At 44.0% G+C, this 59414-nt stretch overlaps 2 protein-coding genes across 4 annotated transcripts; both read left to right on the forward strand.

The window, feature by feature from the left end:
* The first annotated feature begins 2850 nt into the window (after window positions 1-2850).
* Window positions 2851-22056, forward strand: SLC25A33 (solute carrier family 25 member 33). The gene is made up of 7 exons (XM_074560811.1): window positions 2851-3060; window positions 11479-11658; window positions 15334-15411; window positions 16781-16881; window positions 19131-19197; window positions 20536-20819; window positions 21499-22056. The coding sequence occupies exons 1-7, from the start codon at window positions 3011-3013 to the stop codon at window positions 21699-21701; spliced, it is 963 nt and encodes a 320-aa protein (XP_074416912.1). The 5' UTR covers window positions 2851-3010; the 3' UTR covers window positions 21702-22056.
* A 3929-nt stretch (window positions 22057-25985) lies between these two features.
* Window positions 25986-55165, forward strand: TMEM201 (transmembrane protein 201). Of its 3 annotated transcripts, XM_074560813.1 has the most exons (12): window positions 25986-26749; window positions 32260-32380; window positions 33020-33214; window positions 35049-35225; window positions 35833-36224; window positions 36707-36910; window positions 47123-47340; window positions 48546-48617; window positions 49493-49783; window positions 50287-50418; window positions 50722-50787; window positions 50878-55165. In XM_074560813.1, exons 1-11 carry the CDS (start codon window positions 26646-26648, stop codon window positions 50784-50786), a joined length of 1971 nt encoding a protein of 656 aa, XP_074416914.1. In that variant the 5' UTR covers window positions 25986-26645; the 3' UTR covers window position 50787; window positions 50878-55165. The 3 variants fall into 3 exon arrangements, 2 of the variants coding, with proteins under 2 accessions (XP_074416914.1, XP_074416913.1); XM_074560812.1 differs by lacking the exon at window positions 50722-50787 and having other exon boundaries at window positions 25989-26749; XR_012583980.1 differs by lacking the exons at window positions 47123-47340; window positions 48546-48617; window positions 49493-49783; ... (1 more) ...; window positions 50722-50787; window positions 50878-55165 and adding an exon at window positions 44849-44966 and having other exon boundaries at window positions 25991-26749; window positions 36707-39007.
* The last annotated feature ends 4249 nt before the right edge of the window (window positions 55166-59414 follow it).

Consider the following 59414-nt stretch of genomic DNA (forward strand, 5'->3'; position numbering starts at 1 on the left):
TCCTGCCACTGCATATCTCCCCACAAAGTGTTGTGTTTGTGCACATTCGCACACTGTGAGAAGGGCTGCTTTGCCTCTGTGGAACTGGGAGTGTAAGACTGGGGGTCAAAACTGGTTTTGATGTGTGTGGGGAGGTTTTTTTATTTGGGCATGTGGGAAAACGCTTAGCCAAGTCCTGTCCAACTGTGTGTACGTATGTGTAATAGGGCCCTGTGTGTGTGACTGCAAAAGGCTAGTAGCCCTGCCTTTGTGTGTTTGTAGTTTATGTATGTGTCTAAATGAGAATACTTGGCCCAGCTTTCACTGGACACGTATGTGTATTTATGTGACTCCTTACCCTTTGCAGCATGCGTGTGTACCACTGTTGTGTTGAGCTGGAAGTCTCAGCAGAGGGGTCCTCACAGCCAGAACTGGTTGTGTTGACGTTATCAGGTGCCATAGGTGTGTTATCTCAATGCTTATACCTATCTGGAAGTCTTTGTGATAAGGTCAGTGGCTTTTTTTAGCTGGTGAGAGGCACTATAAACAAGGTGGGCCTCCAAAGATCACATGGTGGTTGAATCAATACCTCGAGCAAACAAAAGAGATATGTTAATAGAGTCATCTGCATTCTGATAAACCTGCAACGCCTGCCAGCTCTCTTCTGAGTCATCTCCTCTCCAGATTTTTTTTATTCTTAGATTCATTTGCGTGATCTGTTACACTTTAGAGAAAACTTCATTTATCTCACTGTTTGACAGCGCCAGCATCCTTGATATACTTACAACTCGGAAATCCATATTGCTGCTTGGATTGTGGGTTTATATTCTAGGTTATGACAAAGTGTAACTTTATAGAATCTCAATGATGACTTGGGGTCCTCAGGATCCCAGGATGTGTGGGGACAACATGGTCAGAGCAGTAACTTTGCCTCAGATCCTATTTGCGCTTAATGCTGTATTCATTCCTTAATTTCAGCAAACTCTGTAGACAAGGGATGCCACCACCCTTGTCCACTAGCCTGATTCTGCTTCAGTAGATCATTACTCTTCAGCCATCACCCAAGATCACTTAGAGGCAACTGGTCTTTGTAGCACCTTAGGGTTCATCACCATCACCTCAAAAAGAAACAGAAAGGTCTAGAAGGGCTGTTCTTTGGAGAGTGAGTATTCAGGACAGGCACACCCAAACAGCACTGGCCCCAGTGCAGACCCAGGTATTGCTTCTTCTCTTGATTTTTAACCCTTAAGCCATGTTTTTTCTCTGAGTAGGCTGAAGTCTAAATGCTGGGAATGTGCACACCCAAATTTCGAACAGTGCCTAGAAGTATTAGGACTGGGAAATCTGGTTTGTGCCATAAGGCAGGAGTGAATTTCATGTCTGGATCTGAATTTAAGCTATGAGGCTGTTTGTTCAAGTCAAGGATAATAGAAAACTCGTGTATATGGAAAATATGCAGACCTAGGGTCTTTCTGTAGATTTTAATGTTTTCCTCAGGATTTTAACGTTAATGTTAAAAGCCAGACATTCCTAAATGTCCTGGCTGTGAAATTAACCCACAGCATATAAATTGATGGCATTTATCCTACAGATGAGTGTAAATCACTGCACTGGGCCAAAGTTCTGCCACTGACTTTAGGGCAGTGTAAATTTTAAAAACCTCCTGTCACGTGTCCCTTAAATACAAATACTTCTAAAGATCATTGTTGATCCGCCTCTCAGAAATACTCAGCGGGTCACTTACCCGGCAGTGCAGATGTCTGAGCTTTCCCCCAGGGCGTTCAAAGGACCAGAGGAAAGCTGCATGCTTTGAATATGTAAACAGCACTCGACTTTTTTTCTTGGATTAGTTAAATAACTGAGATATTTCCTCTGTTTTTAATATTAATATAAAAACAGAAGAACCATTCGCATAAAGAATAGCTTGACGTTTCTGGAATTCTTGGGGATTAGGGGGGGAGAAAGACTATTTCTGTACTGCTCACTGGATGCCACCATTCGGACGTGCCAGAGCACAGGCTACAGCACAGCATGATTTTTATGTTTCCGCATGTCCACGTCATTGGCCCGTTTGGCACATCTATGCTCTGCTTGCAGCATCTCAGCTTAAATAAGCTGCCTACCCCATCTGTCCTTGCAGTGCATGGTTCAAGAACACATGGTGAAAGGCCAGGGAGATGTCGCTGCCACAGCTGACAGGATTTCCAGCGATGGAGCCGTGCATGCCTGTGGCTCACATCACCAAGGACCCAGCCTGCGCTTCCTTCTCTCTGTGCCAGCTTACCTTACATCCAACCTGAGGCCAGGTTTACACCTAAAAACGTGGGCCCAAAGCAAACCTGAGCTCTGGCATTGGCTCCTGTTGTGGTTTCAGCTGGGACGGGGTTGACTTTGGTGCTGGCAGCAGGTGCTGTGTTTGGGTTTGGGATGGGAAGTGTGTCAGTGCGCTGGTGGCGGTGGTGGTTGCCGAGTTCTCAAGGGCTGTTCTGCGCCTCACGCCACCCCCCCAGCGATGGGCTGGGGGGCACAGGGAGCTGGGAGGGGACACAGCTTTTGGTCACCCCAACTGGCCAAAGGGATACTCCATGCCCTGGGACGTTACGCTCAGCGTATAGAGCTGGGGGAGAAGAAGGAAGGAGGGACACACTCGGAGTGATGGCGTTTGTCTCCCCAAGGCACCGTTACAGCGATGGAGCTCTGGTTTCCCGGGGATGGCTGAGCACCCGCCTGCCCAGGGGGAGCAGGGAACGAGCTCCTTGGTTTGCTTTGCCCTCACGTGCAGCTTTGCCTCTACCCGTTAAACTGTCTTTTATCCCAACCCACGAGTTTCTCCTCGCTTTCACCCTCCGCTTCTCTCCCCCCCGAGCCTCCATAGCGCGCCCCGGCGCGACACGGCCGGGGGCGGGGCTGCCCGCCGTGACGTCACGCGCGGCCGTGTGACGCAGCCCGCGCCGCCCGCCGGCGTCACGTGCGCGCCGGGGCCCGGCCTCCGCCTGCGGCTGGCGGAGCCGGCGGCGGCAGCAGCGGCAGGATGGCGGGCGGCCCGCAGGAGAACACGCTGCTGCACCTCTTCGCCGGGGGGTGAGTGCGGCCTCCGCCGCGGCGGAGGAGCTGGGCCGGGTGGCGCGGGGCGAGGGCCCGGCGGGGCGGGCCCCGCTGAGGGGGATTCCCGCCCGGCCGCGGCTGAGGGGCGGCGGGGGTCTGCGGCCTGCCCTCCCCCGGCCTGCAACGGGGGAACGGGCAGTGGGCGACGAGCGCGGCCCTTCCACCCTCGCCCTCACAACGCTGCCTGCCGCCCTTTGAGCAGCCTGGCAACGTTCTTCTCCTCGCTGTCTCGGTGAAGGAGGCCCAGAATTAGCAATTACATCCTTAGGCAGGATGCCTAACAGCCAGGCAGAAAAGCTAAGAAAGGATCACGGTACAGCTTGAGGTCAGCGCTGGGCAGAGTTAGTTGGGCTGCTGTGACATTTAGCTATATATAATTCAAAATATTACATAGCTGCAGCACCCAGCTCGGTTAAATGAAATGCTTTACTCTAAATCCTGCCCTGAATCAAGCAGGGACTGAGGGATGTCATCCAAAAGGCAATGTCCAGGCAGCAGGCTTTATGCTTTTTGATGGAATAGCTTGATTTTTGTAAAGGAACATACCTGTATAACACTTCAATAAGCTCTGCATAGGTGACAGTTAATAGCGGGGGCTGTGTAACTGCCTGATGCATATAATTATACTGAAAAGCAAGTACTGCAAAAAGAGATGGGGGGGGGAAAGAGAGTTAGAGAAGGTCATACTTCTAAGTGACACAGCATGCCAGGCCACTTCTTTTAAGTTCTTGCAGGGAGTTGTAAACCTCTTGTTTTTGTTGTGTTAAAATCTTAAAGTAACGACCCCACCCACCTCAACCCGGAATCCAAAAGCCCTCCTAAAAAGCATTGTTAATTAACTTATTACAGTAATTGTAATAGGAGTCCAGTAAGATTGTTTTATGGTGGAACTTAAAAATAAATTTTAAAGAATAACCTGCTATGCAGATAGTTAGTGCTGTTGTATGCACTTCTGTCCTTATCAGAAATCATCTTTTGTTTTAATCTTTTTTTAATGGCTTAATAAGTAGTAGAATATTCTGTAGTGCTTGTCAGCTGACAATAGTTAGGAAGCCAACATGAAATCTATTGTTAGTTTAAATCTGTTTAATAGTAGACCATTGTTTCTTCTGTTGCTAAGTAGGAGACTTCAGTCTCCTCTGACACGTCCCTGGAGCAGTAAGTTCATTTAAGATAATATTAAACCCAGCAAAGCTAAGTTTTTTTCAGAGACACTGCCGCCCTTCTGCTGACTTGGATAGTATGTGTTGTTTTGAGTCCTGTCCTTCCCCTGCCTCCCACACTTGCATTAGAGCAATACCTGGAGCCCGTGACAGAAACTGGACCTGAATGCACATATGCAACTGGTTTGGATAGTAACAATGCCTATCCAGAACTCTAGGTGTCCTCACATAGCTCATCAGACTATAAATAAATAGGCATTTTAACCTCATTGGTGTTTTAGTCTAGTATACTGGGTGATCAGCATCTTCCTTACTCATTTAACATACCCTTTACCCTCTCTAAGGTTCCTAGTAAACAGCCATTTTCTACAGCAGGCCTAGTAAGGCACCGGGTCCAATCTGTTCGTGAGAGAGCATGGGAGGGAAGAATGGAAACGCAGCAGGGAATATCCCCCTCACTGCTCTGACATCATAAGATTTATCTATTTCTAAAGCAGCAATGAAAATACAGCAGGGAGGAAAGAGATGGTCTTTTAGGGTCTACAGGCCTTTAAATATGATTCTTATTCAGCATATCCTGTTATTTACAGAGACGTATAAGAGTGTACCATCATTTATGTTGCTATGGTGTTACAGAAAGGAAAATGAGACAGCAAATTTAGTCTTCTTGTGCACCAGCCAATGGTAAAGTGTTTGGTCCACTACACAGCTGCCACCATCCAGTTTATTTCAGAGCGGTTCCCTGTCCAAGGCTCTGAACTTCCATATCCTGAATGTGTACATATCTACTAATGCTATTATCTCTTCTTTTCAAGAGAGAGATGCAGACTTCTTATGGCTCACTGGATAGAACAAGAAATTGAACATTGCCCAAGTTGTTAGAACACCTTTCTCTACACATAAGAACTGTAGTAGGAAATACATGATGTGTTTGGAGGGGTGCTGGACCATCCAGAAACACAAATCACATTAGATATGAGGCGCTGTGCCATGTCTGCATTACGCATTGCAGTTCTTAGTAGTGGTAAAGGTAGCCAGCTCAATAAAATCTGATTAAAGGAGCTCAGCTGTGATAATATTTTGCTACATCTTTTACATCACCAAAGGAATTTTAGAATAAATTGTTAGTGTGTTAGTGCTTGAGTAATAGTCTCCGTTCAGGTCCTTCCTCAGTCCTTCAAATATCTTTACCTTTGCACTTCTTTTCAGTGAAACCTATTATAAGAAATGGGTTGTATTATGACATAAAGCTGTTTGCAGAACCAGGATGTTGGGTCAAATTACCCCTCCAGCAGAAGAAAGTGTTGGAAGTTTAGAATACTTTATAAGTTGTGTAAGATGCTAGCCTTTGTTCAATTATAAAGGTTTTTTTTCGGATAAAGCACGAGCAACCCGTGCACTTGAAATAATTTTGATAGAGACATTATTGGTATTGTGATAGCTTCCTGTGAAGGTGAGGATGGGGTGCAGTGTCTGCTTAAGAAGATGTAATACAGGATCCTTATGTGTGCACAAGGAAGGCAGGCCAGCCTCGGGTAATCTTAATGGCCAGAAGAGAAGTGTTTAATACTTCAGAGGCTAGGAGTGATGAAACGCACTTGAATAAGGTCTTTGGGGAGACCTTATAGCCCCTTCCAGTACTTAAAGGGGGCCTACAGAAAAGGTGGAGAGGGACTCTTTATGGGGCAGTGGGGTGATAGGATGAGGCGTGATGGTTTTAAACTGCAAGAGGGTAGATTTAGGTTGGATATTAGGAAGAAATTGTTTGCTGTGAGGGTGGTGAGCCCCTGGCCCAGATTGCCCAGAGCAGCTGTGGCTGCCCCATCCCTGGAGGGGTTCAAGGCCAGGTTGGACGGGGCTTGGAGCAACCTGGGCTGGTGGGAGGTGTCCCTGCCCAGGGCAGGGGGTGGCACTGGATGGTCTTTAAGGTCCCTTCCAAATGTAACCATTCTATGATTAGAAACTGTTCCCAAGTTGTTGAAAGAAACGGCTTCCTATTAGCCAACTTATTATAAGCAGACTCACTGACTTCCTTTTGTTTCTGTTAGTTCCTTTTAAGGCTTACACTAATAACAGCAAACCAAAGGGTCTTGGCATTTTGGTGGGAAGATGACTCTGAGGGCAGGGAAGATTTCAGAAGCAGCAAAGAGAATGATGCCTGAGTTGCACAACAAATGTAAGCGTGTTTACAAGTCTGGGTTCCTGCTTCCCTGCAGAAGTCAGTGCAGTTGTTGCTTGTTTTTGTTTGGGAAAAACTGGACTAGGCTGCAGCAGAGGTTACTTCATGTTGTCTTTCCAGCTGGACTAGTACTGTTTACTACAGGGATTTCCTAAGAAGTGGTATTTAGAGGTGCAGTGCCCTTCATAGAACTGGCAAAGAGCAAAAACTGGCAACAACCTTTTTATCTTGATTTCTTATAGGTACTGTGTGTTCTTTAGTAGTTTGGTTCGAACTGCGGGGACTGTTTGTTTGAGTAAAACCACGTTTGTGACATTTTTCCCTCTTGCTATTGAGGCCTAAGTCCGTTACTTCCTTGCTCATGTGGCTCTGAAAAGGAATCCTAGGTACCAAAGCTTGCTTAAGCCACCTGTAAAAGAGTTGGAAGCATACTTTAGGAAGGTTGGTGACGTGAAGCTGCTTTGAACTGAAGGCATAGTGACATCTGTCTCCACGGGCATAGGTTGATTGATTTGGTTGTGGCCGAGAGGTGTTTGATGCACCTCACCTAAGTGTATGTGTCCGCTATACTGTGCGTGGTCCAGGGCAGCTAGAGTTGATGCTGAGATTGACTGTTCAGACTGCTGCCTAGGTTAGGTTCTCATGTGCACTATGTAATTCACTAACAGTATATTAGCTCAAGGAATGTAGTACGTGCTTACAGGAATATCTATACCCGATGATAACATCATTAGCTGGAAATTTGTTGAATGCTTAATAACTCAAAATTAATGCATTAGGAACAGTCTGTATTGTTTGAGACTCAATTTCCTATGGCATCTGAGAATGCAGCAGCTTGTTTTGTTTACAGTCTTGATGATGCAGTAGTGAAATATCAAAGCTACAACCTGCGTTGCTGTTTATGCCATGCGTGTCAGGCTAGAGCATATGGCACATTTTAGAAAAACAATGAAATTCCTATTGCAAATACCATCTCATTTAAAACTTACCACACTTGCTGTGAATATACTGCTCACTGTGGGATTTCCTTATTTGCCTTCATGGGCATGATCCTATGTCAGCAACTGGGAAAGCAGATAGTACTCTGCACTGTTAGTGCCATGGTTTAGCTGTATCCCTAGCTGTCCCGCTGAATTCAGTCTTGCAGCTGTGTTCAGGGAGCTCTGCAGGCTTCTGAATCCATCAGAGGGGTCCAGTCAGTAATACCAAATGATTTCCCAAGGTGTATTTTGACATTTAAAGCCATATGTGGTGCTATCCATGAAGCGTGAATTGACGTATACTTGTCAACCTGGTTCTTAGAGTAGCCTGTTGAGTATAGTTGCCAGACTATTTGCACTAATACTTCTTATGTGTTTCACTTGATTCCTGTCTGTCAAAAATTCGCTGTTAAATGTTGAGAGTAGTTGCTGTTCCTTTGAGGAGGAAGAGGTAATTTCAAATGCTCACATAGCAAAATGTGTAAGGCTGGGTTGTAAGTTATGATTCCTCTAACCGAGCGTCTCATCATCTTTGCTCGTGATCTTGATAAAACCAGTGATACTCTGCTGAAAGATCATGAAAGGTTTGGATGATTTTTTTGGTTTGTTTTTGTTTTGCAGAACTTGGTCTAACATTCACCATTGTGTTGTTAGCGGTATTAAGAATATTGCTTATTGATTAAATCTAAGACAGATGAAGTAAGCCCTACTCTTAATTAAGATTCTTGGCATCTGTATCAATTGTGCTAGTGGGCGCTGAGAGTTTCTTTGAAATGCAAGTCATTGGTATATCGGGGGTGGACTTTGTAAAGATAGAAACCTGTCAGCAAGAGAAAAATTGGAACTGGATTTTGAGATTTAAATCCTTGGCATGCTTTTTTAAACAGTGTTCTCGTTTTATGGAAGTAAAAATTTTTTCTGCAGCTCCTAATGTATAGTACATTATATATCTCCATAAACACAAAGTATGTCTAATGTTCTCAAACCAAGAGTTTCCTTAGTTCCTTTGTTTGGACATTACAAAGCAGAGAATTGTATTTTACTGCTCAAGTGGTAATATATGCCTGGCCCATCATGTAACTAGAGGAGGCGTTTCAAAGCCTGAAGTGCAAATACTGTTTTTCTGGCAGGAAGTGACAGGCCAAAGCTGATGAATTGTTGGTTGTCTCACTTTGAAGAGGTTTTGTATCTGTGATACATGGCAGAGCATAGCTGGGAACCTCTTGTTCCATAATTATGTGCTTGCCATGGGACCTCTTGAAGATCCCCTACCATAGTGTTTTATTTCCGGGGAGGTTTCTATCTTTTGGCCAAGCACAGATTTAGATATTGTTTTGGGATTTTTGCAAGAGGCTAATGCAGTAAGCACTGCTTAACATCTCTGGAACTGTAGTTCTGCACTGATATATCACCCCCCCCAACTCAAACCAGTATGAAGACTGTTATGCCTTGGTTGCAGGAGAAGATTTTCACAAATGAAATTTATCTGGCTCTGTATCCATAATCTGACTCTTTCAGGGTTCATGGCTGTTTATGTAGCTGAGGAAGGCTGGTTGTTTTTCCTTTCTTCCCAGATGTAGGCATTTGGAACACCCTAGGAATACAAAGTGTTTCTTTTATGCACGGTGTGTTATTTTTCAATGATGTTTCCAGGGAATAGAGCAACACCAGTGTATGATGCATATAATTCCCACGTGGAGGAAAATCAGCTCATCTGAAAAAGCTGCCCAATACATCAAAGTCCTTAATTGAACTATCTGCTGTGTATTTATATTTGGGACATAATGTATGCACCCCGTTGACATTCCGAGAATTGCTCTGTTAGATAATGTTTTTTTCTTAAATGTCACACTGACAGCATAAACTCTGAGCTGTTAAAACTGATGATGCAGATATTAACTCATTGTGTTGAATATCAGAGGATTTACATATGCATTACCAGAAGTACTTAAATACTAAAGGCTGAATAAATTAACTGGATTATCAAACCAAAAGGATGAAAGGCAAGGAGTGGGCTAGGAAGGCAAGAAGACAGCTGATGCAGGAGGGAATATGCCAGAGAGGCTAAAAATTGTATGGCAAGATGTCACTCTAGACTGAGCAGCTGGTAGTTCAGAAACAGCAAATGGAGTTTCAGTGTTCTGAATTTATGAATTGTTACTGTGAAAGTATTGTTTTAATGTTCATAAATGTGAAATACAAGAGAGCTGAAGAAGGAGTCCGCAGTAGTGGAGCGTTGATAGATAAATGAGTTGGGCATTAAGGCAATCAAATTCTCTTCATCGAGTTCCTACAGACTTACAATTTCTTTTGAGTATGTTGATTAGTCAGGTGTTAATTATACATACTTGTGTCTGTATTGGATATAAATAGTAGGAAAGGTGGCAATGGGGATCTGCAAGAGGGATCCTCAAAACACTTCCAGCTCCGAATTGTATGAGCTGTGGGACAGGAAAGGTTTTGCTGGAGAAGCCGTTCCTGACCTCTCTTTTTCCCCAAAGATTTAATTTCAGAGAAATGTGAGCAATGTGAGATGCATCTGACAAAACAGAGAAAGGATAAACTGAAGCGATGTCCTCCAGAGCAGTATTGACACAACAGAAGGCTTGTGTCCAAGCCCTTGTTCAGTACACAAAATAATCAGGGGCCTGATAAGGTCTCTGTGAACACTGTTTTTGAGCCAAATAACACAACTTCAGTTGCTGTGTACCTAGTTCCATGAACAACTCTGTGACTTTATTCAACAGTCAAAGCATAAGTGGTTTAAAGGCAAAGCTCTTTCTTTTAGCATCTGTCACTTCAGATGTGTGGGTTGTCCCTAATTTAGGTTTTTACCCTTTCAGCTGGCAAGAGGAAGAAGCAAGAACTTAAAGGAGAAACTCATTGAAGCATGCTGTTAAATCATATTGCTAGTCTCAGTGAAAACAGAGTTTCTTCTGTTGGATGCATCTGTATATTTCCTAGTCAATAGGTTCAGTTGTAGTAAATCCTAAGTCCCAATGTCTTTCATTAATAAAATTTAGACATAATGCCTTTTAGCCAACATCAACATTATGTTTAATTGTGGAGTTTGACAGAAGGGACATTCAATTACCAAAGACGAACAGCAGTAGAGAGAGAAATGGTTTGACCAGTCACTTTCCAGATCACTGATTAAAATGAAAGTTAGGACTCATACACCTTATATGCTTGGCCTGGTGTGCTTTTTCTGAGGCTCAGTCTGCTTACATTAAGATGAGTATATGCCTATTATAGGATCGCTTATTTCTTCTTTATGTATGTATATTTATATATATGCGTGTGTGTGTCTATATGTGTATGTATATATGCACACACATATATGTGTGGTTGCGCAGTATTTTATTTTTGTCCTTCTGTTATCAGAGTATGGGAATTCTGTTCTTTAGTAGCCTTTTTGTCTTGTTACTCTGTTTTCCCACCCTCCCTCTCATCCTTGCAGCTTCCTTCCCTCCACCTCCAAAAAAAGTAGTTGATATCCATTGTTTTTAAGAGGGCCTAATTTAGTGTAGTTTTGATATTTCCTACTTCTGTAGACAGCTGTTTTAATCATAAGTACTGAAATGACAAAGAACGATATTCCTGTGTTTTCAGTCTGTAGTGTCCTAATCCCCAGTGGCTTGTTCTCATCTGCCAGCTTCCTGCTTCCCATAAGAAAAATCCATCCAAGGGTATGTCTGTTTTAGGACAACAACCTCTGAAACATGGATGGCTCTGAAGTTTTTACAGGCAGAATTCCAAGTCCTGGCAGAACATGGGACAAGCAGATGGTTAGTCAGGGATTTTTTGTTAGTGCTGTGTATCATCTTTGTGTTTACTGGTCTCATCACTACACATGATCATTGTAAGAGTTCCTCAACCTTCCCTCCCCAGGGCTTGGGAACAGTCTCTTTTGCCTAATGCCAAGGCCGCCCTGCTTTCTAAGAACTTGTCCACGATGTGGAGCAACTGGAGACAAGTCTTCAGATTTTATTTATAGGCCATGCTGTGATTTGGCACATCTGTGCAGCTACTTTTTCCTGACTGTGTCTTCTGTTTAAATTGTATTTTACAGATGCGGAGGAACAGTTGGTGCCATCTTTACGTGTCCCTTAGAGGTAATAAAGACTAGGCTCCAGTCTTCAAAGCTAGCCTTCCGGGCTGTCTACTACCCACAAGTCCAGCTGGGGACCATCAGTGGTGAAGGAATGGTCAGGCCAACATCTGTATCACCTGGGCTCTTCAGTGTTCTCAAGTGAGTACTGCTCCTCCTGTCATTCAGTACTGCTTGACACCAGTGATCTGAGTTTCAATTCCTCTGTGTAAACATGGAATGCAGATTTTGCTCCAGACTTGCCCTGGAAGGGTTCATGTCAGTTGGGCTTCTGCCTTCAGCAGTAGCAAGATAAATTATTCTTTTAAAAACACATTAAGTATTCAGGATTCCTGAGCGTTCCTTTGAACTTCCAGAGAAATTTGTTTCCACCACTTAGAAACTTTCCAAAGTGATTTAAGTGTCTGGAAGTGTTATTTTTAAAATTGTCTCTTCACATTTAGGCTTTTTGGTAGTTACGACTTCTTAGGGATCCATACACAGGACATACTGTAAACTCTTAATGTGCCTTAGCTTGTGGGAACTATCACAAAAATACTCCAGATGAAAGGGCTTTTTCTCAACACTAAGAAGTGTCATCTTTGTCTCTTATTGGGAATAATCATGTTTACTGTCTCCTTTGAGCGTTGGAACAGGTAATCCTTACTAGCTGGGGCCAGTTCCTGGCAAATGATTGAACTACTGAATAAGCCATATATGCTGTCTTCTTCTTGGAGCCATTCCCAGTTTGCTTTGAGTAGCTAGTAGAGATATTTGTTGCTGTTGCTCCCCATGCTATTTACCTGCTTGATGGAGGGAATTTTTAATTCCACTCTTGAAGCACTCTTCTCTTTGGAGTGTCGTGTAACAGTGAGAGCCTGTAGCCTTTCTCTCACCTTAGTGGACCAGCATTGTAACAAGATTTCTGATTCTCTGCACTTAGTGATGCATGTCAGCCCCTGATCTGTCTTTGAAGCTGGCCCTGCTTTGAGCATGAGTTTGAGCGAGATGACCTCCAGAATTCTGCGTTCCCATATATTTTAAGTTATGCGTGTCTGCACTCTTGTGTGGATGATCTATAACTGAAATTTATGGGAGTGGGGGAAAAGCACTTTTTGCAAAAGCAGTCTCACTGAAATATAATGTCTAATTGGGGTCTTGGAAGCTTTTATCTTCTCCTCAGCTGTAGCTGACTTAATGAGCTCTCCTCTGTTTGCTCTTAGATGTTGTCTTTGCCAATTATTATTATGCATCAATCCTGTCTACACCTGTGTTACTTACAATCTCTGTTAAAAGCCTTCCGTGTGGTTCAGACTGCAGCAGGTGATGCTCCAGCTGTTCCCTTTTCAAATGTGTATTCATAAAGAGGAGTAATTGTGGAATCATCTAGCTCGCAAGTGCTGAATAGTTTTACCAGCAACTCTAAAGTCCAAATCTCTTCTACTGGATATCATATTAAAGCAGCATAAACTTATGGTTCAGATCTCATGCAAATGGCTTGAGTTTATTTGGATCATTGGGCACCCCAGGGCAATGCAGAGAGCTTCTGTTTAGATCAGGTGTCAGGAATGCCAAAGAAAAGAGTGGCGAGGAAAGCACGCTGAATGGTTCTGTGCTCGGCAGGCGGTGGGGAGATGCTGGTTTATGTAACAGTACAGTGCTAATTCTGATTCTCTGCAGAGCTGTCTGGCTAGAGTCATTCTGGGACAGGAGTTTCTGTGCTGTAAACAGTGCTGCTTTCCCCTGCCAGGCATTTCTTTGTCTATTCAGAGGTGAGTCTAGAGCAAGTCGTGACTGAAAAATGTAAGGTAGTGCCAGTTGCCTTTGATTTTCATCTTCTTTCCCTTGCTGTCTTTTCGCCTTGCAGCATGGGACTTCAGGCAGCTGTAGCTAAAGGAAGTGAAAACTTCAAGGCACAAGTTTCTGAATTCATCCTCTTGGCCCATCTTTTTCTGGGGTTGTCTTTTTTCTTTTAGGGAGAGATGGTTTAAAATTGGGTCAACCTTTTAATATATTTATTAAGCTCATTAAATTTGATAACTATGGTTTTGATTTTATTTCACTTCAGGAATTGCTCAGCTGCATGTATTACCGAGTTTTGAACCTGCTTACTTCAGAGGATTGAGAAGGGAGAGCAGAATATTTATGCTGCTATTCCCTTGCAGGCAGCATCTATGAAGAACAGATAATGCTATTGATTATGACCTTTCTGATAAAATACAAATGTCTGAAGAAAGAAGAGAAGTTAGGTCTCTTGCTTTTACTCTTCCATCCCTTTCTCAGTGGTGGTCATGCATTGCCAAACTGCATATGACTTGGGCTCTCTGGTTTGGGAAAATTGTATGGCTAAAGAAGCAGCCATTAGAGCCCTACATATAAACTTGCTCTGTAAGATTTAAAGGTGTTGAGCGTGAAAGCCCCTTAACTGCTGTAAATAGAAAGTAAGTAGGTACTCGGGAGGGCAGGTTAAGCCTGCAGCTGAATAGAAAGTGCTCCAGAAGGACATGCTGTTTTTGTCTAATCCATTTAAGATTCTGATGAGTCACCCCAGCTGGAATCTGCAGTCGTGACTGTTAAGTGACAAAGAACAAGTAGTTGGTGGATCTGTCTCCTTGGAGACACTCAGCCCTGGAGTTTACACAAAAAGTTTAACTCTGCTGCAGAAAAAGTGTTTCAGAAGCTCCTGTAACATCTTCTGTCTAATGAGTTTGGTTTTGGAATCTGGGAGGAACATTCTCAGCAGTGCTAATGACCTAGAAAGCAAATTCTGAAAATTGGCAGTTCCAACAGGTGCTTGTGAACTACCCATGGAGCCTGGTGTTATCTGGATGTTCTTGCATGGTTTTCACATGGTGAGTTCAGTTAAGAGGGCTGCTGTCTAGCAGACTGTGCACTGAAATCACAGTGATTACTGGACCCTGCCTGGCTTTCAGTGGTAAATACTTGGCTGTTTACTAGTGTTTGGCTGTTGTTTTAGTCCGTGTAAATATGTCTGCTGTTAGTGGTGCAAGGAATTTGTAAGACAAGTCTTTTTTAATGAGGTGCTTCAGAACTTGGCAGCTGCTGGGGAAGCTGTCCAAACAGCTGATCTTCAGAGAAGTCCTAGCCCAGCGTGCCTTCTAAGGTGTGAGGGAAGATGGGTGGAAATGGCTTTGGAAACCTGGGAGGTAGCAATTGCAGAACTGCAACAAAGCATCATTTTGTGATCTTCCTGCTTTAGACCTGCTCATGAAGTCCAGTCCTGACAGTGATTCACAGCAGTACCTCTGTAGTTGGAGTTTACTTGGGAAAGATGATGTGAACTCTTCCCAATGCCCTCAAAACCAGATATCCCTGAACTACCTGGCGAGGCATAGCTTGTAGTATGGTTGCCACATTCAGCTTTCACTCTGGGGAAGAAACACGTAACTAGGTAATTGTGAAAGGGGAAAGGATTTCTGTTCTTCTTGTCTCTATACAGGAAGCAAATTCCTGAATTGCTTAGATAAGAGGATGCCAAAAATACTCTCTGTTCATCAGAGTCAACTATCGTTGGATTCTCCATGAAACTTTAATTCAATTCCTGACAGCTCTCAAAGAATGGAAATTATAACCTTGTGCCATGTGACACACATTTGCTTGTAGTATACTGAAGTTTTATGGTATAGTGGTTTTTATTCAGTAGTGTATAATTCTGCTAATTTTCAACTATATTATGCAGCTTAAAAGCTAATATCTTCAGAAATCATACTTATTGCTTTTGTACAGTTCTTTTGACTGATTGTCTGACGGAACAAGAAGCATAACTTTTAACCCAAATACTATCTTTTTTTTTTTCCTGTTTGTTTTTATTTTAAGGTCAATTCTGGAAAAAGAAGGACCAAGGTCACTCTTCCGAGGGCTGGGTCCAAACTTGGTTGGAGTTGCACCATCAAGGTAAATAGTTAAACTATTGCTAAAAGACACGCTTAAGGCAACAACCCAAATGTTGCAGTGCATTTGTGATTCAAAAGAATAGGTCATGAAGTTATCCCATTTGGAAACTAAGATTTGTGCATGTATACTGCATAGTATACATACCAAGGAATAATTCTGAAAATCTGCTTTACACTTCACACTGGAAGGTGCAGATTAAATAAGGCACTTAAATTCCAAGTCATTGCAAGAGCCTCTTACCATATGCTTGACAAAGAAGAGAAAAGTAGTGCAGAAAAATCTATAGGATTAATATTTGCATTTTTCTGATATGATCTGCTACTTCCCTGTGAATGCATAACTGTGTTTGCCAAATACTGAGTTGGAGCTAGACGCCAGGGGAGAGGAGTACCTATCTGGTCCTTGATTGCCTAAATTCTTCTGAAATGAAAAACCGCACCTGAGGGGGAAAGACTTGCATTGCTGCCACATAACCCTGAAGAGGTGGGTGAGTGGGTGTCCCACCCCACCCCTTTTTTTTTTTTTTTTTAAACAGCAACAATAAAAGTAGCTACAAAGTTTGTTTGTATTTGGAAGTCTTATAGGCACCTAAATGGTTTCCACGTGTACCTGTGACTGTCCCATTTTTGGCAGGGTTGAAGATCTTTGTGCCTAGCAAATGTTAAAACTTGTTAGCAATCAGAAAATTGGCAGATGTTCTCTGCCTGAAAAAAAGGAACATGAAAAGCAGTGTACTCCCTCTCTGGCTGCTTGCCTAGTAGGTAGGATGTTCCCTCTGGAAGTGGGGAATCCTGTTTCTGTAGGGGTAATTTTTGCAGCAGGGATCTGAATCCAGGACCACCTGCTCTTTCATGCAACTCGCTTATGCTATCTTAATTGTAGCCACCAATTCTTCCTAGCAGTTCACTTCAAGGAGCTGTGATCTGAACACATTTGGTTCGTACAGCTTCTTTCTTATCGTATTGACTGCTGCAGATCATCTGAGCTTCTAATGTAGTTATGGTGCTGAACAAGTTTATGGAAAACATAGGCTCTAAGGGGGGAAAGTGACAATCCCAAGCTGGTGGAGATACTCAATCTAACTTGCTTTGTCTGCAAGACCATGTTGACTCCTATCTCAGAGTTGGTCTGGAAGTAAAATATTTCTACCCTTGAGGGTGTCAATTCAGATAGTGGCACTGTAGTGTAAGGAGAACAAAAGATAACCACCCCAACCCTGTGTCCTTGTAAATGGAAGCAGTCATGTGGAGGCCTCCTTGGAGAGAAAGGGTTTTTTTTGGGGGGGAATAGTAATGTGTCTAATTTCATGTTGTGTATACTACATTGCCTTTCTTCTCTCTCTTTTTTTTTTTTTTTTTTTCCCCCACAGAGCTGTCTATTTTGCATGCTACTCAAAAGCCAAAGAGCGATTTAATGGCATTTTTGTGCCCAACAGCAACATTGTGCACATTTGTTCTGCAGGTTCTGCCGGTATGTATTTGTAATTCATCTTCCGTATGATCTGCAGCAATACCCCAGTGTCCAGTCCCTCACCAATAGCAGGCAATACATGCATTGGTATCTGCGTGGCTCTGAGGTGCACCTTTATTTTTAAAGCATTTATTCCAACCTGTTCTTGCTACAAGACTTCTTCTTTCCCTCTCAGTAGTTAGGAAACAAGCAGAATGAATCATGAAGTGGGGACTGGACTTTCAGCGTGTCTGTATAGGACGTGGGGACTGGATTTCAGTGTGTCTGTACAGGACCTAGGCTAATAGACCAGTCTTGGCTGACAGCTCTGGGTAATTGAATGAATACAGAGGCCAGTATGTGGTGCATTCTGAAAATGTACACTTAGGTTGAGGCTGTGTATGCCAGAAAACATTAGAACCTATTGCAAGGTATAGAAAGGTATTCTTTTTAAGAAATATATCCAGCCATGATCTCCACAAAAGGGTGAGTTCAGGAGAGGTGGCTGAGTTCATGAGACAATACTGTTGTTCAAAGGCACTCCTAATGAGCCAAAGTTCAGAGACTATTTAAAAATAAAATCTGTGAGGCTGGAAACATCCTGTTCTCTCAGAAACAAACAGACAAAAGGACTTAGCAAGCTTGCTTTGGAGACTGTTAAGGAACACACTCTCTGAAGAGCTTAAGTTGGTATTTTGTAGCATTACTAAAAAAGCAAATCTGCTCTTCTGTAGCATCTGGCTTAAAAGCCAAATGTCGATGTCATCCAAGGAGTTTATAATAAAGGTATTGAATATGTTTATTACGTAATTTAGTTATAGGAAACCTTGAGTACCTTTTCAGAAAATAATTCTCAAGTATTTCAGGAGGTAGAGAAGAGGAATGTAGGACTTTGCAGAACAGCCTAATGGAGACATGCATCTGTGTATGGTTTGTGTGTATTGGTCAAACTGGCAGTTGCCTGCTTGTGCAGTGCAAGCCTGCGGCTCCTAATTTCTGAGCCTTACTGGATGTGAACACTGCCTGAAGTAACAAGGCAGTTTGACTGAAGGCATGCTGGTGGAGCTGGAAATCCACTTGCTTTGGCCTTAGCAGAGATTTGTGCCAGCATATCCAATAGATAATGCAGTGATGCTCTTTTGCCTCAGCACTTCCTATAGGTCTAATAGTAACTTTGTGAATGAGTTATAGTAGTATTATTTCTCTTGTGTGCGAACAGACTTGACATGTCTATGATTTGCCCACATTCATTGTTGAGGGAGGTCTTAAAAAAATTGCTGAAGCAGATGAAACTGGTATAGACACGTGTTTGGGTGTCTCTTTAATTAAGATTTTTCAATAAGAACACTCAAAACTATATACCACATATTGCAGCTGTAGAACACTGCATAATGGCATGACCTGATGCCCTTGTCTCTGCCCTTGTTGAGTGTTACGGGTAGTATTTTAAAATTTAACTTTTGGAGGAAGCTAAAGACAGACTCACACAGTTTGATCCCAGGAATTTGCTAGCTCCTAACTTGCCTTGTCTACAGAGGAACTGTTTTCCTTTTCAGCATTTTTAAATATTTCTAGATTGTTGTTTACTAACTTGGGATGAACTTTTTTCTGACCGTAATGCTATGGTAATGTCTCCAAACTTAGGAAAAAAATATTAGTAAACACCAGCAAACTTTTGATACTGTTTTAGCCAAATTGTTTTAGGATGTTGTATTTTTCCTACCAGGATGGGTAAAATAGTTTGGTTTTTGTTTGTAGGAAAATACTGCAGAAGAGCTCCACTAGTTCAAGCTTTAGTAACCAGAGTGATCATTAAAAACAGTCTTTCCCAAACTAACCCCCTAGTTATGGGTGGATTCTGTTAATGAGATGGCTCAATGGCACCACCTAGAGCCTTGGGGAAAACAAAAGACACGTGTGTGTTCCCCACAGGTTTCCTTTTATCTGTTGTTCTAAAGCCCAGTCAGTAAGTAAGGTGTCTTGTCTACAGCAGTCTTCAGGAACATGAAGTACATATTAAAATAGGTGCAAAAAGGAAGAATCCTTTAAGAAATTCCAAGGCCATTGGTTGCCACCTCCTGAAGTTTACCATGAGATGGTTCTCAGGCAAGAGAGAGATTGTATGCTGAGCACCGCCTGTCTTTTGAAACCTCTCGATAGAGCTGGTAACAAGAACTGTCTCACTGCACGGTGTATGAAGTTCATGTTTGCCATGGCAATACACCGGCCTGGATTCAGATACACTTTTGGTTTTCTTTTCTCTTTTTCAGCCTTTATCACAAATTCCCTGATGAATCCTATATGGATGGTGAAAACCAGAATGCAACTAGAACGGAAGTAAGTAACTGATTGCGGGAGATTGGATGCCCCTGATTAAGGGAGCCTCTGGAAAACCGAACTTCCATGTTTTGACTCATGGCTCTTTGTACTTCAGTAGATCTTGCCCAGTTGTTTCCCTGACTCTCAATTCCACCTTTCAAGCCACCATACTTCTGCCTGGTCTAACTAAAGGTTAAGGTTCTGTGTGTCCTACTTCAGATTGATGCACAGTTACTGTTGAGAAGGATGTGGAAATTGCCTTGCGTGCGGAGTTCGGTTCAGTTTCTGGTTTCACTGTAAATCTTAAGGAAAGTTGTGCATGGCATTAATTTTCTCTCAGGTTCCTGCTTACAGAATCTTCTGTGCTTCAGGGGTTGGTGTTGAGGATAAATATATTAAGGACTGAGATGCTTTGGTACAACAATAATAGAAGCTATGAGAAGGTCAGAGGAGCTCTTGTGGGAGGCTGAGCATGAGCTTGCAGTTTGTGGCCCCTTTGGCAACATCACTCGTGCTGGTCCTAGATCATACAGAGGTGTGTGTTACTGCAACAGACCAAGGGTACGGCCACAGCTAAGTAGCTGTGAACAGAAAGGGGGATGGGTTTAAATTGTAATGAAGCCACATTAGTTTAGTTTCATAAAACATTCTAGAGGCAATAAGGATCTGTTGCAGTGATTTAATGTTCTTTTGGTTCCTTCAGCACTGTATTACTGTTAACCATACCTCCTGAAGACAGAGAGGGAATTTGACAGTAATATCTTTTAGTTGAGTGATCCACAGTCACTGGTGGAGATCAGAGCAATGAGGGACTCTGCTAGCAATGTGACTGATTAGAATGGAAATTCTCTCCTGCAAGGACACGTTAGGTCAGATAAGAAGGATCCTTTAAGGCACCACAACTTATAAATAATTTATAAGACTTAATTCCAGCACTTCATAGGGTGGCACCTTTGAACTGAGTGCTGCCTCTTAAAATGAAGGATCATTTCTCATGTAGCAGACCTCTGTCTCTTAGCCTGATGAAGATGGCTGTAAATGGAATTACTAGTTTAACACAAAGCAGCGTCTCTCCAGTGCTTATTGTCTCTTAAAGCATTGGTGTGAACTGTGACAGACTGGATAGAACTTGAGCTGAAAGAATTATTATGAGCGTGTATTAGTGAATTAGCAAAGCCAGGTTTGCACTCCTAGCATGATAGTCCTGCTCTGTGCAGCTTTCCTAGAAGATTTTTGGGGTAAAACTTAGCAGAGAACCATTTCTGTAGTTATAAAAACTATTGAAAGCCATGAGTCTTTTTAAATATTAATTCTTTTTCTGGACTCATTATATGCTCTGTTCTGTTTGTTTTTTAGAGTCAGAGGTTCAAAACCAATGAATGCTTTGCAGTGTGCTAGATACGTTTACCAGACAGAAGGTATCCGCGGCTTTTATAGGGGCCTGACTGCTTCCTATGCTGGGATTTCTGAGACCATTATCTGCTTTGCTATTTATGAAAGTTTAAAAAAGCACTTAAAGGAAGTCCAACTGCCCCCTTCTCCTCCTAATGGGACCGAAAGGAACTCCAAAAACTTCTTTGGACTGATGTTTGCTGCTGCTGTTTCCAAGGGCTGTGCCTCTTGTATTGCTTATCCACATGGTACGTTAACTTTTTATTTATGATTGCAGTAGAACAGCTGTTGCCTGTAATCCAAGATGAAAGATGGGGCTTAGGGCTGTAAAATCCATAATTGTTTGAATGGCCAAATGCATGGTACTGTGGCATGTACAGTATGCATTGGCATTTTCAGTACTGGTCCCACCATTCACAGTTAGACACATAGCTGGCGATTGGGACTTCCTACTTTAAAAACAACTCAAAAAAATGCCAAAAAGAAATTGAATGCCTAATGCTTCTGTTCTCACCAGTAGCCTCATCTACCTGCGTACCCCCAGCCTCTGGGATTTTGTGATCAAGTGGTGGGAAACACTTGTGGGCTGAGCAGTGTTACTCTTTTTGGGTAGACATGAATGTTATCATGGTTAGATAGAAAGAGCAGTATTGATTATGTGAGCATCAGTGAAGCATTTAGTTCTATAGTAGCTCAAATGAGCAAGTAACCCATTTATTCCATGTGATAGGGAACTTATCTTTAACTTTGCTTCCTGCCTGAAAGGCAACGTGTACAGGATTCCATGGCTGAAAGTACTGGCAGGCGATTGGTACAGGAAGGTTTTCATGTCCCTGGGTTTTGTATACTCTTCCCTGGTAATGGCATGTTTCTCAATGAGAAAGTTTAAGTCTTGTTAACTTTGGGATCTGATTTTCTTTTCTGCAGAGGTCATACGGACACGGCTGCGAGAAGAAGGCACTAAATACAAGGCTTTCATTCAGACAGCACGTCTGGTAGCACGTGAAGAAGGCTACCTCGCCTTCTATAGAGGACTCTTTGCCCAACTCATCCGGCAGATACCAAACACAGCCATTGTGTTGTCCACCTATGAGTTAATTGTGTATCTGTTAGAAGACCATGCAAAGTAGCAGAGCCAAGACTCCTGTTACAGACTGTAGACCAATTTCTTCATTGAACAAATAGTCCTTTAAGAGACTGATGCAGGTGGCAGTGCTGGTGGAAAAACTACAAGTCTTTGACCACCTGCTGGATATTTCCTTTTGGATTCATGCTTTCTGAAAGGTCTCGAGTCATTAACGTTAATAGTTAATTATAACCTTTTTTTAACTTAATGATAATTAAACTGCTACTAAATTAAATTACACTATTTAATTTATGTTTGTCCTTTTCCTTAAGAACAGCTATATGTGGTCAAGGAATGTACCTCATACTATCAAGTGATCTCTTGGACTGATGTTCATTAAAACTATTAAAACAGGAGAAGTACTTGTTTGGAAATTTGAAATTGTCTTACTACAACTGGAGTGGTTTCACATTTTAGCGCTGTAATAGCCTAATGCCCAAATAACTTTGAGAGTTCTGGTTTATTCAAGGTGCATCATTCATTGCTGTGTGAACATCCTGGAGTGTTCCAAGTAGGACAGTCTTGTAGTACGTTTCTCCATTTTGATGGTATGAAATACGCACACCAGAACCTCTTAGAAAAGCCACTTACACTGGCAATATTGCAGGAATATTATAGTGGGAGGCTTTTAGTAAAAATTTACTTACAGTACTGTATGCACCTATGCATTTGGGATACATGCTTATGTGTGTAAACAGATCTGTCATGACTTGGCTTTTAGACTTTGCTTTTCTGAAGGACAGAGCATAAGGACAGTCTGACTGTGGCCTGGCTGTCCTGCGGAAATTCCAGGAGATGCGGTAACCTGGTCGTGTATCCCAACCTCAGCCTTTTTTTGGAGGTTTTTTTTGTGTTATGTTTTCCTTATGCTTCAGTGCTAGGGGTCTGGAGAGTAGAAGAGAGGATAAGATAGGTCCCAAACACTATAGACTATAAATGCAGTTCTGGATTCTGCTTTGCGATACTCAGAAATATGTCCCTCTTGATTTGTGTCCTTGTAGAGCAGTGCTTCCGATGGGAATGAGATACTATGTTATCTCGTGAACATGTCTCTGGAGTTAACACCAAAAAAGGTCCACAACCTATGTAAAGAGCTTCTTTATGCCATTACTTGATTTCTTATTGAAGGAAAATAAGGATTAACCAGCTTACTGCAGCCTGTTGAACAGTTCTCACATTTCATATAGATACGATACCTGCCTTCCCCTTCAAAGACACAATATCAAAGGGGTGTTCTTTAACAGCAGTCGTGATACAGTTCTTACCTTTCAGTTATAAATCAAATATCCTGCATACTTGAGATTAGTCCTTTCATAAATATTAGAATATTCTTTTAATTTTAGTAGTTTCTTTACCACTTGTATTGCAGCAGTACCTTGTGATTAAAATATTGTATATGAATAACTACTGATAGTGCAGGATAAAATATTTTAGAACTCAAATGGGTAGATTTGTGTTTTGCTTTGCTATGCTCTCTTATTCATTAGTGTCATTTGCTTTGACAGCTGAGACAAACACTACAGCATTTGATCCTAGCTTCAGTCTTCCCTGCTGTTGAACTGAACAATGAGCTTCTCATGATTTGAGCAGGTGTTGGGTTCTTGAGCATAAACAAGTGTTCATGGACGTCTTTGACTTCAAGGACCATATACAGTGGATGTTTGGACTTGGAAGGGTCATGCAAAGCATTAAGAAACAGCCTAGTAGTGAGTAGGGCTGTCTTTTATAAGATAAAGTTTTCAGGCTACTATTTTGTTGCAGAAATACAATGGGTTGATAACTGGATTCAAACTTTCACGTTGGTTCTTGTTAGAACCTGGCTGATGACTGGTACTTGAGGTCATATTTGACATCAATGTGATGGAAGTGCAAATAGGCTAGAATGTGTGTATATCTCATTATGAGGCAAAACTGCAAAAATAACTGTTTTCTATTATGTCTCACTGAAAAGAACGTATCACATTACCCCTAAGCTAAAATAGGAAACAGTTGAGTAACTAAAAACTGGCATGGCTTTTTTTTTTTATGGAGACGATGAGCAGCGAAAGCTTTAGTCTCTTTATAGGAGTCAGAACTGTCATACAGTGCTGTTTCTATTTTTGAGAACTAGGACAGTTGTGCTGCTACTTTGAAACGTTTTGTGAGATTTGCTTTCTTAAATTAGTAGTCTTCTGTACTTAAAGTATACTAGCTCACTTTTAAATTGTTAGTCCAATGTGTAGACTGCTGATCTCTTTTGAGAATGAGGGGAGGGAACTCAAAGCCTTTTGAGGAGTTTGGGACTTGGTAAGAGAGAAAGCAGGAGACAGTGAACAATCTTTTGTTGTGCCTAAATCTGATGGAAAAAATCAGGAATTCTGCTGGATTTTTGATTTTGTTCTTAAAGCTTTGCTACCAACCCTGAAAAAATTAGTCTTAATTTGATGGGGGGTTAATAAGCTATATTGGGAGCTAATAGAATTTCTGAATTAGTATAATCTACTCCCTTCCTCTCTCTACTAGATTTTTTTAAAATTCACTAACCCTTGATTCCTTAACCCTGTAAAGAGTTAACATTTTTAGGTGATGCTCTCTGAGCAATCCCATTGATGTCACTGAATATGGAATAAGCCTATTACCAGAGGGAAGAATTTGTAGTAGTCTTTTTCCAAAGGGATATCTGAATTGAAAAATAACCAACCTTTCTCTGGCTGTGAAAGAAAAAAAATCACTGTTCATTCCACTTCTTCAACTTCCACAGAAAGTCAGTTTCATGGAAGGTAGGCACATTTCTTACTGATTAGAATTTCGTGGGCAGTTTTCGTCCAGGGTTAGGCCTCATTACTAGACCCTTTGTAGCTTAATTATCAGTAAGGTGATGAAACTGCAGTCTTACCTGAAGTTGACCACAAAGTTTCCATTAACTTTACTAGCACTGAGTCTGTTCCCATTCATAAATTAACAGTTAAATTGAAATTACAAACATTCTCGTGCTGCAACTGTATGAGCTACTCGTGTTGCTAATTTAGCTTTGGAAGCATTTGTTAGGCATTTGAAGATGGAGACATTAATCTTCTCAAGTCCTTATGCTATAAGATTTACTGCCTCCCTTTAGGTATCCATGGTTGCCTTGATATCCCTCAAAATTATCTGCATTTACTAATTGTCGTGATACATGCTTGTATTGTGATTGTGCCTCTCACCACCTTGTTTTGCACGAGTTCCTCATTAGCTCCTTAAAGGAGGAAACTTTTGGTAAACAATGCATCTATGGTTGGGCTGATACTACTGATACAGTTGACAGGAAGGGAGGGACTTCTGTAGAAAAAATAGACAAAGTCTCGAGTACAGAAGTCTTGCATGACTTGCAGAAGGGCTTGATGTGCCAAATGACTGGGTTGTTCTTCCTCCTTTCCCTATCATTTAGTCTCATAAAACAATCCCTAAATAATTGAGCTAAACAATAGAAGAGAGATGGAAAAATTATGTCCCCTCTGCATTTATCAAGAGGAAATAGTCACTGTTATTCCATAGAATTAATTTCCATGGTTAAATCTGTGGAGATAGAAATGGAACAGTTAAGACCCCAACCACAGTTAAGACAAGCTTAGAAGTACAGCTTTCTTCCGATAGAAATATTTGTCTATGAAGAACTTTTCCATTTGTGGCTCTTTACATGATGTTGACACAACTTGGTTTTCCTGAATTTTAAGCAGTTGTGTCTATTGTGCTGAGAGGTTTTTTGGTTTTAACTGGGAAAACAGCTACACAATTTAAGGCAGGGTCAGTCTCATATTTTGGAGAGTCTTACCTTCATGTAAAAGCAGGGCAGGACTGTCAAACCACCAACTGCTTCCCCTTGTGTAAGACCAGTAAATCCCACCCTTGGGTGCTGAGAGGGGCAGAACACAAATGGGTGTTACTTTGCTTTCTAGGGAGAGCTTCTGAACAAGTCTGACCTGGGAATGACTCCCTGAGGGCTTTCTGCAAAATTGTGTTGTTTATCAGTCTATCCAGAGAGAGAAAGTCTAAAGCAGCAGTCTTCACCTTATGTCTCAGGTAACAAACTCCCCACACAGCCCCGCACTGCTCCCTTGCCATGCTGTCCCTCGGCTAAAGCCAGATGTGACTTGCAGCACATGGTTTACTGGGGAAAGTGCTCTAAAATCTGTGCTCTACAATCACAGGGAGGGTACAGTTGTGTAACTGGAGGGATCTTCCATTCTCCCCAGAGAATTAGGTGGTTTGGGAGCAAAGTACGTCCCAACAGAGAACCTGTTCTCTTGGAACTGTTTCTTCTTCCTCTGCCCCTGTTTTGTTCCCATAATTTTCCTAACAGCCATCCTTTTTCCTCAAAAATGTACGTTAAATTTAATTGCCAGCTTTCTGCCTTGTTGCAGACCCCTTGTTTCTGGTTTTTCATTCATCCAAGCAGCCCTGGGAGGGGGGGATTCCCTTAGATGGCTTTTTAAACGCCTTTCTTTCTGCGGGCTTGGGCCTGTAGCAGTGCGAGTCCCTGGCTGCCGCAGCCGCCCTTCACCGGGGCTTCTCGGGTCTCTCCGCTTTCGTAACGCAGACAGCCTCGCCTCTAAATTTAGGAAAAGAAAGAAAAAAAAATAAAAATTAAAAAAAGCTGGTTGAACTCGGCGTCGGGCCAGGCACGACGGGCCTGCCTCCCTCCCTCCCCGGAAGGGCCGGGAGCCCGGCGGGCCGCCCCCGCGGCCACGATCTCGGCCTTTGCGGCGCTGACTCACGGCTCCGCCGCACGACTCCGGCCTTTCACGCCGCGCTCCCCGCGCCGTGACTCAGCCCGCCCGCCCCCGCCGCGGCGGAGGGGCGGAGCGGCGGGGAGCGGGACGGGGAGGAACGGGACGGGGAAGGGGGGGGGGGACCGGCCTCGTCGCGTACAAAGCGCCGCCGCCGAGGTCACAGCGACGGCGGCGGCGGCCCGCGTTTGTGGGGGAGCGGCATGGAAGGAGCCGGGGCGCTGCTGGCCCGCTGCCCCGCCGGCGGGCTGGGCGTCACCGTCTGTGCCGCCGCCGCCGGGCTGCTGCTCTACCGCATGGCGCGGAGGTGAGGGCCGGACAATGGCCGCGGCGGCGGGGAGGGCTCCGGGGAGGCGGGAAGGGCTCCTGAGGGAAGGGCCTGGGCGGGCGGTGGAGGGAGCGGGAGGGCGGCGGGGAAGCCGTGGGCTCTCGGCTTCGGGGTGGTGTCGGTAAGGCGTGTGTGTGGTAAAGGATTCCCCCAAATCGCTTCGGCTCTTTGTGTGAGGGGAAGATCGCGGAGCTGCCGGTGTGGAAGCTGCGCTGAGGGAACGGGGGAGGCTTCCCTTCCTCCCGCCCGTGGGCTAGAGGCCGGCATTGTTACTAGCGGTATTACAGAAAATTCGGGGTTTTCCTCTTTGTTTTTTCTGCCTTCTTTGAGGCGGGGAGGGAGGATGTTTTGCTGCTGGTGTTGGTTGGTCTGGAGGTGAAGCGTGATTGCAGGGGGGACGGTGGGAGAGTGCCGTAGAAATAATATTGCTGTCAGTGCAGCGCTGGAACTTGGGGAGATTGCATGGAAGTCAAAGTTGTTAGTGACCAGAATTATTTGGTCGTTTGTTTCTTAATTGCACAGAACGTTTCTGACCTTAGAAGAAATTTAAACGGATGAGTTGGAAACAAGGTTTGAAAAGCGTCAGGATACGGATTTCATAAAAGGAGTGAAGCTTAATTTGACAGATTTTAAGCTAGCATAGCTTGAAATGAATGTACGAATATATGGAATAAGAGGCACTTTAGACTGTAAAACAGAACAGACTTGATGAGTTTGCCCACTTATTGGTGCTTCTGTTGGAGGAAAAGGCAGTCCCGAGGGCTCATCGTGTTAAGGTTCACGTCAAGTTTACACTTTGAAATAGAAGCATATTTCTGCATCCACAGCAAAATACTTAAGGTTTGCTCCTAAAGCATTTGCTGTTTATAAAACCCTATAAACGGTTGTGGTATATTAGCCCATATACAAGACTTGGCATTTCTGTGGCATATTTAGGACAGCTAAGAAATACTAGTGGCCTAAAGCAATCCCCGGTGGAGCAGGCGGCATTTCTTTGACCCAGTTTACTCTAACATGTCTTTTGAGGGAAGAGATTGGATTTGTTTTGCTCAAGTTCATCAAGAGGTCTCTGGAATGGAAAGCATTTCTTCCCCAGTCCTTGAAAAGTGCTGGTAGGCTGTAAATATTTTCAGGAGGTGACCTTGATAATTCTTTGGGGCTACGTATTTGTGTTTCTTAATACTATTCTGTAATTACCTGATTTCTTATTTTGCCTTAGTTAAATGAAAATCTTCCAAAGTCATCAAAGAGGACAGCTTTATAAGGGGCTGATCCAAACACAGACATGATACTTCCTTTGCCTTTGGTGTTAATGTTATACATCTCTGCTTTGCTCCATTTTCAGCATGAGCGCACTCAGATATCTAGCAAGATGCCTTTACCACCCCCTATCGAAAGGAAAATAAAATAGAACAGAACAATCTAGTGGAAAGTAGTTCTGCAATAACTCAATATATGGAGTTACACTACTGTAACTGTGCCAGCATCTAAGACTGTGCTTTTTGTATCAGAGAGAAAAAAGATTTGATGTACAGATATACTCCTTAAATCTTATGAGTATGGGCCCGGTAGGAAAACTGGTATTTTGTGATCTTTCTTTGAGATCACAGCTTGGCTGCCTGTTTTTTACATACTGTTGGAAGTCGGGTTGCTGAATTCAGACCAGCAGCTGTAGCTACATTTCCTTCATCTTCTGTGCCCCTCCTGATTGTCGGCTGACAACTTGTTGTCAGTATCAATATAGAGTACCCCATGAGCATCTCTTTCTTGGTTCTCTCTGGGTCAGTGATGGCAGGGGCTGCTCCTTCTACAAGTAAAGTCAAAATAAGGCATCACCGGCTCACTCTAAAAGAGGCCGGTAGGAACTCGGGAACTGCCATGCAGTTAGTTCATTTAGTTGAGAAGCCTGTCACAGGTACTGAGGTGGCAAAAAAGAGGCACCTTTTCTGGAGGACCCTGTCCTGATGGCTGGTATTCTCCAGAGTATTAAAAGTTGCTACCTCCCATTTGATAGAAGACAGCTTTTGAGGGGGAGAGCACAGGAGGTGGTTATGACTGTGGGTCTATGTCACTGCCTAGGTCCACTGGTCACCTTTTTCCCTGTTAAGAGGACACTAAGTCTGGCTCTTGGGAAAGGATAGGCTGCATTATTACTTATGACACTACTAGAAATCCGGTCTTGTGGTTAAATGTTCAACCCCATCTACAGCTGCTAGTTCTGAGCAAATGCATCTATGATGTAGTTTGCCTGCTGGAATCTAGACAGCTGTAATGTTTTTTCCCCACATTGGAAAATGGGATTTATCGTTGGGTCTGCACTGGGAGACCCCTTTATTGAGAGGTGATGGTCGTAGGCACAACTTGGAATTACGAGCTGCCACCCAGGAGCTTCCGTGACTGTGAGCCAAACAGGTTCAGTGTGAGTTCTGAGGTTCGGCGAGCTCCTGTTAACTCAGACATGCTGACCATACTGTGCTAGGGGCTCGCTCTATACTTTGGAGCTTTGGCAGCTTGGTTATGTCAAACTGCCATCAGATGTGGTTCTGTCCTAAGCACAGATCTACCTGCAAAACAATGTGTCCAAACCTGGGAAATTTTTTTCTATCTTATTTGGGTGTGCAGGCTACATATTGCATTAGCACAGCAAGTCATCTCTTAATAGAATCTCTCAATGCAGTAAGTAATCACTTCTTGCTGCTCAGGTTTTATTTTGCAGGGTGGTTCTTTGTCCAGTGAAGCTAATTAAAGTTAATACAGTGTTAGATTATAAACTCTTTAGAGATGATTTGCCTAGTCTTTTGCAAGGGATTGAGCACACAGCAAATGCTTATATGGGGGTTTGCATTGTCTGTCTTCTCATAACAGAATGTCTGACTTCAGAAGCAATGTGTGCTCTAGCTTGTTATGTTCAGCTGCTGCCTGAATTCAGTCAAGGTATATGTAGTTCCAAAGTCATTAAAACTCTATTTGAGAGTCTCTCCAAATGCAGTACTTGTTTGTTGTTTTTAAAGTCCTGACCAATTACTATAAAATTAGCATCCTACCTACGTGTTCTTGCCTCAGATGACCTTATTTTTTTCTTCTTTTTCATCCAGCAGGTTGGGAAGTTGGATTTTTTTTGCACCTATTTCTATGGCAACAGATTATAGGTTCACAAAAGCAGGATTATTACTTTTTATCCTAAATAATCCAGGACTTTTGCATACATTGTGAGAATGAAGGGCTGCTATTTAACCCTTGGTAGCATTTCCTCAGCCTCAAGAGTGAGAAATGGAAAGGTCTTGAGTATTTGGTCTCTGATATCAGCAAGTTCTCAAATAGCATTTGGCATTGTTTCTTTTTTTGCTTTATAGCAAATTATAGCTAATTTTTTGGCCTGTGTTTTTCACTTCTGTGTTATCCTTGAAATTAGTGCTTCTACCTACTCTGTCATGCGATGGAAGTTAAGAGACTTGTAGGTAGGTAATGACCGAAGTGTGGTGTGCCTAATTTCCGTGGGTGCCAGAGGATGGTGCCACAGCGGCATTAGGGTGGGATTGTAGCAATTTCTGTAGTACCTGGGTCCTGTGCAATAACCTGCATCAGAGGATGGAGTTTCAGTTGTGCTTGCTGTCGAAGTCTATGCTCAAGGTGCAGTAGGATTTGTATTTTGGTGGTTAGCATGCTGAAGCCTATGCGTTATATTTTCATAGCTATGACACCTGTGATGGTGAGATGAAACTAGCTCCAACAGGTGTTGCTGTCCATCCTTCATGTGGCTGTTTTGACATGTGGCTTGCGTGGCTTTTGGAGAGTGGTAGCTCATGGATAACTTGGACCAGCAACCTAGATTTGCGTCTGGATTAAACTTTTTTTTCCTGTCAGTTTCAATGGTGGTATTTTTAACTCGGATCACTTACTGTTTTGAGCCCCCTTGGCAATGAAGAAAGTTGAGCAGTGAATATTCATTTTGAGAAGGGTGTGGGTGTAGGCATCTATTTTGAGATGAGAATGTGTCACCCTAGTAGCTCCAGCCATTTTCTTTCAGCATCTGTCAGGGAATCCTCTGTGCATTCTGGCTCTTTAGGCTTCTTTCTGGTGCTTCATTTCAAGCTTATCCTCGTCATTAGTACTTAAACACGAGGGTTTGATATTTTGTGAACCAGATTTCAAGACGTGGTCTATGGAAATGGGAGTGGGGAATTGTAGGCATCCTGCTACAAAGGTGATGGCTGAGACAGAAGCCAGCTTAACTAAGGGGAGAACCACCTGCCCGTTTGGTTGCAGGATGCCAGACAATATTTGTGCAGCATTCAGAAGATGTTTTGCTATAGAATATTGTAGCAGCAGAGAACATTTCCTCGAGCAGGAGGAAGAGAAGTTGCTCTCAACTGGTGAGCACTTTGCCTACTGTTATTTGTTTTCCAGGCCCTCTCTGAGCCTCCCTGCTCAGCTGCTCTCAGTGCTGCTTTAGAAGTTGTCCAGCAGCAGGCACACTGATTGCTTGGTGAAGTTCAGCAGCAAACAGGGCTGGTGGCAGCTGGGTCCATCTGTCCTCATAGCTGCCATAGCCAGTCCCTGCCTGGGCTTTGCCTGAACAGCTGCCCTCCCTTGGAGGTGAGACTAGGACTGGTTCCGATAAACCTAGGCAGCTGGGCTGTGTCGCCATGACCTGCCAGGAAGCTTTGTCATGGATATTGCGCCGAGTTTCAAGACAAATGCAGACCTCCGTTATCAGGCAACTTCAGGCCACTGAAGTTCTTTGCTCAAACATCTGTCACAACCTGTTGCAATGGGGCCACATCACAGCTGTTTCTCTTGTAGTGACTGTTGTTTTAACAGGATTGTTTTAAAAAACAAGGGGCTCATGGATGCAGGTCATTAGTCTTTGTCTCTTCACTTCCAGTGCATAAAAACTGGGGAAGACATGTTGATTCTTCAGTTCCTTCTTATGTATCCTAAAGCTATCAAGAAACAGATATTTACCGTGCCTGAACTTGGGATAATTTGATATGCCCTTGTCTTTGAAAAAAATATGTAGAAAGCAGGGCAAACAAAACTGTATGCATGAGCATATTTCCTAGGTTCTGAGTACCATCGTATGCAGTTCTTGTGGGTCGTAACTTATGTTTCCCAGAATCCTGTGTATTACGCAGCAAACTGCACCCTTCACGTATATTAACACTGCTGATTATGGAGAGGACTTGCATGCACAAATACACCTCTGAAAAACAGTGAAGGGGATTATTCACAAGGTTGATATTAAAGGTCTGGCATGTCCATGGTAGTAGCGCAAAGAGATAGGAGCATCAAGCAGAATTTATTTCTACTTTAATAGTCCATCTTTTCATTGCTAAAATGCCTACTCTGAGTCATATTGTTAAACATACTGAATGGGAAGATTGATTGTTATTCCAGCCTCTCTTGCATTTTCCCCTTTGAAAGACATTGCTTTCCTCTACATCATCTGAATTCAGTGCTCATGCCTGACACGTTTCCTTCCCTAACAGGAAGAAGCCCACACACGTGACAGTGAACTGCTGGTTCTGCAATCAGGACACGGTAGTGCCATATGGGAATCGCAACTGCTGGGATTGTCCCAACTGTGAGCAGTACAACGGGTTCCAAGAGGTACTGTGACAGATTGCTTGAAGGGTGGCTGGAAAGGTGCATGCCCTGTGGAACAGCACGTGCAGGAAAACTGTGCTCCTCATTTCAGATGATAGAAGCCCAGTGCAGATGAATATCCAGCAGTCTGACAGCTGGCAGCTCGTGCTGAGCACCTGTGAACTCAGCAGCTGATCACTTGATCAAACTTGAGAAAGAATCCATGTGTACCGGGATGTGCTGACATAGACTGAGAGACAAATTTTCCTCTCTTGCTTCAAAGGGCAAAAAGGGCCTTGACATTTTCACCAATATCTCTTAAGAATCTTTTTTTAATATATGGAACAATTCTTCTTTGGTTTTGTATTTTGGAACAGCTAAATTGTTTTATTTAGGGTATTAAATAACAAAGCCAGTCTTAAGCCAAAATCCACCACCACCAATTGCTTGCAATAGGTGTAAAGAACAGTGGATGGGGGAGATTTGAAGCATTTTGTCTCTTTTTTTTTTTTTACTGATTTCTTTTGTTACATAGGTGAATGCATGGAGTGCAGAGCTCCTGGCAGAGTTTAGGGAATCTTGTTGTCAATCAGAGGATAGTTAGCTTTGATTTTATGATCTCATGTTTGCTTTCCTTTGTGCCTCCCTTTTTCTTCTTGTCAGAATGGAGACTACAACAAGCCCATCCCTGCTCAGTACATGGAACACCTTAACCATGTTGTGTCAGGTGCTACGACTTTCTGTGATCCTACCAAACCGCAACAGTGGGTGAGCAGCCAAATTCTGCTTTGCAAGAAATGCAACAATCATCAAACCATGAAGATCAAACAGCTGGCTTCGTTCTCGCCAAGGGAGGAGGTAAGCATTCATTAAGGACTGGCATCACAGGAGAATGTTTGTCCAAGGCATTCCCATGCATGTATTTGCTATTCCCACACTGTCGATTTCCTGCTCCAATTAATTTGCTCTATAATAATTTATTTTGTCTGGCTTTGCAAATGGTACCATGCTGCAGCCTAGTATGCAGGAGAGAGAGGAATTTTTCAGTATGCTGTGGAATGATGCTGCAGTAGTCTTCAGAAGCACTGTGTGGCACTCCAGTGCAGAGGAGGTTACTGATTAGTGTTGCAAATTTACCTGATCCTACTCCAAAGTTAGAATGTAATGACCTGTTCTAGATGGACACTGGAAGTTGAAACTTGAGCCCAAAACCAAACATGCACATTGCTGAAATCGACTTACAACTCCAGTACTTACCATTGACCCAGCTGAGGTTACAGGACCTGGTAGGCACAACAGACCACTAGTCACCTTGAAGCCTTAATATGTTTTGTTTTTCCTGAGGCCTTGGTTGTGCTGCTCTGTTTTTACTAGTGGAGTGGGAGAGGAATCCTGTGCAGCTACATAATCCTCCCTGGTGCCTAGGAGGGCAAAGGGATTTTATAGTTACAGCAGCAGGATTTCCTGCTGAGCAACTTCTTGGCCTTCCCATTAATTAATGTGCATGGGGAATAGGATAGTGGGGTTTCTCCTTCACAGTTTATGGCTCCCCAAAGTTCTATGCAGAGAATTTAGTGCTGTACTCCTTAGCTTTCAACCATGGTCAAGCCTTGGGGTCATAAAACTGCCCTGTAGTGGGATGCATTTATCTTCTGAGTTGCCTAATCCGGTCTGCTTTGTGTAATTTAACGAGCTTAATCAGGATGACTCCCAGGGAACAGATTTAAATTTGATTGTGCTTAATGAGAACATCTTTGGCTGATTCCCTTTTCTCAGCTTTATTTCCAGTTCCCTGCCTCTTGCAGACCTATCCACTTGCTCAAGTAATGCCAGCCGTTGGCCCCTTTTTATGCATTCAGTGAACTGCAGTGTCTGTGCCAGTTAAGAAACATGTGACTGTGTTATCCAGCATGGTTAGAAATGTATGTCAGTGACAGCAGTGGCCTCTCTCAGCATTGCTGGCCTGTCCAGTAAGGGGTGACTCTGCTGCAGCAAGCCCTCAGACAGCTACAATGCATCTTTCTACTTCCCTCTCCCAAAGAAGCTGCATGCTTTCAGCTGTATTCTTTTGGTACAAGAATCGTGATAGAGACTGGGAGTGGAGATGGAAGAGCCTCAGGATCCTCTGCGATCAGTGGTATCTCCACTGTAGTGATGTAGAAAAATGTGCCTTTGGGCCTACCTGCTGTCTGTTTTTACAAGTACTGTTAATGATTTATGGAGTTTATCTCACCAGGACCTTCAGACAGTGACAGCGTTTGAGGCTAAGGCTAAGTTTCGGAAGTTTGTCTCTTTCTGTGGCACTGTGGTGTGAATGGACAACAGGTCTTTTGTGTCCCCTCATTTGAGGAGGGGAAGAGCAATTCTAGTTTTTTTGTCTCATCTTCCTTGTTGAGTTCATAAGGTCTCAACAAAGACAGCAAAATTGGGCCACAGAAATTCAACATCCTGAAATTGGGCCACAGAAGCCTTCTCCAAGGGCTGTTTTGTCACTTCTGGGACATGGCGGCTGGGTCAGCTGTATCCAAAGTTGGTTGTACTGCTGGCCTCCAGCTTGGTCACTGTTGAGGCCTGGTTTCAGGGGGCTTTTTCTATGGAGACTGGAAGCAGGCCTTGCTCACATGTCAGTAACAAGCACAATAACTGGTGAGGGACCTGCACTTCTCACCTACCTTTCCTCTCCTCTCACCAGGGCAAATATGATGAGGAGATTGAGGTGTATAAGCACCACCTGGAGCAGACCTACAAGCTGTGCCGTCCATGCCAGGCTGCTGTGGAGTACTACATCAAACATCAGAATCGGCAGCTCCGGGCGCTGCTGCTCAGCCACCATTTCAAACGCCGTGAGACAGACAAGACCTATACTCAGGTACATGGTGGGAGAACATGAGGGAATTTAGGGGGAAGTGCAGAGAATAAGGTACCTCTGCACCTGGGTTTACTGCTGGGAAGGGTAGGCAGCGGCCTTGGGGTGCTCTAACTGGGAGCTTGGGTGCATGGTAGAAGTTTAGAAGAGCATATGGTAGTTGCCACAGATGCTTCTGATGTTAGTTTGAGCTTTTCCTCTTGCTAGTGTCATTCAGTGCAATTGCCAGAAGGTAAGTCTAATAGGAACAGAGTGAAAGAAAAATAGTGGGAAAGGCAGAAAAGGGGAGATAGGGTTTTGAGTATAGTGAGGAAAATCATTTATAAGTACAGTGCAGGGAACTACAGAATACAGGCGGAGGGGAGGGGGGGAAAGAATGATGGGAAGTGATTTATGACCTTCTCTTTGTCTCACTGCCCTGCCTGATCTTGGCTTCTGCTCACAGCTCTGCTGTTGCACTTTGCTAGTCTACAACATCCCATGTGGTGTCAGCCTTAAAAGGACATGAGCAGTAAACCACACAGTCTGGAAGTATTTCATAAAGCACCGTTTCAAAACCTTACTACAGTTCATTCAGCTTCTGACAAGGTGTTTCTCCCTTCCTCTGCAGAATTTATGTTCATCCTCCTCTTCTGCTTCCATAACCACACCAGCTCAGGTGATATTTCTGCGGTTCTTGGCCTTCATCAGCTGCGCATTCCTGGTTCTGATGGCCTTGTATGGGTCAGGCGACCCCTTCTCACTCAGTGCAGCAGTTCCTGCTCCCGTCTCCTCTGGTCCAGCGTCCATTCAGAACAGGACTGGCATGAGTTCACGTGCAGACTTGGAAAATGACACTTCTGTGACCACGGCAGGCTGGCGGGAGCTGCTCCGCCTGCTCCCAGAACAGATGGTGGAGAACCTGAGTGCTGCATGGGCTTACGGGAAGAATCACCAGATGGCAGTTGCTGTCCTTGGGCTGTTCACCTGCCTGTTGGCCATGTTCTTAGCTGGGCGGATCAGGTGGGTGTGCTCTTTTCTTCTGTTTTGCTTAAAGGAAAACTGCATAATGTTGGAGGTCTTTTGCCCTGTCTTAACTCAGTGGGCTGGGGGTAAAAGTTGCCAGAATGGCAAACGTAGTACTGGGTGACACAGTTTTCCCTGTTGTTCTTTGGGTTGCCTGCCGGCTGGATGGAGACAGCAGAGCTTGCTTTGGGTCTGTGCCTTGGTTCATTCAATTTAAGTTTGAATTACTGTGAATGAAAAGCTCCCCATGCAGCTCTGTAATCTGGTAGAGAATGGAACTTATTGATTCAGGTTCTTACACAGCAGTGGCAAGGACTGCAGATGATATAACCGTAGTAAGATATAGTACATAGCCTGCTCACTCTCTGTACCCTTCCCACCTTTTCCCCACCTTCCCTCTCCTTTCTCAGGACCAAGGGGCTTTGCTGGTGTTAAAACTCTTACCTTGTGTCTTGTTGGGTTTCTTTTTGGCATTACAGGCTCCGGAGAATTGATGCGTTTGCTTCAGTCTTGTGGTTCGTAGTGATGAGTCTGCATTTAGCTGAGAGGTACCTGAAGACGGAAACACCCACCTGGCTAGACACAGCTAAATTTGGCACCACATCCTTGTGCTGCTTGGTGGGCTTCACCGCAGCAGTGGCCACGCGGAAATCAACGGGCCATCGGAGATACCGGCCCCGAAGGTCAGAGCCAGAGCAGTGACGCTGGGGGAAGGAGGAAAAAAAAGCCTTGTGAACTCTTTGCGACTGGTGCTTCTCTCTCCTCTTTTTATTTTCCTTTCCTCTTTTTTTTTTTTTTTTTTTTAATTAGATAAGCAGTGAAGATCTCTTCTTCCTTTATATATATTTTTTTTCTCCTTTCCCTCCCCCCCCCCATCCTTGCTTCCCACTGTGCTAGCTGCTTGGAGCATTTCCACTGCTGGTGCTAGCAAAGGAAGCTACTCCTGCTGCCTCCATTCTCCTTTCCTCCTGAATCCTACGTCAGCAGTGCAAATATCCAACCTCCCCAAAGCCAATTCTTCCAGCAGCTGCTTCACAAACTGCTCCATAAATGCAGCCGCCTCCTCCCCATTCTGCTCCTCCAGCCAAAGAGGTTCTGGCTTCTCCTGTCCATCCTTAGCCAGTCACAGAGGAATCCTCTGCCTTGATCCTCCATGGGGCCCAGGCCACCTTCAGTTTTCTAATGGTGCTGGTCATTTTAATTTCGAACTGATGGGAACTTGCCTCTGGATTCCAGGTCCTCGTACCGTGTGCTGTAGAAACACTGCATGGTGTACAGGCATGGGAGGAGAGGACACATGTAGTCCATAACCTGGTTCTTCTCGCCTTCCACTGTGCATCATCAGTTAACTGCATGTTCTCTTGCTCTGCCAGTCTCCTATGACTCCTATTTTAAATGGAGAGGTGTCCTTAAGTGCTTTTGACTGGAACTTCAATAATTTATTTAAAAGGGTGCTTTAGAAGGTTATGTAGCTCAGGTTGTCTTAATTTGAATATATGAAGGTATTCAGCTGTTTTAGGCTAAATTTTCAAATCTACTGGTGGCTGTTGCTTTCTATGCTGGTTTTCTTCGGTTTTACCCACCCACCTCCCCCAAGGAGCATCTGTATAAAACCACAACTGGATAAAAATGCATATGTTCCTCCAATCCTGTAGCCTTAGAAAGAGAAGAAATATGGGATGAACAACCATATGCTGTGGTATGTGGACGGCTTTCATTGTACATCACTACTTAATTCAGTCACCGTTTTCCTTATCGTTGAGAACACAGATTGGAAGGATGTGCTATAGGAAGGGGTGGGAGCCTCTACTGTAGGACCGCATGGTATTTTTCTTTTTACTTGGAGAGGTTCTTTTTTAAAGTCTGGCACTAATGCTGCTGAAGGAAGTGGTCTGGAAGTGGTGACTTTGAATTGGGTGCCTGGCAGTCCTCCACTGAAAGTTGGGATGACTGGATGTTACTGTGTGGGGAGGAAGGAGCTTTCAGCTGCTTGGGTTTTTGTAGGATTAACTTGCTCTGGGGCCTCTTAGGATAAGCAATCTGATTATCCTGCACTGTTTTTTGCAAGGCACTCCACTGAATTTCTCATCCAGATTTGGGTCTTTCAAGAGGAAATAGCATTGTTACAGAAGATCTGCTATTTTATTGTGTTCAGAGTAGCGCAATGGAACTTGCCACACTAATAGTCTGATAGAAGTTAATTGAGTGTCTTGATCTTCCTGTGTGTAAACTCTAAAATAATCAGAATGGAGGTCTGACTATAAATTATTTGCAGTTCCTGCTGAAAGATTCAGACACTACTGGCTACTGCAGATGCTGGTGAAATTATAGAAGCTTTTGGAAGCTTTTTTAAAGGAGACAAAAGATATTTTATAGCTTTTCATAGTTACTGCTATTCAAACTGGTATTAGTTGCGAAAGCAGCAAGGTAGCACTAACAAAGGCTCTGTTATTGTTATATATTAAGCCAAGCTGAGTGTGTCGTGGGAAGGTGCAGCTCCTGGCTGAAGGACCGTGTGCCTGTAACCTAACCACCGGCATGAGAAGGGGACACACAAACCTGCTTCCCATATGTGCTCTCCTGTGGAACTTTTTTCCAGTGCCTTCAGATAACTGCAATATCCACCTCCAAGCAAACAGAACGCCTTTCTCCATTCTGGTGCTTGTGAACGATGCTACTCTGAGGGCTGGTTACTTACTTGTCCGCCAAAGGAGTCCAGCATCTGCAAATCTGGTTCTACTCTTCCGCGTTCCCATCGTTTATCAATTCTGACCCAAAAGGTTTGTCTTCCAGCTCACAGTCCCAGGTTGTTTCTTGTTCCAGTCTCAGACTTTGGAAATGTTAAATAATAACCATTATGTCCCATTTTCCACTGGAACACTTTATTGCATTTAGAGGACTGTTTCAAAGTAAATGCTACAAGAAGCCATGTGACTTCATCAAAAGGGGAAAAAAAGCCAGGAGAAGTGTGCAGTGTCCTCAGTGCTGGGTTAGATTTTCACAATCACTGTGGCACCTCTTTCCTACTCTCTGTTACAAGATTTGGTAGGAAACGTTCCTTAAAAATCCAGTCTTTTTTCTGTACCTGTCAGCCTGTTGGAGCAGGGAGCAATGCTGAGAGAGACAGCAGTAAGCTGGTGAAAGGTCAGAAGTGGCAGGGAAAATAACAAACCAGGGGGGAACCCAATCCAGTGCCAGTTCTGCCATTCTCTAAACAAGCTGCGCAGAAGACCCAGGAAACCTGGAGCTGTTATGTCCATTAAGTGAAATAAGACATCTAGCTGCCTTTTTTTTTTTTTTTTTCTTCCTGCCTCTGTTCTTCCTGCTTCAGTACTTTCAAGTTTTTCCCATAAAGTTAAATGTAGGAGACTGATGTTTCTATTTAGCTCTGATTGTCTTCTGCACTTACCTATAGAAGTTGGATTGAAAGTTCCTGCTATCTTCTAGCCCATGACCTTGGGACCACCTGGTGTGGCAGAGGAGAGCAGTTCCTCTTGCTGCTCTGCTGTCAAGTATGCCCAAGTGTGGGGATGGTCGTGGTAATGTCACACCTGATTTCTGATGGCAGTATCCTTCCTTTTTTTAATAAGAATAAAATTAATCTGTACAAATATTCTTGCCCAGTAGCAAGGAAACTCTTAAGTGGCAGCCTCTAAAGGTACGTGGCAGCCTCTTCAAATGTCTTTCTTTCAGGAGCTGAAAGTCAAGGCTGTATGAAGTTTCACTGTGTCCTATTTCATGCGGTCTCCTATCTCTTCTGAGCAGCTGTTTCCCCCCCGCGTCTTTTTAGCAATTTAAACATGCCCTGGCTTTGAGCCCCCTGGGGTCTGGTGCCTTTTATGATGTTTTGCTGTTAAGTGTTATGTTGTTTTCCTGTGCCTGACCTTCTCTTTTATTCACTTTTTATTTTTTCCTGTGCAGTGCTGGGATGGGTTGGGGAGGATGCATGCTAGATAGCAGGAACAGGCAGTTGGTAAAACTGTGGGAAGAAGCGGGGTTTGCACTGTGAAGCCTGAATAATACTGTTAAGAAACATTTTAGCCCTGTTTGAACAGCAAGCGCAAATCTATACTGAAAGAGTTTAAAATCTTTTCATCTGGGAGATACGTTAACTGCAACTGACATGCAAGCAAGAAATCCATTTGTCGTAACTTTATGCAGATTAATACAAATGAAGTATATTTACAAGTTGCACTAATGTTATCTGTCAGAACATCAGAAAGCTACTTAATTTTATGGCCGAGCTGTACAATTGAAGCCCTGGTCTCTGTGGTGCTTTGTCCACAACTTATAATTGAAGAACTTTTGGACTCATAATTGGAAAAATTTCAAAGGCAAAACCAAATAACAAAACAGATAGTGAAGTGTGGTTCAGTTTTAATGCCAAAGAAGCTTTTGTCTTTGCTCAGGTGTCAGCTTATTTTCCCACTTCTTGGTTGCCTCAGCATGTCTGTGCTGCTGCTTCTAAAAACAAAAAACCTCAGAGCCTCAAAAACAAACTTGCATCAATTCGATTTTTTGTCTTCTAGAAACTCTGATGCTGACAGTCTCCTCTGTTTCTGCTTTTCTCACATGCTTTGTCTCGCATGCTTTTGCTGCTGGTAGAGATTGATTGATCTTTGGCAGGAGAGGGATAAAAGGAGGAGAAAGGTGGTGGGTTTTTTTCAGAGGCGTTTTGATTTATAAACTGCTAGCATTTCATTTGTACCAATTGTGTCTCCTTAGACAATTAGGCCTGAAAAGATCAGTTATCAGTATTTTATTGTTGATTGTTTCTGGAAAAAAAATAGTTGAGCCACCACTGCCTTTACTGAGACTGTTCCTGCAATACCTAATTTCAATGCCAAATAGATTATTCGAAACGCAATGCCACGCTGTAGGTTCTCTAAGGAAGGTGCTTTGCCAACTTTGCATTTTTTACTTGAGGTTCGGTTAGGAAATAGCTCAGCAATTAGATGTGCCATCTAATTCTGCCTAGTGGCATCCCCCACAGTGACTTCAGCAGAAGGAAACGTGTGCTTCCAGCTCAGGTATTTTGGTGCTAGTCCAACATCCAAGCACAGTGCTACCATCTTCATGAAGCTGAGGTGCTATTCTGTATGACACGTGTGTCTACGTTTCCTTCTGCTGAGGGGGATAATAGCTAACAAAGGGCTGATAACTAACACGGCTGACACAAAAATCATCCAGAACCACTTGATCAGTGCTTTGAGCTTCTTGTTTTCACTTAGCTGGGCTCTTATCTCAGGCCACAGAGGAACACATGGTAACCTGTGGTCACCAGATGCAGCTTTGTTGCTTGAGGATTCTTCTAGACATGCAGGCCAGAGCATGCAAACATCTTAACTCAACAGTATTAGAGGATTTTAGCCCAAAACCCTCTAATGTCAGGTGCTACTTTTTTACGCTGGCCCTGTGTTGGTGTCTGGACCAGAGGATGGTACTACAGAGTGGAGCTGAGGTGGTGAGGGATTTGTGTGTCACTTGAAATCAAACATGCTCTGACCCAAAGTGGCTGACTCTGGCTCTCACAGCGGCCATGCCTGATCTGCCAACTCAAAAGCATCTTGTACCCTGCTCAGCAGAGCTGGATGTGTAAAGGGGCCGATGTGGGTTCTTTAAGTGCCTTTCCCTGGCTGAGATTTTTGACAACACTGTGTTGCTCTGCTTCAGTGGAACTGACACAGCTGCAGCTTGGGACAGCAGTGCCTGGATGTCTGCCAGGCCAGTGCTTTTCTCCTTCATTTGCCACCGGTGAGTGTGGCTGGGAATAAGAGGATGTTTGGGCCGCACTCTTAAATTTCTGAGCAACTCTGCAGACTGTAGCGGGGTGAGGGAGAACCCAGAGCTAGCAACCAAGTAAGTGTCTCTGCTGCTACTTCTGGTCTTCCTGAAGCCCTGACTGACATCAGTGCATGCTAACTGAAGCCTTTGTGGCCCTTTACAACTCTAAATACGCTATATTTGTATCCCATTCTTTCCATTAACTTCTCTTTTTGTACGTCTGTGCTTTGCATGCCCTAGTGAACTGAGCTTGGGTGTGTCAAAGGGTGAGGACACAAGGGGAATATTAAAATGGTGTAGTGGTGTTTTATTTTGGCTTTATGAATATTTTTCAAGTACGCTGAAATTATGTGAAGCTAATAATCATGCTTAGATACTATAGAATGTATGTCTTGATGTATTGTGGACAAACTATTTATACTCTTCTAAAAATTAATATAATTAATAGCCAGATGATTGCTCCAGACTGACTCCACTCATGAAAGCAGGGAGCTGTGGTATATGGCTTTGCTTCGGTTTTTAAAGAGCTGTTGTTGAAATTGTGTGCTGTCACATATAACCTGCCGGTTCATTCCAGGTGTGCTGTCACCTGCAAGTACACTTGGCGCCTCTTTGAGCCATAGCACACGCTCTCATGTGAAAGGGGCAGTACTCAGTCCTGAAGCGTACCTTGAGTCATGCCCTGGAAAGCCTCCTTTGGGACCAAAGCTGTCCAGTACGCAGGCAGGGAAGAGGTCCTCTGAACATTTTTGTCATGCCAGTGAGTCTGGATTTTTGCAGACTTGGTTGTGTGTATATACACTCCACACACACACCTTTGTGCCACCAGCTAGGGGGGAAGGCAAAGTTGATGCCAAACATCTGTCGCACTCTACAAGGTATTAGTGCAGGACCTGTCAGTTGGAGCATTTTCAGCTATAATTCAACCCTCCTTTTTCATCCAAGGGCATCCAGGGCAACACGTAGGAGAAAAGGATTCTTAGTCTTGGCAGCTAAAGTTTCTACTCTCAAGTCACATGTCAAAATCTTAATGTGTCTGAGACCTGTGCCCTTTTTTAGCATTTTTCTCCTCTCTCCCTGTGCCAGTTTTTTATTTGCTGTATTGCTCTTTACTCCTGATTCTGTCAGTGTGACCGGAGGCACAGGTTGTGGCGTTGACTGATGTGATGCAGCAGACCAGACAAGTGACTGCATGTCAGCTCCCAGACACTTGCTTATCTCAGAGCCGGCAGTAAGGCAAGAGTGAGCTACTCCTGCAGTCTCGGCAGCAGCCCCCATGCTGCCTGGAGAAAATGGTGCAGTTACACACGGGTAACTCAGAGCTAAATTACCATGGGACCTTAAGTCCAGGGGATACATTTTACCCCGTGACTGACCCATGGTTCCCTGGCTGCCTCCTGGCAGGTGAACCCAGGCACATGCGACTGTGACTGCACGTTACCTTCTTACTTCATGTACTGAATTACCTGATAGTGGGAGTGGGTCCATCTGCAGCCCTGGAGCCTGACCTGACCCACGGTCTCCCATGTCTGTATCCCAGGGGTGATGCAGCATCTCTGGTTAAAATGTGAATTAGAAAGGCACGCAGGTAGGGTGTTGTCTCTGGGTAAGAGGGAGGTGTTGGGACAGAGGAGGGGAGGCTCTGCTGGCAGGAGGTGTTTCTTCAGGACAGTGTACGGTCCCATACCATGTGATATTCTTTAACCTTCTATTTATTTATTTTTAAAATATCTGTGTAGCACAGTTGTGCCCAACTGTCTAGTAATGCTGTGATCATTGTAAACACTAATTAAGATACACACTTTTTGATGTTCACAATACCAAGTTCTGAAATAAACGGCTTCCGGGCCCTGACTATTTCCACAAACTGTCTGACTCCAGAGCCTTTTTTTTTTTTTTCTTTTTTTTTTTTCCCCCCTTCTCCTTTCTTTTTTGGTTACTTTTTCACTGTTACCAGACACGCTATTATCACATGCACAAATGGCTTGGAGCAATGTGGTAGTCTGAGAGCAAAGACACAGCTACAGTGCTCCATTCCAAGGTGTTATGTGGCTGCTTCCTGCTTTACGATCCTCTTGATCTCTTCATCTTTTTTCCATCTGCTTCCAAAAGAAGTTTTAGTTCATCCGACCATTCTCAGGCATGAAGCATATTCCTATGACAGCACCCCTCCTTTTTAGCAGCATCTAGCCCTTTTGACATGAGTGGCAAACACTAAAGAGAAGAGTGCATAGAAAAGGAACAGGGTTTTGCGTATGTTGCAGGAATTTACTTTGTTCAGAGCAGATCAATATTTAAGCCATTCTTTGGTCAGCACTCAATCCTAAAGCATTAATATGCTATGCTTAAAATTCTTCAGTTCTTCTTTGCTAACCAGAAAAATTCCTTTTCTGGATGGTGCAAGATAAGTGATTCCTCAGCTGCCCGGAGGCTCTGACTGCACTGACTTGGTGAGGTTGAGAAGAAGTGGGGCTGTGGAGCAGCAGAGCCCATGGAAGGCTGATCCAAAAAAGTTACAATCCCAGGAAAAATATTGTGGTTATGAGTGATAAGTGATTGTAATATCTTCCAGCCCGTTAAGGGAAAAACTGCCAAAAGCCGATAAACCAGATAAGCTGTTTTCCAGTGCAGCAAGGAGCTGCGTAAAGTTGGATCCCTTAGCCCAAAGATACAAAAGGTGCAAAGTTAGGGAAAAAGAGTTACGTTCACAGGCGGTGATTTGGCCCTTCACAGGCATGGCACAGTGGGTGGTAGGTATCGCTCTTTCTGATATGATTCATACCATAGTCCTGAGCTGCACTTTTAATTTCCTTTCCCATTCGTTTTCTCTTACAAAGCTGAGATGGACATGTACACCTGCTATTTACATCTCTGTGTGTGGTGGGGCAAATGCGTATCTGTATGTGCACTAAAGGACTCTGCACGTTTGCGAAGCATGACACCCTTCCCAGGTCCTCTGGAACCTGAAGAGGTTGGGCAGTTTCTGCTGCAAGACTGACGAGTTCCTTGCCACTGTTAAAGGCATGTCCGGCTTGCAAGCACCAGGAAGCTGGTTGGCTCAGATGTTGTTCGGCCTGATTAAGCTGGTCGGGATTGTTGATGTCTGCCTCGTACTAGCAGATAAGTAGTTTTATAAGATATTTTAAATTGTAATCTTAACTCTAGACTGCTGCTTCTGGACATGCTAGCACTGCATAATATTGCTGCATCACCTCTTTAATCTCCAAGAGAGAATCACACATGCATAAGTGACCTCACAGTGCAAGATTGAGATACATATATTCCTTCACACTCTGATGTACTGCTGGCTTTCCTCTGACAAAGGAAAAGCCATGTTGCTGCTCTCATCTGTCTCTGTTTTCATCAGAAGTGATATTAAATCTCCAAATGTTAACAGCTTGATTATATGGTGCAAAGTCTGATATCTCCATTTTAAAATATATACGCTTCATACTTCATTAGTACTTTGTCATGACTTACTTGGCAAGAGTATTACCTCTTTCTAACTCAACAAAAATCTTACAGGAGATCTTTTGAGAGATCTTGTTGATATTCTACACTTTCTTCCACGTATTTTATTCAGTTGTTAAAAGTAATACAAACTCCCTATACGTCCAACATTGCAGCCTTCTTAGAATGCTCATTTTGATGGTATGAGGACACGAGTGAGACTCCAAAGCTGACTCCTCATTTCTGATGCAATGAGGTCAACTAAACTGTACACATAGACTAAGGTCAGTAGGTGATTGCAAGGAGGAATAGAAAGAAGGTAAAAATAGGAGTAAATTTTTGACAGATTGTTCAGCTTAGATTGATTTTTAAATTTTAAACTGCTGCAAAGACAGGTGATAAAATGGGGGTATCGGAAATTAATTGCATAATTTATTTGCATATGGTAATTGAGTGTGAAACACTGTGGCAGTGTTAGCTGCAAAAACTGTTTAGAATTCAAAGTTCTCTCATACAGTTATTTTACCAGTGGATTAGAAGTCAGCTTATGTCTGTAGTACTTAAAAATCAAGCTAACTGGTACAGGTGCCCTTAGTATGTTTTGTCTGTTACCTCTCATCATGTGTTCTCAAGTTGCAAACTCTTGTTTTCAGCTCCCCTCTTTCACTTGGAAAGAACCCACTGAAACCAACTCACAGACCTAGAAACACAATCGCTGTTATTGTTGCCCCTTTACATTTTTTCCAGGCACTATAACAGAGATTGTTTTTTATGCAGAAGAAGCAAGACATTTCCTGGAGCGTATGCCACAGGAGCACAGTTCCCTCTGAATAGCCATGCTGGTACGCATTTGTGGCTAATTATGATATGCAGGGAAAGGAAAATATAATGGTTTACACCTCAATTTAGGATTGGAAAACCCAGGTTTGTGTCTCTGTTCTGTCATAGGATTTTTATGTGACCCTCAATAAATGATTCAGCTTCTTTTTCCTTCTCTTTCCCATGTTTAAAATGAGGGTAGTGAGTCTTCTTTACCTCACAGATATAATAAAGGCAAATGTACTAAAGAGGTTTCAGTGTTAGTTTTAAAACAGAGCTCTTGTGCCTAAATCTTTATCTAGGTGCCCATAAAAATCCTCTTCTCTATACTGGCATCAGAGGTAAGGTGTTGATTCTGGTTTCTAAAGACAAAAAGACTAGTAGATTACTTGCTTCCTACAGTCATGACATTTCTAAGCATGTTGTTTGCATGTGCACATAACAAACACAGGATGTACTCTGTGGTTGCTCGTATGTGTATCTGGGCTTTATAAAGCATTCTGGTGGTCTCTGGGAAATTTTCTCATCCAGGGAGAGAACCAAGGTGTTATGCCTATTTGTACCCGAGTTCTTAAACTGTCCCACCATTTTTTTCACCCTGTATTGTGGGACAGGTTGGTCTCACAATAATTTAGGTAAGGTTGAGCAGTTCTTCCTTCCCCAGTTTTAAAGGTGTAGGAACATTCCCGTAAACGCTTAAGCATTCTTGAGCTTGCACTCCTGCACTGAAAAAGTAGTATAAACCTGATAACAAAGCAAGTGTTCATGCAAGAAGTACAACTGAGAGAGGGTGTTACTGGAATGTACTTATTGCTAAATGTCTGTCGTGGTGTCATTTGCAGGTACCTTTCTGGGGATTCGATTACGCTCTTTCCCAGCGGCACTGGGACTGGCTTCCCTTCCTCTGCTACGTCTCTCTTTGTCCCAACACCACCCAGTATTCTCCAGCTGACAAACCAACAGCTTTTCAGATCCCCACGCAGAACTTCTTCTTCCTCTCTTCCTGGCCGTCTCAACAGGGCGCTCTCGCTGGGGACCATCCCCTCCTTGGCCAGAGCAGGTAAGTGTGCGTGAAACTTTCTAGTCCAATGGAAATGACAATGGAGCAGTACGATGCTTCAGAAGAAAATGGGCTGTGAGGTATCCGCTTTATAGTCCTGTTTAGGGATTGCTGCTCCTGTGGCACAGAGGAGTATCCGGCATCGATAATTTGGGGTTTTGGCATTAAGATATTACAGAACATACCATTGCCATCTTGGTGAAACAAAAAGTCTCACTGAGTGCTTTCCTAGTGTGGGTTTACTGAAATCTAGAGGCTTCTCCAGGCGTTTGTGGCAGCATGGCACAAGCTACAAGGCTATGTGTGGAAGAGAGACAGAAAGAGCAGTTAGACACGGGAATGGAGAAGAGCAGCTTTTGGAAGTGATTTGGAGCATTAGGGTAACCGATCTGGCAAGAGCTCCCTTCCTGCTACCTGCTTTGTGTAGTTTGCTTTACTTTCCTTGCTACACCTGAGCTGAAGAGCAGGCTCTTCTCTCAGTCTGGATCTGATATGCATTGGCACAACTATTGAAACTGCTTTAGAGACCCCGTTTCCTCTTTTGTTTTTTTAAGGGCTCTGTGCGATCTGCGCAAGGTTTATAGGCCTAAGGAAAGTCTCTCCCAGCAACTCAGCAAGCCCTCAGTTTTGCTGGGCTTGAAACTAACCGATGGGAAATAGCATTTAAACGCTGTTCTCCATCAGAGGCCAAAATGTGGCAGTTTCTAGGCTAACACTGCAGCAGAGAGAGCAGTCTTGTGGGGATTTTTTAGTTTAAGCTCTGAGGTTTCATTTGTATCACTTTTTCCTGACTTCAGTACTTTTCATTGATTTTTTTTTTTTCTTTTTTTTTTCTGCCTCGTTATTACGGCTGCCATGCCTGACAGCTAGGTGGGAGTGCATCTCACTCTGTGGTCTACGCTTAAGGCTCTTTTCATGAGGAAAGCATACAACCATATCTTTACCTGTTTCCTTTTAAAGTAGAGGCAAGCCAGGCTGTGATATGGTCACAGGGTTGTTTTTTGGAGCCTTCTGGGCAGATCTGTTCTGCTGCAGCTGGGAAAAGTAGGTATTCTGATGCTGGCATATAGCCTACCCAGGAAAACAGGGACATTTTTCATGCCTGCATTTATACCCGTCCCCTGATGATGCAGTTACATTTCTGAAGGATAGACCACCAGTAGCTGAGCCAGCTGGGTTCAAACTGTTTCTTTTTTGCTTTTTAGATTCTGGCTACTTGTTCAGTGGAAGTCGACCAGCCTCGCAGTCATCTCAGACCAAGGAATCTCCTACATCAGGTAATGCACGTGGCCTTCCAGAGCAGCTGTCTTTGCAGGATTTGCAGTGAGTGGGTTGAAACACATGATCCAAGTTTAATTCGTTCCTCCCTGCTCACATCGCAGTGAAAATGGCAGTTTCACTGTTAGAAATGCTTCAGAGACTGTTCCAACTAGGAGTGGGATTTCATTAAAATAAGGTGCTGCATGTGTTGGATGTCCTTGTCCATGGGAGAGCTCACAGTGAAACCAGTGCAACAAAGCAAGGAACCCTTCCCTGCTCTAGAGCTGAGTTGAGGTTGCTTTGATAGGAGACTTTAAACTGTTCTAGGGCAGCTCGTTTGTTTCACTTGCCTTCCCCAGCCCAAGGAACTGCTAATTTATCCACCCTGTCTGCTCTGCCCTTTTGCTCCTGTGTGACCTGTCTGTTGCCCTCCTGACCCCAAACGGATCCTTTGGCTGTTGGTGCTGTTTAAGTGTTTGCTCCCAGAATACAGTCGCAGCCTGGGCTAATGCCATTGTGCAAACCTCCTTGCATCCTGATAACTCTTTGCCAGCGGCCTTTAAAGGACATGCCGGAATGGTTGATTTACCTGCAAAGCATCATGTGTAATGCAGGCTTTCCTGAATGGACACAACTGAGCAGAGAGAAAGCTCACCTGGCTCCTGATAAACCCATCTCTAGTCTAAATCATTCTTGAGTGTACCAAAATGCAAGTGGAGTTTCTCCGTGTTTAGCAGTGTGGGAACTGGAATCAATTAAGAGTTTAGTACAAGGCATGTTGGACATTTGCAACTCCCCTTCCCCTTTCTGGTAGAATTGTTAAAGAAAACTGTGCCTATTGTGTTGGGATTATAATCTCATTATTTTCTCTTCGGGTGTGTTTCCATTTCAGAGCACTTCTCCCTGCTGTCAGGCAGCTGTGCTCCCTCCCGCATCCCCTCTCCAGCACCATCCGTGGCTGGCTCTGTGACTTCCAGCTCAGGTTCCTTGCGGTACCGCCGGCCACTCATCAGCCCTGCCCGCCTGAACTTGAAAGGACAGAAGCTGCTGCTTTTCCCGTCTCAGAACGAGGGTCTGCTCACCCCAACTAGCTCAGAGGAGCACACCCACTCAGATAGCAACATCTTTGCCACCGAGTTGTCCCCCTTCCCAAAGAAGAACCTCAGCGAGCGGGGAATGCATGGTATGCTGGCAGCCTGCTGCACTCCTGGAAGTGCATTTGTAGGAAGGAGTTGGCTTGCAAGCAAAGCCGCGTATCGTCTAGGCCACATAGTAGATGGGAAACCTTCAGGAAAAACCCAGGTGGTGATGCCTGTTAGGCTACCAAAGCTCCCTTAAGAATCCACTGGCCTGGAGAGCTTCTCGTCTGCCAAAACAGATGTCGTTGTCTCACTTAGTGGTGCCCCAGGGATACTACTGCCACTGCCTTCACCCTTGTTTGGATAACTCCTTTACCACGGATGTGGTGATGATGATATGGACAGTGTATGAGACAAACATGCAGGCAAATTTCACTGCTTTCACAGCAGTGAAATTTGCCTTTTGTTTCCAGCTCCTGTCCTCAATCCTTTAATGATTTTACCAGGCAAACATTCATTACTTATGCCTAGCTTTAGTCTGGTAACTTCTGCTACTTTTGGCTTCCACTGGTGCTTTCTGAATTTTCCTATCTTTTTCTCCTTCCAGATATGAGATCTGCTATGGAAGGAGGGAGTATTTGCAGTGAGAATTCCATCAGAAAGGAGGATCGCTCATCACACTCATCTACCTGTGTGGTAGACACAACTACCAAAGGGGAAGATTTGGCAGGCTGGAGAGGTAGGTGCAAGTCATGTGAGTGCTTCATGTGTGCGTGAACGTTTCGGTGAGGGTCACTGAGATCTTTCCTGTGCTGTAGTGTAGTGACCTGATCTTGAGATCAAATAAATAAGTAGTAGCAAAATGAATCTTCCGCCTGCTATTCTAGGACCTTAATAAGGCTGTTCCTGTTCTTTGGACTGTCTGGAGAATACTGATTGAGTGCTAAACTGAGACAGAAGGAAAGGGGTGGGGGTGTGGGTGTTGGGAAGAGCGATGAGATGAAAACAGAACCAAAGAGAGCAGTGGAATCTTTTCTGACAGGAAAAGTGCTTCAGCAGCTTTTGCTTATGGTGAAAACACTGGGCAAAGAGCGAGGAAGAGCCTAACGTATGTTCACTGGTATTTATCTCATCAATTCTTTAATATCTCTTTGTACTATTCCCTTTTTTTATCTTTGTGTTGTCTTCTTCTGTTAAGGTCATTTTGGTAACTCCGCTCTCCGAGGTCTGCTCGCTGTGAGTCTGACTCTCAATGCTATCTTCACATCAGCCTATGTCTACCGGAGCCTGCGTTGATCTGAGCCAACTCTCCCTTTCTTTCTGGTTCCACCTGCTTCTGAGAAGACAAGAAGAATTCAACCACGGCTTCGTGTCTAATGGCCGTGCCATTGGTGCATGCTCTTTTTTTTAAAAACTACTGTGTGCTCAACTGTCATGACAAGGAACCCAGGTAGAACATACCACAGGATTGTTCCTGGAGGTGGCAGGCAGAATTTCCAGAAAGCTCCAGTTCAAAGCAAGAGGCCAGTCAAATGGGCCATGCACTTTCTTTCAAAGGAACTGACCTGAGACACAAGTCTGAAAATGTGTTAGCTATGGTTTTAGGAACCTATCCCCAGCTCTTCTTTCTGACATAATAACCTCATGCTGATGGTGCTGGTAAAATGAGGAGAATTAGAACAAATGAGATGGAGAAAAGGGGTGGCTTAGTAGCTGGTGCTGTGCTTTGGCTACTGTAACAGCATTCCTAGCCTCTTTGCCCAGTGGTTCCTCTTCTGTCTTCCCTTTGGCACTCTCCTCTAAATTATCAGTGAATTTTCTTTAGTTGCCTTAAGCTTGCCTAAGCACGTGGGTGACCTTGGCTGCTCTGTCATATTCTTGCATCTTCTGTGTCTCTGTGCTTCCACCTGGGCTGTGCCCTGAGGCCACTTTCACCAGTTGCCATTCTGGTCATGCTGGTTCTCAGAAACTGTTGTCTGTACATACCTCCAACTAGCACTGTTGCTGTAGGTATGCACAGAACTCCAGACAGACATCCTTTTGTGGTTTGCATTAGAAAGAGGAAGCCTGTGCTTTGCTTTACCCAGGAGGCATTAATTCTGTTACAATTAATTCTGTAATAAAAAAAGGATACCTCTATGATTTGCACCAGAGTCAAAGGGCTTCAGCTCACAACTCTTGACTGCTGGTTCTTTCACTGAGGCAGTGAGTGGCATAGCTTGTTCTTGCTGTAGATTGCACAAATCTATTCTATTAGAAGGTACATGAGGAGCTGTCTGTATACATTTATCCGGAAACCTGACGCCTCGATCTGGTATTGGGATTTGCTAAGTAACCATTTAAGATATTTCTTACTTAGTTAAATGCCCAGGTTCTCTCAGTGAGAAATGTCAAGCCTGCTTCTGGACAATTCAACCTTCTGGATAGATTCTTCTTTTCTGACCCGAAGGAAGTAGCCCTAGATTTTCAAAAGCAGTTTATAATTTGGGCACTTCTGCTTTAGGATGAGTCTTCAGCATTGCTTAGAATTCAGGGGCCATTTCGAATATTGTGCTGAATACTGAAAATCATTTAGTACGCCTTAGGAAAAAAAAAATCGTGATCTTTATGGTTTGATTCCTAAATAAGAGAGAAGATTTAGCAACGTGTCAAGGATACCTGGTGAAAAGAGAGCCAACTGACATTAGCTATGTATTTCCTTAAGCAGGACGGACTCTATGAAGAGTTTTTTCTATTGTCTTTTCCTTTGGGCTCCTTTACCTCAAACTTCTTCTCTCCTTCCTCCCCCTCACCCCATTGTCCTGTGTTTGCATCTTGAATTACAGTGTTACGCTTGCTGTGTCTTTTCCTCCCTTTCAGTTCTGCTTCTCTTCCCGCTATTGTACTCTTGCATGTGCACAGAAACAAAGCGTATGTCTGCTGATAATTCCCTGCTCTGAACCTAAAATTCACACCTCAGAGTGATGATCACTTTTCCTTTCACTTAATTTTTTTTTTTATTGCATGTTTTAATTGAGTTCCTACCACAGCCTCACTTAATGCATCATGTGAGTGATTGCCAGACTCTAATCAGCATGCTGTATGACAGATAAATGGGGCTTTACTGCTGGTGATTCAAGCACTGAAAAATTAAGTCTCCTTGTCTCTTCCATTTCTTCCTGCACCGTTTTAGCAGCCCACTTCCAGCCGTTGCTCCCCATCCTCCCTTGCTGGTGAAGCCTCGTCACCTGCCCTGCATCTGATGGGCAGAGGACAGAGCTGTGCCCACGCCTGTGATCCGAGAGGCTGGAGGTGTCATTCCTGACTCTGCATCGCTCTCGGCCTCTTCAGAGTGTTAGCAAAGGGCTGCACAGCCAGTGCCTCCTGTATGAAGGCCTAGACCCGGGATAGAGACCCACAGCATAAAGATGTGCTGCAGGCTGATGATTAATTCATTTGTAATTTGCATTAATTGTTACTTGTAGCCAAACCTGACGCATAACCTTGCTGTTAAGAGATTTTTGTCCCTTTTGTAGACTTCTGCAGGCTCACTTGAGCACGTGTATAGGCAAGATGCCTAGCAAACCAAATTACAAGCTTCTGTTTAGACCTCTGCTGTTTGAGTTTGATGATGTCCTGGTGCAGGGTGTGACATCCCATTCGTGGATCCTTGTCGTGACCTCCAGCGTACCCAGGGGCCTCCTATGCAGAGACAAGCTTGCCAGAGAATACTGTGGGTTTGCTTGTCTTTATTATGCCAACAGATGTGCACTGTGACTTCACGTATGCAAACTTTCCACTTCCACCTCCCAGTCTGCGCTGAGTTTTACCATTGCACACCCCCGGAGTCCGAGTTGGTCTCTGTCTCTACCAGATTGCAATACAAATTTTCTCCTCCTTCACAGCAACCAAGGAGCTGCAGCCTCTCAACACACCTCTTCTTGCCTGTATTCCAGAACAGGAATGCTTTAACCTGTCACCGCACTTCTGAATCTGCTCCCTGAAACTGTTCTTGGAAGGGTGTTTGGTGACCTTGTCCAAAGCAATAGAAAGACTTTGGATTTTATCGCTGAAGAGGGAAGACAACCAACTCTTTCATTGTGGTGCTAGAACACTCTCCAGTGGTGCTTTCACAGTTGTGAAGCCTTTGCTTGAATAGTACACACAAGTATCCGTGTGTATGTGTGTGTGCGTGTGTGCATGCATATGTATAAAAATATTTGGAGGGGTTTCTTCTTCATTTCAAAGATCTGAGCCCGTGTTTGTCTTTATCTTGTTGGCCTTAATCTAGCTCTTAGATACTGTGTCTATCTTGCTGCTGTTTTCTACATCAGGCTGGTTTGGAGGAAACAAAAGCTTATCTGGTCCCCCTGTAAAAATCTTTGTGACTGATGATGTTGATCTTCATACAGTGTTGTTCAGGGGTGAGATTTTATTTTTCTAATATTTTTTCCTACTGTAAAAACTGTTGGAGTGTATGCAATGGAAAAGATCTGATAAAGATTTGAGCGTTACTTAATAATAATAAAATTAATGATCTGGTGGCAATATAGACAAGCTCCATTTCCAGACCTTTTCCATTACCTACCTTCCCTTGAAAAAGCCCAGGTAGTTTTTCTTTGGATATGGGCTTCTTAGGCATTTTCTGAGACCTTTGGAGAGACTTTTGATGATTTTACTGTTTTGAATTAGGAAGAATTTGGATTTTAGAGTCTGGTTCCAGTTCCGCAGTCTGGGTGGTTTGGCAGATGTGACAAATATTATGCACATATCTATTTGATGGGATAGAGAGAACTGGTAGAACAAGTTGCTGATTTCTGAAGGTCGTCATATCTTTTTACATAAAATCTTAGATGTGAAATTGGTCACTGTGGCAATGTGGGGAAAAAACTTATTGCTGGCGTATGTAGGCCAGATTCACTGAATTTTAGGCTGTCTGCTCAAGCAACAAATTTGGCTTGTGAATGTTTTATTCCCACTCCCTCTTCTTGGGTGATGGGAACATCTGTAAAACGCTGCTGAACTGATTGGGATCCTTAAAACAGGGCAGCTGGAATCACGGGCTTGTGTTGCTTGTGGATGCTGCTATATTTTTTCTTCCAAACACCATTCCTGGAAATAACTATGGTCTTAACCTCTCTCACAGACATTTGTTAGAAGGCAAGAAAAGGCCAATTTGGCCAATACTTTTTTTTTTATTTTAAGTATACGTTGCATCCAGAAATTATCATCACTGTGTCTTGTGGTGGGAATAAGGGGTAGTGTACTTTGGATGGAGTGGGTACCTAGAGAAGGGTGAGGAGGACAATTTTGAGCCCTAAATGTTATTTCCTGTGAAAGAAATACTGTATGTCTTGTGTGTATACTTGTTTGGGGAGCTCTAACACTGTACAGTTTAGTTAAATGCGCTCCAAGGGAGGAGAGCTGTTCCTCAGAGGTTTTTAGTTCATGCTTTGTGTTTAAAGAGGAATATTTTTCTTTAAAAAATAAAAATGGATAAGTTTTCACCTCAGTGTGATTCTATTTCTTGGGGAGCTGAATATTTTTGGGGAAAGGGAGATGGTATTTGTGCCTCTGTGTGTGTCTAATCAAATTAACTTTGATCTCCTCACTCTTTTAAAGCTGACAAGAACTAAGAGAAAGCACAAAGCTTTGTGAGCTTCCCCAAAGCCAGGAGAAGCTCTTGACTGTGATTTGGAAATGGAAATGGATGGGGAAGTACATTGTTATGTTTTGAAGGCTTTCCATCAGTTAAAAGGGAAGTAATCTCCCGCCATTAACTGATGTTCTGAACTTCTCCCTAGATGGAGCTGTGCCCCATAGGGACCTTGCTGTCTTGAACTCCTGTAGGATAGGGACCACCAGTTACATACCTGTTTCCAGAGAACCCTGACCTCAGCTGATGACTGTAGGGTGGCCTGGTAACACCAGGACTATTTCATTTTGTCTGGATTTTCAGTACTTGGGAAGGCGGGGAGGAGGGGTGTGAAGGAGGTACTGAATGCTGGTACCTTGGTTGTGATCCAGTCATCTTCCAAACGTGCGTGTGTCAGCAAGAAAGCCAAGAGGATTATTTAGATGGACAAGACAGGGCACATGTAAGGGATGTTCAGTGAAGCCCCAGAATTTGTCCCGATATGTGCATAGTCACAGAGTGTCAGAGTGGTCCAGTTACATGCATGCCTTGCGATTGTGTTCATTTGGCACTTAAGGGATTTTTTTCCTCTATGAGATGAGGGCTGAGAGTCTTTCCAAGATTTTGCTTTTATGTGTTATTTTATGGTCTTTAATTTATGTTTTTATTTTGTAATGTAAATTAAGAGACGGGTGGCATAAGGTTTTAGACATAGGTTTTCTGAGCGCAGGCTTCAACAGGTTTTCCTCCATTCATACATTTATGACCCATGTTTTACTTTGTTAAAATGTGCTGCTAATTTGTTTTAAGACCTGTCAATGTATTCTGTCTTCTCGTTAAAAACCTGGAGAAGTTCTGTATATTGCTGTGCCAGAAGGGATTCACTTCTCAGACATTCTTCCTTTCTCCCTCTCTTCTTTCAGTGGTAGAGACCTGTTTGGTTCTGCAATCTGTTTTTATTTTCAACAATGGTGTTCTGTTTACTTTCTTTTCCATTACACAGAGCTAGCAGAAAAAACTCATCATACAGGTGAGTCTTCCTGTGCTCCCTCAAAGAGCTTCCTTCTTGTGCCATTGGCAGATTTGTTATAACCAGCAGGGATGTTTCATTCTTAATAATTTAAATATTTCCATCTAGCCCAGTGAAGGTTTGCTGTTAAAAGACCTGTACGGTATTTTTAAAATACAAGACATGACAGCATTGTTAGACCCACCACTATTCAGCTACTGTTGATTGTTTCTGTAAACTGAGAACAACAGCCTGATAGTCATCAATGTTTTCCTTCTGTTTCTTAGCTCTGTACAACTTTTGGAAAAAAGGAACTGATTCCTTCCAGACTAGTTGAGTCATGATTTTTTTTTTAATTAAGGGATGTTGGTGGGGTTTTTTTTTGTTTTTTAAAAAATAATAGTGATCAAAGAAACACTTTCCAAAGGAGAACATGTGTTTTAATTAAATTACTGGCATCATCCCATTGATAATTCTGTATTTTGAAGCCTTTGGTGAATTGTGGTGCTTGCTTGAATGTGACACTGATAAAGTCGAGGCTGCTGCAGCAGAGAGCTCTGCTCCTCTGCCGTCCCTGCTCAGTACCTGCAGGCATCCGCTGAGCTGCCGCTTCCCCTGCAGCCACGGTGCTGGGATGCCAGCCGGGTGCTGGGGAACCAGCCGAGACAGGGATGATGCTGCGCGGCGCGTAAGTGCCGGATGTGTTTGCATCTGTAAATGTGCAGCTGAGCACCTAATCTCACTGAGACGGTAAGATTCAATGTATTCGACTAGTTTTACTGCAGATAGCCTACCGTGCAGCGCGGAACTTTCGCCGGGGGTGTCCCCGCCGCGGCCCTTCAGCCCTCGCCCCCAGCTCCCTGCGGTCCAAGGGCCCTCAACAGCCACCCCCCCCGCCCCCGGCGCCGCCTTTGACCCCCGGTATTTGGGTTTGCCAACCCAAAGCGACGTCCTGACCCACCCGCGACCCCAAACAGCCCCAAAACGGGGGGGGGGGGAGGCGGGGAGAGGGTTTAGAGGGGCAGCGGAGGGGCCGGGAGCGCGGCGGGGCCATGGGGGACGCGGAGCCCGAGGAGCCGCAGGCGGCGGCGGCGGCGAGCAGCCCGGGCGCCACGGGGCCGCTGCAGAAACCGCCGTACTCCTACGTGGCGCTGATCGCCATGGCCATCCGGGCCAGTCCCGAGCAGCGGCTGCCCCTCAGCGGCATCTACGCCTACATCGCCGGCCACTTCCCCTACTACCGCGGCGGCCCCAAGGGCTGGCAGAACAGCGTCCGCCACAACCTCAGCCTCAACCCCTGCTTCCGCCGCCTGCCCCGCCGCCCCGGCCCCGCCGCCCCCCGCCGCGGCGGCGACTGGGCGCTGGACCCCGCTTTCCAGGACATGTTCCCGGGGGGCGACTATCGCCGACGCCGCCGACCGCGCCGACAGGTTCCCCCCTCCCCGCCGCTGCCGCCGCCGCCCGCCGCCCCCGCGCCGTGGCCGCTGCCGCTGCCCCCGCCGCCGCTCCCCGGCGCTGCCCCGCACGCTGCCTGGCAGCTGCCGCTGTCCCGGGGATGCCGCTGCCCCGAGCTGACCGGTTGGGGCCCGCACGCCTTCCTGGGGCCGCCCGCCTGGCCGCTTTCCGGCGGGGCGAGGGTAGCCGTGTGCCCGGGCGAGCGGGATGCGGGGGCGACCTGCGAGTGGGGGGCGAAGCCGCCCCCGTCCTTTAAATGAGGCCCCCCAGGGGAGATGCGCTGCCTTGGGACGGGCGCTCCCCTGCCTGGCAGAGCTTGAGGCGTTGCGGGTTTCGGGGGGCTTCTGCGTCTCGACTGAATTCCTGAGACTGTGACTTAAAAACGCTCAGGCTAAAGGAAGATCGGTCTGAAAAGTTCCCGTTGCAATGACTGAGATGTGCCACCTTGTTTCGCTCCTCTGTGCTGTGAGGAAGTGTGAATTGTGCTCCTGCACCGCTTCATCTGTCTGGATTTGGGGATGAGGGGGTTGCGATTCTGTTGTTTGAACCTTCAGGCTGCAGAACTTGAGCGGGCTCATCAGTATCTTGTGCCTTCTCCGATCTGAAAGTACGTGAAGAGTCACGTAGATGCTCGTCCTTGCAAAAGTGTAGCTTGGTCCATGCAGGGAAATTACTTTTTCAAGTGTCCTTAAACTCATTTTGGACCTTTTCTTTCAAGGTTTGTGAAAAAGCAATATATGGGGGGTTTGGGTTTGGGGGAAAAAAAAAACCAAACAACAACAACAACAAAATGCACCCCAGAGATCTTTGGAGTACTACTGGGTATCTAGTGGATTTGTACTTAAAGTGAATCTATGTGGAATTTTTCATACAGTAAAGGGTTGTTTTATATTGTTGCTTGTTATATATATTTACGTATGTTCATTGTTAACACGTTTCTTAAAAATGATGCTGTAATTACTATGTAAGGGATTTTTCCCCTTCTAATTTTAGAGGGAGTAGTTTCTGTGCTTTTCCCTTAGAATAAGGGTTCAGAGACAAAATACGCTTCTAATTAGAGCTGTGTTTTAAGTTTATGGGAGAGAAGAGTTCAGATGCTCTTAGGTGAAGAGCAGCACTTGTTGTATGTTACGTTTTATGACTTGTTTAATAAATAGTACTTCGTAAAAGTTGTGGCTCCAGAAAGTACTTAAACTATTTTGATGCTTTTTTGGTGATCCTTGAAAGAAGGTCCAACTTAAATCCAGCTTTATAGTTATTATACTTTGTTATACTTACGAAGTGATTCTGAATGTCATCTGTAAATTCTAGCAATATGATACATACCGTGCTGGAAATACTGTTAGATTTAGCTGGGGCAACAACTTTAGGGTTGTTCTTGCAGGATGCCAATGTATTAAAGGCACTGCAGTCTTATGATTTTTCAGGTTGCTTTTTGTTTTCTTTTAGTCTCATTTTTCATGCAGCTCCTGATGAACACTAAAAGACTTGCTCTAGTATGAAAAGCTGTATTTGAGCTTTGGTTATAAAATCGGTTTAGTCTCCAGAGTGGATTAAGAATTGTTGTCTTTTGAAGCTGGCGGTTAGTCTGTACGTAACTGAAACAAATTCTTCTAGGGTTTTTGTTTTAAATAATATATGGTTCTGTTCTGGTTTT

The sequence above is a fragment of the Larus michahellis genome, chromosome 16 (assembly GCF_964199755.1).
Source record: "Larus michahellis chromosome 16, bLarMic1.1, whole genome shotgun sequence".
In the NCBI taxonomy this organism is placed as follows: domain Eukaryota; kingdom Metazoa; phylum Chordata; class Aves; order Charadriiformes; family Laridae; genus Larus; species Larus michahellis.

Coding starts and splice junctions, on each gene's coding strand:
- SLC25A33 (XM_074560811.1), top strand. CDS start 3,011: ATGGCGGGCGGCCCGCAGGAGAACACGCTGCTGCACCTCTTCGCCGGG. Junction 11,659..15,333: donor GGGCTCTTCAGTGTTCTCAA/GTGAGTACTGCT, acceptor TTTTATTTTAAG/GTCAATTCTGGAAAAAGAAG. Junction 19,198..20,535: donor AGAATGCAACTAGAACGGAA/GTAAGTAACTGA, acceptor TTTGTTTTTTAG/AGTCAGAGGTTCAAAACCAA.
- TMEM201 (XM_074560812.1), top strand. CDS start 26,646: ATGGAAGGAGCCGGGGCGCTGCTGGCCCGCTGCCCCGCCGGCGGGCTG. Junction 35,226..35,832: donor CAGACAAGACCTATACTCAG/GTACATGGTGGG, acceptor CTTCCTCTGCAG/AATTTATGTTCATCCTCCTC. Junction 47,341..48,545: donor CCCCTCCTTGGCCAGAGCAG/GTAAGTGTGCGT, acceptor TTTGCTTTTTAG/ATTCTGGCTACTTGTTCAGT.